The following is a 72,089-nucleotide window of genomic DNA, read 5'->3' as shown; positions in this document are numbered from 1 at the left end:
AGATAAAAGAATAGTCATGACAAGGCACATCATGAGAATTAGACAAATCAAGCTAACTGAATAGACAAAGTATAATATGTGCACCAAACGACCACTATAAAAAATATGCAATTTAGCGACCACCAAAATCAGTCGCTAAATTGCTAAAATCGGTCGTTATTTACCTAGCGACCGAATTAGCGACTGAATTTAATCAGTCGCTAAAACCTTGGTTGCTAAGCTATTTAGCGACGGAAAAATTTTCGGTCGCTAATTCGGTCGCAAAATGGTTGCAATGATTTTGGTCGCTGAAGTGTATGAGACCAAATTAGTGATCGAATAAATCGGTTGTTAAATCGGTCACTAAATATTTATTTTTTATTTTATTAAATTTTATAGACGTCGCAAATTTGATCGCTATGAATCACTCATATTTGGCTTCTTAAGGATTTTATTTCATAATAATTAACTTTTTAGCATGTTTTGTCCTTAATTACACATTTTTTGGAAACTTCCCAAAAGGTCACCCATCCCTATATTACTCCAAGTCAAGCACGCCTAACTGTGAAGTTTTGATGAGATAAGCTACCGAAAAGCAGATGCATGTTGTTAGTATAAGTAGTACAAATTAATTCATTTAAGTCATCCTCAACTATCTAATCTCGTACTTATATTATCTTTAGATCCTTATCATTTTGGTGTATCCAGACTGTTATAAATATATAATAATATATATAATAATTATATTACTAATAATAATTATTATATTATATTTAATTAATATTTATTTATATATATACTTACTTTTATAATTAGCAATCTACTTATTTCTATTTAAAATAAATTTTATGATACAATTTAAATTATTTATTATAAATTTAAAAGTTTAAGTAATAATTTATATATTTTAAAATGAGAAGGGTTATAATAACACTGGTATAACTTTTACTAAGTATTACACCGCTCAATAACTTTATATTAAATGTGAATTTTGTAAATCCAACCGTTAGATTGAAAGTTCATATCACTTTATATGTTTATATCAATTTTTGTTAAAATTGAACAACAAATTAAAATTTTGTATATATGATCTAAGAGTAAAAAACTTTCAATCTAACGGTTGAATTTATAAAATTCACATTTAATATAAAGTTATTGAGCGATGTAATACTTAGTAAAAGTTATACCGATATTATTATAACCCTTCTCTTTTAAAATATTATTTTTATAAATTAAATTTTAACATTTTAAATAAATTATTAATTAACTTAATATATTTATTCATCTTAAATCTAAGATATAAAATTCAAAAAATGTATTTATCCTTATTTTATTTTCTAATTATCAACCATTAATAAAACACTAATTTAAAATCTTATCTAGTTATATCATAATATTTTCATATCAAGTTTAAAATCAGATATTAGTTATAAAAAAATATTAAAATCATATAGTAAATTATTAATAAGATTCTAGTTAAATAATTTAAAATAATCAATTTTATCACACAACAATAAAGAAATATTAATAGTTAAGAAAATACATTTGTACTCTTCCTATTAGAAAAAGAGAGGATGTTATAATTCTTTTTTTCCTTAAGATATCACATCTCTTCTATCAATAAAATTTAAATATAAAAATTTATTTAAAAATAAAGTTATCATAAGTTAGAAATATATATTATAAATATGGATCAAAATAAATAAGAAATTTTAAAAAATTCATATACTCTAATTAAAAAAATGCCTAAAAATCCAATCGTAAAAAGAAACCTCTAAATATTTTTTCACATAAATAACTATTGGTATTAATTATGTAGGAGTGCATATAAATATTTTTTTATTATAAATTAATGCCTTGCTCTTACAAAAAAAAAAAAAAAGAAAATGAGATTGATACTCAACAACAATATTATCATCACTTTTAAGCAATTTATAAATTTTTTTAAGTTTTATTTAGCGACCGAATAGAATTTCGTCGCTAATTTTAACTAATATTTAGCGACCAAATAGAATTTCGTTGCTAATTTTAACTAATATTTAGCGACCGAATAGAATTTCATCGCTAATTGTAACTAATATTTAGCAATTGAATTCAATTCCGTCGCTAAAAAAATCAAAATTTCTGATTTAGCGACTGAATTCAATTCCGCCGCTAATTTTAACTAATATTTAGCGACCGAATTTAATTCCGTTGCTAAAAAATCAAAATTTTTGATTTAGCGACCAGGTTCAATTCCGTCGACTACTATTTTAGCGACCGAATTCAATTCGGTCGCTAAATTTAACTAATATTTAGCGATCGAATTCAATTTTGTCGCTAAAAAAAATCAAAATTTCTAATTTAGCAACCGAATTCAATTTCGTCGCTAATTTTAACTAATATTTAGCGACCGAATTGAATTCTGTCGCTAATTTTAGCTAATATTTAGCAACCAAATTTAATTCTGTCGCTAAAAAAATCAAAATTTCTAATTTAGCGACCGAAATAGCGATCAAATTTAATTCCGTCGCTAAAAAAATGAAAATTTCTTATTTAGCGACCGAAATAGCGACCGATATTCTCGCAACGACATATTTTGGTCGCTAAATCGGTCGCTATTTTGATTATTCATAATAAGTCGCTATTTTGCAATTTTCTTGTAGTGGACTATAAGTCTAATATCAGACGAAGGTTGTGACACCCTCTACCCCATTATTAATATACAACAAATGTAACAATAAAATATTTCTTTTCTTCTTTTTGGGTAAATAAAATCTTTCATAGTTGACAAATATTTCAAATATCACAAGGTAGAAGATTCACATTCGTAACTCATAAATCATAACTCCAGTGTAGAAATTATAAAAGAAAAGAAGTTAAGATTTTCAATACAATTTATGAAAAACAAGAAATCATATATATACAAATAATAATAAAGGAAATATAAATTAGCTCCAGTAAAGGTGGCAGTGCCTCCTGGTTAGGAATTAATTTATACTCCCAAATCATATAATAAAAAAAATATAACAAAGATGTACATTTTGGTCTTTTCTCAAGAACGTTCAAAATTACATAAGAAGAGAAAATTAAAGCTTTTAAAATAATAACATATTAGACTAAGCTATGCCCGACGTCACATCCTATCAGAGCATGCCCCACTGAAGCCTTAAGCCTCATCACCAACATCCCCATGATGCTGATCATCTGCAACACAATTTAAAACATATACAAAAATAACAAGGGAGTGAGAAACATCTCACTCAGTTTCAGGTGCAGAAATATCTGCTAGATAGCACACACACACACACAACATATATAAGTCACATGTAAATAACATACATAAATAATCAAATATCACATATATATTTATTTATCATGCTATGATGTCATGGACTCAACTCATAAATGCATGCATGTGGCGCCATACGGAAGATTCACAATTCATCGTTGGTGACCCTAAGGTACACCTGGTTACATCACTGGTGACCCTAAGGTACACCTTGTTAGTCGTGGGTATGCGGCCTCAGCAGCACACTTGGAGTAATATATGCATATGATGCATGTCATACATTCATAATCTCATGGACTCAACATTTAACTTATTACATAATTTCATTTAGTACATCATATCATTATTTGTCATAGTATCATAATCATAGTTTGTCTCAATAGTCCATTCTTAGGTCTCATGTCATTTGTCCATACTTCACATGGTCATGTCATCAATACTCCTCATAAGGTCCGCATAGGTATTCACAGAGAGCATTCTTGTTCATATTAAAACTCATTTATTATTAACATTAATTTCATACTCATTTATTACTTTCAACAAAGAACAAAGTATAATAAATAGAAAATCGGACAGAACAACGACACCTTCAACAAAAACAAAGTAGAGTAAATAGAAAATCAAACAGAACAACGGCACCTTCAACAAAGAACAAAGTAAAGTAAATAGAAAATCAAAGAGAACAACGGCAAGGGATTGGGGGCCAATCCGACAAACAACTATCCAACAATTATCCCCACACCCCTGAGCGAGGTTCTCACTCCCCCCTTACCTGGATAGGCGGAGTTGAAACTTGGGCAGGGTCTCCTCCTCTGGATCCCCTTTTTCTTCCCTCTCTTTCTTTCTTTCTTTCTTTCTCTCTCTCTCTCTCTCTCTCTCTCTCTCTCTCTCTCTCTCTCTCTCTTCTCTTTCTCTCTCTAGGATTTCACTTTCTTACTGAATATAAAATTTTCACCCCCCTGCCCCTATTTATAGGCCTCCTGGCGCAACCGGAACGGCCCGTACTGATTTCGGAACGGCCCGTTCCGGATCCTTCAAACGTGGGCAAATTTCTCAACTGGAACGGCCCGTTCCAAAACCGGAACGCCCGTTCCCAAAAAGCAGAACGGCCCGTTCTGAAACCAGAACGGCCCGTTCTCAATCTCAGCAGAACGCCCCGTACTGCTTCCAGAACGGCCCGTTCTCCATACCAGAACGGCCCGTTTCAGGCCCGTTCTGGGTCTTTAAAAACAAGCATATTCCTTCTTTTGGAACGGCCCGTTCTGCATTTGGAACGGCCCGTTCCGAAACCCAGAAATACCCTTGTCCCTTTATTAAAATTACGAAAATGCCATCAATAATTACGAAAATGCCATTATTAATAAAAAATATCCTTTTAAGGAAATTGGGGTGTTACAATTCTCCCCTCCTTTTAGAAATTTCGTCCCCGAAATTTACCTGAAAACAAAAATAGATAAGTTTCTCGCGTCTTGCTTTCTAACTCCCATGTAGCACTTTCTTCAAAATTTCCTTATTGATGTACAACTCTATCAATCCTCCAAGAAATGTCTAATGTTAATAAGTTCAAGGTGAGCAGACCTGGTAAGCCTATCCATTAATCCAAATAAGATCAAATTTCTTAAGAATATCATACATAACTACAACTAAATCCATAGATACAGAATCTTATTTTCAAATTAGAACGTCTAAAGGTTGTATTAAATCTGAAAGTTTTTGGTGTTCGACCTTAGCTTTCTAACATATTAAGCAAGCATACACAAATTCCTCCACTTCCTCCGTCATCTTAGGCCACCAAAACATCTTCTTAAGATATTGATACATCTTAGTAACTCCTAGATGAATACTAAGACTGCTCTTATGACCTTCTTCCAAGATTGCTCTCTTAAGTTCTAGCACATTTGGAATATACAACCCATCCTTAAATCTCAACACTCCATTCACTCCAAATTTAAACTTACTTTCTACACCTTGATTCAACTTCTCTACTTCTCTTTAGACCATCATGTTTCCGCTGCGCCACTCTGATACATTTCAGTAACTCTTAAATAAATGCTAAAAATATTCTTATGTCCTTTCTCTAAGATCATCTTCCATAATTTTGGGTTTACTAGGCACATAGATTATATCCTTGTATCCCGAAACACCATCAACTTCCACTTGTAAAAGGCTATTTATATTCCTACCAATCTTTTTCACTTGGTTCACTAAGAAAGAATCTAACTCCTGAGTCTTCTAATCTCATTATTAATCCTTTCAACATATTCAATTCAATGTTCCTAAGGGTGAGCTCACTCATCATGCTTAAGTTTCTAATCTACTCAATCAAACTCGACCCTTATATCATCAAAATGATAGATAATTGTTCATCCTACTCAGGACATTTGTCACCACATTAGTTTAACTTGTATAATCTTCTCCAATGATTAGGCACCTAATTATAAGTTCACTATGTACTCATACTCGGTCTTCAAGTCTTACCACTTTATTTATACTCCAAGAAAACTCTTATTCACTACCTTGTCCTATAATCTTATACCTGGCCACCAAAATGAATCGACTAATATACTTATTCAATATCCTTTGAATAATCCATTCGTTAATCGAGTCATACATAGTCCCTTACTACTAGGAGTAATTTCACAAATCAAACTTAAATTCCTAACTTGAGCCAAAAGATATATCTCTTTGACCATAAAGAAAGATAAATATAGATATTTCCTATTCAAAGCATCGACTGTTATAGGTTTACCCAGATAACAACTAAGATTAAAATCTTAATCCTTACAATTTCCAACTATCTCTTCTATCTCATATTCAATTCCGTCGGATCAAACAGATATTTAAGATCCTTATAATCACTAAATATCTCAATAATGTTTTTAAAATCTCAAGCGTAACTATTACAACTTCTAATTCAAGGTAATTTCTCTCATGAATTTTCCATTTCCTAGATGCTTAAAAACATAAGTTACTACCTTTGCATCAATAATCCACCCAAACCTATCTTCAAAGTCATCACTATATCCCACATAAGACTTACTAGAGTCAGGTAATATTATCACTAGTCAATCTTGCCATAAGAGTTAGAACTACTCTTATACTTACTATCTCACATAAAGACAATACCCCTCATAGTGAATGTAGTCAAAGGCAATGCTATCCTAGAAATTCTTTCAATAAATCTCCAATAGTAAGCCTCATAAAACTTTTATTCTCGCTAACTTGCTTAGATATCTCTCTGCTTAAACATAACTTCTACCTAAGACAGATTCATGTTCACCTTAACTGAAATTTACAGGGACTAAAAAAACTTAACATACAACCGTCTTGGATATATCTTCACCTTCAACTACAATATGATCATATCACATCCTAAGATCAATATCACTAACCATACAACATTCACCATTTGATCCCTAAGGTCTTCTATTCACATATCGACATACATGCACATCAAGTCATATTAGAATGCCTACTTTAAACCTTCATATATATCATCCATAAGCATGTACATGAACAACCTTTACCACATAGCATCATATAACCTTAAACAACCTCTCAATCTACACGAAAACACCTCAAAACATGTCAATTCTTATCCTTGCATTGCCTATTAACCCGAAAACATTATTATACAGACTAACTTCTATTTTTAACAACTATCAAAGAAAACAACACATAAAGAGTTCTACTCATCCACGTGATATCAACCTATCACTAAGTGAATAGGCTACAACTCTTAGGGAGACATGAGATTTTAAAAAAAATCATTTCCTTAGCTAAAAATTCAAAAATCACCATAGATATATTCAATGCTTACAACTATACCTCTGATTACCAAAGCAGCTATACAGGAGTTCTAGACCTCCGTTTTACCTGATTCCAATTCCATTAGAAAGATAACATCCAAGGCTACCACTTTTCTGAAGACTAACAAAAATTCTAATTTTGTCAGTATAGCACTTGTACTGTCACAACAAAACATCTCCTACACCAGACAACAATAGTGTATCAACATCTAAAACCACAAAAATACCTCAATCCTTCCAAACTTACTCCTTTCCACCTGAAATTCATATCAAAGTTTCCCACTATAAATCTAAACCAAATAACTCACCTATTCAGTACAAAAGGCTTAGAAAATAAAATTTTCATGCAACCATCAAACTCTAAAAATCATCAACACTTCAATCTCTCCTTAAGAATACCAAAACTTCAATTCTCAACATACCTCATCTTTGGATTCAATTGCTACAACTATAGCTTTCAAAAATTTCACCAATCATAAATTCTTAATACACTTTAAAATAAATCAATGTCTTACCCAAATCTAAGGCCTCAATAGTTCCCACAATATTAACAACATATTTTGTCTACCACTACTCGCACATATGCTTGCAACACAAGCGATATTACTCAACCACCACTTCTTACGTAAGTATCAAACACTTAAGCAATCATAAGAATGAAGAAGAAAGGTCATAATGGTATTAGCTGACACTATCATGACTATCATTCCTCTAATTAAAAAAAAAAATAAAAAAATAACTTAACAATATCAAACTTTACAATATCAACACAAGGAGAACATCATCATCATCATTATCAAAGCAAAACATCATCAAAGCAAAGCATCACCAAAATATACAACAAACAAAACAATGTCAGAGTACACAACAGAATCTCGATAAGTCACGGCCGATTAGATCGACCTGCTCTGATACCACTAAATGTGACACCCTCTACCCCATTATTAATATACAACAAATGTAACAATAAAATATTTCTTTTCTTCTTTTTGGGTAAATAAAATCTTTCATAGTTGACAAATATTTCAAATATCACAAGGTAGAAGATTCACATTCGTAACTCATAAATCATAACTCCAGTGTAGAAATTATAAAAGAAAAGAAGTTAAGATTTTCAATACAATTTATGAAAAACAAGAAATCATATATATACAAATAATAATAAAGGAAATATAAATTAGCTCCAGTAAAGGTGGCAGTGCCTCCTGGTTAGGAATTAATTTATACTCCCAAATCATATAATAAAAAAAATATAACAAAGATGTACATTTTGGTCTTTTCTCAAGAACGTTCAAAATTACATAAGAAGAGAAAATTAAAGCTTTTAAAATAATAACATATTAGACTAAGCTATGCCCGACGTCACATCCTATCAGAGCATGCCCCACTGAAGCCTTAAGCCTCATCACCAACATCCCCATGATGCTGATCATCTGCAACACAATTTAAAACATATACAAAAATAACAAGGGAGTGAGAAACATCTCACTCAGTTTCAGGTGCAGAAATATCTGCTAGATAGCACACACACACACACAACATATATAAGTCACATGTAAATAACATACATAAATAATCAAATATCACATATATATTCATTTATCATGCTATGATGTCATGGACTCAACTCATAAATGCATGCATGTGGCGCCATACGGAAGATTCACAATTCATCGTTGGTGACCCTAAGGTACACCTGGTTACATCACTGGTGACCCTAAGGTACACCTTGTTAGTCGTGGGTATGCGGCCTCAGCAGCACACCTGGAGTAATATATGCATATGATGCATGTCATACATTCATAATCTCATGGACTCAACATTTAACTTATTACATAATTTCATTTAGTACATCATATCATTATTTGTCATAGTATCATAATCATAGTTTGTCTCAATAGTCCATTCTTAGGTCTCATGTCATTTGTCCATACTTCACATGGTCATGTCATCAATACTCCTCATAAGGTCCGCATAGGTATTCACAGAGAGCATTCTTGTTCATATTAAAACTCATTTATTATTAACATTAATTTCATACTCATTTATTACTTTCAACAAAGAACAAAGTATAATAAATAGAAAATCGGACAGAACAACGACACCTTCAACAAAAACAAAGTAGAGTAAATAGAAAATCAAACAGAACAACGGCACCTTCAACAAAGAACAAAGTAAAGTAAATAGAAAATCAAAGAGAACAACGGCAAGGGATTGGGGGCCAATCCGACAAACAACTATCCAACAATTATCCCCACACCCCTGAGCGAGGTTCTCACTCCCCCCTTACCTGGATAGGCGGAGTTGAAACTTGGGCAGGGTCTCCTCCTCTGGATCCCCTTTTTCTTCCCTCTCTTTCTTTCTTTCTTTCTTTCTCTCTCTCTCTCTCTCTCTCTCTCTCTCTCTCTCTCTCTCTCTCTTCTCTTTCTCTCTCTAGGATTTCACTTTCTTACTGAATATAAAATTTTCACCCCCCTGCCCCTATTTATAGGCCTCCTGGCGCAACCGGAACGGCCCGTACTGATTTCGGAACGGCCCGTTCCGGATCCTTCAAACGTGGGCAAATTTCTCAACTGGAACGGCCCGTTCCAAAACCGGAACGCCCGTTCCCAAAAAGCAGAACGGCCCGTTCTGAAACCAGAACGGCCCGTTCTCAATCTCAGCAAAACGCCCCGTACTGCTTCCAGAACGGCCCGTTCTCCATACCAGAACGGCCCGTTCCAGGCCCGTTCTGGGTCTTTAAAAACAAGCATATTCCTTCTTTTGGAACGGCCCGTTCTGCATTTGGAACAGCCCGTTCCGAAACCCAGAAATACCCTTGTCCCTTTATTAAAATTACGAAAATGCCATCAATAATTACGAAAATGCCATTATTAATAAAAAATATCCTTTTAAGGAAATTGGGGTGTTACAAAGGTATGGCAAGGACAACCTCAAGTGCAACATAAGAAAACAGACGAAGCATAAGTCAAAGAATAGAAGAAAGTTAACTATGCATAAGACGAAGGATAGCACAGAGTGAAAGATAATTCAGAAAAAAGTAAAGTCTGTCCATTTATAATGTTGACCAAATTGAAAGGAAGTCAAAGCATTAAACTCAAATGCTCATACGAAAATCACAGATTGAGACGCATAAGGCTAACAGTCGCAGACAAAGATTGCCACGCAAAGAACTTAAAGAATCAAGTCTCAAAGGACAAATCAAGGCACCTTCTACGATCAATTGAATGCTCTCAACACGATAGCGTGATCAAAGGAAGAATAAGAAGAAGAAAAGCACGCAAAAGCAAAAGCATGCACGTGTTAGAAAAAAGTACATCACTTTTTTAGTTAAGGACTGTGACACCCTTACTACCCCAACACATATATAAATAATTCTTGTAAATAAACTAAAGAATAAAATATTCAACGTTGGTAAAAGGGTTCACATAAAACCTTCAAAAATAACCAAAATAATTAAAAATGAAATTTAGAAAGTAAAACTTAAGAGTTTACAAATTGCTTTCAAAAGAGAAGGTATAACTGTAAATACATATACAAATTTAGCCTAGAATTCTCTGCCCCAATGTCACAATATCAGAGCACACTCACAACTCAATGGTTGACATTCTAGATGTCACTCATAGCCAGATCTTCCTCACCTAAAACATCCACAAGTTATACGGTGAGAAAAGAAAGCATCTATATGTAAAGCACATACAAACACACCACAACATAATCTCTTCATAACTCATTACATAATGAAATATTTACAAGCATATATATATATATATATATATATATATATATATATATATATATCATAATTTATCAATCATTCATCGTCTTCACATTTCAATTCACAATTACATCAATCCATCACAATTCACACAAATCTTACAATTAACACTATGCCAAGGCCACGCCACAATTGACATAAGTGATACGGGTTAATTGCCTCACTCGTCCCACACCATGTCAGGGTCACGCCCTCCCTGTAGAATCACTTACCCAGGGGTCGTGCCATCCCTAGTCATTGATGTGAGGAACCACAATCACATCACAATCCACACAATCTCTTGCAATTAACCCTATGTTAGGGCTGCCATATTTGACATAAGTGATACGTGTTAATTGCCTTACTCATCTCACACCATGCCAGGGTCACGCCCTCCCTGTAGCATCACTTACCCAGGGGCCGTGCCATCCCTAGTCATTAGTGTGAGGAACCACAATCATAATCATATTCACATTCATCACATCTCATCTTATAGCTCAATTCCATATCACATACACAATTCCATATCACATACACAATAGATAAGTCCAACAAAATAAGGGTTTACACACCCCTCAAGCAATTCACATCTAGATCATCAATTCTTATCAATCAATACAATAATAACATTCATACATTAATATAATAATCAATGGAATTATCAATTTAATATAATTTTAACACAAACAGTAAAACCCTCAATTGTTCCAAAACCTAGCTCACAGGCACTTTTCTACAGTTTCGTTCTCCCTCTCAGATCATCATTCTTACAAATTAAATATATATTTCTAATCCTCAACATATATAGAATCTAATGGGATCATCAATTTCTCAAACAGAAATAATCCAATTTTTCCAAAACCTAACTTATAGGCATTTTTCTATAATTTCATTCTCTCTCCCAGAGCATCATTTTTACAAATAAAATATATATTCATAATCCTAAATTCATACAGAATCACATAAAATCAATAATTCTCCAAACATAAATAATTATAAAATTACTCATAATCTTAAGGGTTCTTCCTCTACCCAATTCCCTCATGTAACTCTACATATAAATAATTCCCTTTTCCCCCGTACCTTGATATGTAGAAGCTAAACCTACACAAGATCTGGTTGGTCTCCCTCGCTGGGTTCCCCTTGGTCTGAAGCAGAAAGTAGAGGGAAAGAAGAGAGAATAGAAGAAAAGAAATCAGAAAATGAGATGTGTGCTTATTGGGAGTGGCAGAGCGCTCTATTTATAGGCATCAGGCTTCGCCGGAACGGCCCGTTCCAAATCCGGAATGACCCGTTCTGGACCCTTAACTCACGACTAAAAATCACATCCGAAACGGCCCGTTCTCAAACCAGAACGGCCCGTTCTAGGGTACATTTAATACTCACAACGGTCATATTTTGGAACGGCCCATTCTCATCCCTGGAACGGCCCGTTTTCAATTTGGGAACGCCCCGTTCCAATTTGGGAACGCCCCGTTCCCATCTAAAATTTGTAGCTAATTTTTGTATTTTGGAAAGGCCCGTTCCAGTTTGGGAATGGCCCGTTCTGGGATACAAAATCACTCTTGTTTTAGTCATTTGGAACAGCCCGTTCCGATTTGGGAACAGCCCGTTCTGGGCTACTAAAACACCCTTGCGAATTACTAAATTACCCTTATTGAGCTTCTGGGCCCTCGTACATTCTATGAAAATTGGGCTGTTACAAGGACAACACTCTATAGCTACGCGATCAGAAAAGGATAAAAAGGTTCCTAGGTCTCTGCTAAACTCAGACACAACTACTAACAAGGAAAAGAAAACTTCACGCAATGTTTATAACAGGAAGAAACATTTAATGTGAATCTCATCACATATCACATGGTATGTTGTCGAAGCAACATACTTGGAGTAGTTTAGGAGTACATGCCGGCTCAACTGCGCACTCTCAACTAGGAGGATGTATTGCTAGGGTCTCGTCAGGATAGTGAAGCTGCGCAAGATACGTCTCATGCACACAAATGGGCAGAATTGGGCCTTTCAAACCGCGCTATCCCCTAGGACTCCTCCAAGATGTTTCACACTTGGAGGGCCTTCCCTAATGGTGTACTCCATATTGTACCCGTCACATAAATGCATATGATGCATGTCACATATTCACAAACTCATGGACTCAATATTTCACTTATCATATCACATCATGTCTGTTAGATATTTATTTTTTGGACTGCACGTGGGATCTTTATTTGTTTTATCTTTTACTGTTTCAGTTGTTGAATAAGTCTTTCTAGTCAAAGTAGTTGTTCCTAAACTTTAGGCCAAAGTATTTCAAATTTATCTTAGTTAGTTTTTTGTTACTGCAAGTATTATAAATGTATTGCAATTGGGAGTTGATAGATGTGGATTCCCACGATCTATTTTATTCCAATTTATATATTCTTCCTTTTCCAGTATTTTATTTTTCTCTCCTTTTGCTACTGCCTTTATTCCTTAAAAACAACAATTGTTATCAAGAACCTTTTTTTCTTACGGACTTGTGAAAATGGATGTTGAATCAAATTTCTCACAAGTTGCACCTTTAGTCTTTGATGGAGAAAACTACGATCTCTAGGCTGTCAAAATGGAGGCTTACCTAGAAGCTTTGGATTTATGGGAAATCGTGGAAGAGGATTACGAAATACCTCTGCTTCCTGAAAACCCTACCATGGCTCAAATAAAGAACCACAAAGAGAAAAAAAAACAAGAAGGCAAAGGCAAAGTCATGTCTATTTGTTGGTGTTTCTCAAACCATATTTACTAGGATCATGACCCACAAAATGCCAAAGTCAATTTGGGATTACTTGAAGGAAGAGTTTGCAGGGGATGAGCGGATTCGAGGCATGCAAGTTCTGAATTTGATCTGGGAATTTGAGCTGCAAAAAATGCAAGAGTCTGAGACGATTAAAAGTTACTCGGATAGACTACTAAGCATTGTTAACAAGGTTAGATTGCTTGGCACTAAATTTTCTGATTCCAGAATAGTTGAAAAAATTCTGGTTACAGTGCCCGAGAGATATGAAGCATCCGTAACCACATTGGAGAATACAAAGGATCTTTTCAAGATCACTTTGGTAGAAGTCATACATGCCCTACAAGCCTAAGAGCAACGAAGACTCATGAGGCAAGATCTTACGATTGAAGGTGCTTTACAAGCCAAGATCGAAGAACTTGGAGCGAGTAAAAAGAAAAATTTCAACAAGAACCAGGTGTCAAGCAATGAAAGTCCAGCAAACAACCAAATTAAAGCCAAGGAAGGAAAGATAAACTATCCATCTTGTCAACATTGTGGTAGAAAAGGTCATCCACCCTTCAAATGCTGGAAAAGACCAAAGGCAAAATGCAGCACGTGCAACTAGATGGGCATGAAGCTGTAACTTGTAAAAATAAAAATTACCATGATGAAGGAGCTCAGATTGCCAATCAAGAGGAGGATGACCGACTGTTTGTGGCTACTTGTTTCTTGAGCAGTGAGCCAAATGAAAGTTGGCTAATTGATAGTGGTTGTACCAACCACATGACCTTTGACAAGGCACTCTTCAAAGATTTGAGGCCAACTAATGTCACTAAAGTCAAAATAGACAATGGTGATTATATCACAGTCAGAGAAAAAGGAACAGTTACAATCACAAGCTGTATAAGCACAAAATTTATTCTTGATGTTCTTTTCATTCCTTAACTTGACCAAAACTTATTAAGTGTTGGTCAACTGATCTAAAGAGGATTTAAAGTTGTTTTTGAAGACAAATATTTCTTGATTAAAAATGCATCTGATCAAAATATGTTCAAGGTAAAAATGAAAAGGAAAAGCTTTGCTCTAAATCCAGTAGAGGAGCAAGCTACTTTCTCACTCAAGGAAAATGTCACAGAAAGCTGGCACAAGAGGCTCGGGCATTGTAGACACCCAATTTCGTCCGGGGGCATACAAACAAGGACATGGACCTCTGTTATGAAGGGAAGGAGCTCCCGAAGCATGCCAACAAGAAGACAGGACCTTAATGGGCCCAAAAGCACAAGTTGAGTTTTTTATTGGCCCGGAACGGACCGTTCCAAAATCGGAACGGGCCGTTCCAAGGTCCAGAACGGGCTGTTCTAGATTTGGAACGGGCCGTTCCAAGTCTTTTAAAGGGGCCAAAAAACCCAAATTGGAACGGGCCGTTCCAAAATCGGAACGGACCGTTCCAAACTCATCCGAAAAGGGTTAAAAGGTTAACTAGAACGGGGCTGGAACGGGCCGTTCCTAAATCTGGAACAGGCCGTTCCAAGGCCGTTTCAGACCAAATCATGTGGGCTTAATTTGGCCCCAGAACGGGCCGTTCTGAAATCAGAACGGGCCGTTTTGGTTCCCCGGAACGGGCCGTTCCGGTTTCAAAACGGGCCGTTCCAGGGTCCAAATTAACCCACAAAGGCCATATCCAGAACGGCCGTTCCGATTTTGGAACGGGCCATTCTGGACCCCCTTCCTGAAGTCTATAAATAGACAGCTGGGGCTCATTTCTCCGGACCCCAAAAATTTCGTTCAGCACTCTCTAGAGCTTGAAATTTCTCTCTTTTTCTCTCTCTCTCTCCTATTGTACTTCTTGAGTATTGTGAGGCATTTGTGTAGTGTGAAAGGTTGCCATAAAGCACCTACAATTTCAATATTGGAAGATCTAATAAAGCTTGTTACGAGGTATTATTCATCAATCCCTTGTTCTATTTTTCTCTTCCTTTATTTTAATTATTGCTAGCATAAACGCAATCATGTAGATATTTTAGAGTCAATTGTTAATTTAAATTTTAAATCATGTAAATAATCATCAATAAAATGGGATATAATATTTAATTTATTATTTCTTATCGCATTAACTTCATCATAGAGTACCGATTTAGGGCGTTGTAAGGGTGCTTAATACCTTCCTTACACGTAACCGACCCCCGAACCCAATTCTGGTTATCAAGGCCATTATTGGATCTTTTAAAAAATCTTTTCTTTTTCCAATGTTTTGAGTAAAACATTGGTGGCGACTCCATGAACTCATTTTTTTAAAACCATTAATTAAGGATTAGTCTGGTGTCCGGGCATTCCTTAATTGATGAGATCTTTAAAAGGATGTCTAAACCATAGGTCGCAAGATTGGAAATTTTCGGGTTGCGACAGGCATTATCATCACCAAGGGCTGTTGTAGTTGAATGAAAAAGGGCTAGAACTTGATGTTCTTGAGCTTGAGGATCGAATTTCAAATTGTAAAGCCTGTCAATTTGGCAAGAAAAACAGAAAACCTTTTTCAAAGACAACATGGAGAGCATCAAGGAAGTTTCAATTCATTCACACAGATGTTGCAAGGCCTCAAATAACTTCTTCATTGAAAGGTAATCTTTATTATATTCTCTTTATTGATGACTTTACCAAAATGTGTTGCATCTTTTTCTTTAAGAGCAAATCAGAAGTGGCTGGAATTTTTTGGAAGTTCAAAGCCAAGGTTGAGAACGAAACTGGTTTCAAATTCAGATTTTGAGAGGTCAAACAATGGCACTGAGTACACATCTGAAAAATTCAATCAATTTTGTGAGGATTCCGGCATTGAACATCAACTAATCGCTCCTTATACCCCACAACAGAATGGGGTTTGTGAGAGGAGAAATCGATATATCTTGGAGATGACGAGATGCATGTTGTACGAGAAGAATTTGCCAAAGGAATATTGGGAAGAGGCAGCAAGTACAACTGTTTTTCTTCATAATAGACTTCCCACCAAAGCATTGAACAATAAAACACCATTTGACGTTTGGTATGGTTACAAACCATCTTTAAAATTTCTTAAAATATTTGGTTGTTTGTGCTTTACTCATGTTCCACAAAGCAAGCGAGATAAGTTGGATAAAAGAGCTTTACCAGGTATCTTTATAGGCTACTGTACAGTCAGAAAGCCTATAAAATCATTCAGCCACAAACTAGAAAAATAGTTATTAATAGGGATGTTCACTTTGTGGATGATGAAGAATGGAATTGGGATGATAAAAAGAAGACAAATCTGGCCTCTACAGATGTGAAGTTCAAGTCTTCAGCCTCAAACACAAAAAATAATGAAGAAGAAAGTTGGCAAAATGAATTAATGGATGATATTTCAGTAAGAGGTACCAGATTGTTCTCCAATATTTATGAAAGATGCAATATTTCTGTTTGTGAACCTGTAGATTATGAAGAAGCAAAGAAAAGTCCAAATTGGATGGTTGCAATGAAGGAGGAGTTGTCAATGATTGAGAAAAATCAAACCTGGATTCTTATGGAAAAACCTCAAGGAAAAAAAGTAATTGGGTTCAAGTGGGTGTATAGAACTAAGCTAAATGTTTACGGTTCTATCAACAAACACAAGGCAAGACTCGTGATGAAAGGTTATGCATAGATTTTTGGTGTAGACTACTCAGATACATTTGCATCGGTTGCTTAATTAGACACCATCAGGTTGTTACTTGCAATAGCTACTCAAAAGAATTGGAAGGAATTATCAACTTGATGTTAAATAAGCTTTTTTAAATGGTTTCTTACATGAAGAAATCTATGTTTAACAACCCTAAGGATTTGTGAAGGAAAGAGAAGAAGATAAGGTTTATCTTCTCAAAAAGGCTTTTTATGGGCTAAAACAAGCCCCAAGATCCTGGTACAACAGAATTAATGATCATTTGCTGAACTTGGGATTTGTCAAAAGCTGAGCTGAATCAACATTGTATGTTAAGCATGATAGAGTTGGCATTCTTATCATCTCACTCTATGTGGATGACCTCTTTGTAACAGGAAGCAACACAAGGCTTGTAGAGAAGCTTAAGAAAGAAATGATGGAGGTGTTTAAGATGACAGAACTTGGTTTAATGACCTTCTTTCTTGGCATGGAGATCAAATAGGGAGAACATGAAGTCTTCATTTGTCAAAAAAATATGCCAAGGAGATTTTGAAGAAGTTCAAACTTGAAGAATGCAAAAAAAATGAGCACTCCAATGAATCAAAAGGAAAAGTTGTGTAAGGAAGATGGAACTGAGAAGATAGATCAAGCATATTTCAGAAGCATGGGTATTTGATGTACCTTACAGCAACTCGGCAGACATCTTAAATACTGTAATCATTTTATCCCGGTTTATGCATTGTCCAAGCGAAATGCATCTCAAGGTTGCAAAAAGGGTGATTAGATATGTCAAAGGCACCTGCAATTTTAGCATATGTTCAAGTGGACTAAAGAATTTAAGCTATTAGGTTTCTCATATAGTGATTGGGGTGGCTCAATCGATGATATAAGGAGTACCTCAGGTACTGTTTTAGCTTTGGATCAGGTGTTTTCTCATGGAGCTCAAAGAAACAAGAAACTGTTGTGCAATCTATAGCAGAGGTTGAGTTTGTTATTGCTACAACTGTTGTTAACCAAGCCTTGTGGTTGAGGAAAATTTTAATTGATCTTAACATGGGGCAGAAGGAAAGCACGAAAGTTTTTGTTGACAACCAAGCTGCAATAGCTATTTCTCATAATCCTGTCTTTCATGGGAAAACCAAACATTTCAACATTAAGTTTTTCTTTTTAAGGGAGGTACAGAGAGATGGAGCTGTTATCCTTATTTATTGCAAGACTGAACACCAAGTTGTAGATTTGTTCACCAAGCCATTTCCAATCAGCAATTTCGAGTTCTTAAGATAGAAGATTGGAGTTTGCAGTCCCAAAATCAAGGAGGAGTGTTAGATATTTGTTTTTGGACTACACGTGGCATCTTTATTTGTTTTATCTTTTACTGTTTTAGTTGTTGAATAAGTCTTTCTAGTCAAAGTAGTTGTTCCTAAACTTTAGGCCAAAGTATTTTAGTTTTATCTTAGTTAGTTTTTTTGTTACTGCAAGTATTATAAATGTATTTCAATTGGCAGTCGATAGATGTGGATTCCCACGATCTATTTCATTCCAATTTATATATTATTCCTTTTCCAGTATTTTATTTTTCTCTCCTTGCTACTGCCTTTATTCCTTAAAAACAACGATGTCTCATGTCACTTGTTCACATTTCACATTTCACATTTCTCATAGTCATACTCATAAGATCATCATTTGGAGATTCTTGTCCTCATCATGCTCATAAAAATACACCACTTGCATCAACACCATAATAAGACAATTCTCACACCATTAGCACCTTCAAATATAGCTTAAAACTTATCTGTTTTTGAAATTATCGGTTTCTCATAGGTTTCCCATAGGAATCCACAGAGCACCCTAATTCATATCAAAATTTATCTGTTTTTGAAATTAAAAACATATTCACACTCAGCAAACATCAAGGAACACAACAAAAAACTCAAATATCAAAATAAAAAACATTCATATTTTGCCTATTTCTCATAGGTTTCCAGTAGGAACCCATAGAGCACTCTAATCCATATCAAAATATATCCAAACTCAAAATTAAACATACGTTCATGCTCAGTAATCATCAAAGGACACAATAGAAAACTCATAAGCCAAAACAAAAAAATTCAAAATTTGTCTGTTTCTTATAGGGTTTCCCGCAGGAACCCATAGAGCATTCTAATCCATATAAAAACATATCCAAACTCAAAATTTAACATACATTAATGTTCAATAATCATCAGAGAACATAATAGAAAACTTAGAAGCCAAAATAGAAAACATTCAAAATTTGTCTGTTTCTCATAAGGTTTCCGCAAGAACCCATAGACCACTCTAATCCATATCAAAACTTATCTATTCTTGAAATTAATACATATTCACACTTAGAATCACACAAGGAACGCAATAGAGCAATCAGAAAGTAAAACAGAAAACTTTTAAAAAGTGTCTGTTCCCATGCGCATACATTAGGCAAGGGATTAGGGGTCAATCTGACCACCCATCAATTATTTGCACACCCCCGAGTGAGGTTTCTCACTCCCCCTTTACCTGGATGAGCAGAAGATGAAGCACGTACGGTTCCCTGGTGATCTCCTCCTCCTCCTCGTTCTCTTGAGTTTTCAGAGCGCGTAGTAGAGAAATAAATATAAAATGAGAACGTGAAATGTAACTCTTGACAATTCCCTCTTAAAATAATAATAATAATAATAATAATAATAATAATAATAATAATAATAATAATAATAACAAAATTACCACTACATCCTCCCTTCTCCTGTACTAAAAAAAATAATTAAAAATTATCAAATACACTTCCTCCTTTTTAATTAAAATAACATATACTTAACTTTATTAAAATAAATTTCATAAAAACTTGTCGCATATCAAATAATCAAATATTAATTAAAAATCATGATTTATATTAAAATAAAGCTAAAATAAAATAGATAAATAATATAAAATATACTTTTCCATTTTAGTAAAAACAACATATGTTTTATATATATATAAAAAAATAAAGCTCATATCAAATAGTTAAATAATATTAAAAATTATTCTAATAAACACATAAAATCATTAAAATAAATACCCTCATGTAGGATGGATAGATACTCGATGGGAATAGGTGTGGGGCAGGTATGTACCTATAAACTTTAGTGGGTGCAGGTGTAGGTACGGGTACTATGGTACCTAATCCACCTCACCCTGCAGTTATATATATATTAATATAATTACTTAATAATAATTTATTTATGTATATATTAATATAATAATATTGATAGTATTTTAGAGCTAAAATACAAGTTAAAGCCGTTGGAGAACTTTATTCCCCCTTAAACAAAAGACTGTAGTTTCACCCCTTATTGTAATGGAAGCTATCGGTCTATGAATATATTCAATGGTGGCTCATAGAGCTTAGTCACGCTCTAAGTACTTGCACCATAACTCCATCATTAACTCACGATAGTGAGACATGCCTCCTAACCCTCTAACTATCCTCCCCTCAAACTAAGAACCATGTTCTAACCCCCTTATTACAGTGGAAGCTACTAGTTCATGAGTATATTTAATGGTGGCCCATAAAAGCTCAATCATGTTAAGTACTTGCACCACCACTCCATCATTAACTCATGATAGTGAGATATGTCTCCTAACCCTCCATGTTACTAGGAAGACTCTCTTCCAAATATGGACCAATAATTGGTATTATGTTTTTAAAAACCAATTACTATTGCTAATAACTAGTAACATGTTGTGCATCGGGTATTCACATATATACATATTTCCACATTGGTAAGATATTGTCTACTTTGAATTTAAGTATTCATAGTTTTACTTTTAGTCATCATCTAAATGGTTTCTTAATAGTGGAAACATATGTATTTATAAACATATGTCTATCCTTTTATTTTAACAATACAAAACTTCGATTATATTTCAACATAATATATAGCTTGATAATAGGTTTGTTAACAATAAGTTTGATCTTACTCAAACCCTCAAACGCCTTGAAAAATTTGCAGCTAAGCCAGTTACAATTCAAGACCTGCAGATTGAAATCAGTTCTCTTAAATCTGAGGTTCGTGACCTCAAAAAGAAGCAACAGTTACATGAGACTTTCATATCTCAAATAACTGAAGCTTTTTCCGATAACATGGTTCGGCATGACCATGACAATCCCAGTGATGATCATGAATCTGACCATGTCTCCACTGATGATGATGATACCCTCTTCAACGCTCTGATCAATCATTGTAGCATTCAAAATTTCTATATTGATGTTACTATCTCAGTCGAAGATTTTGTCTTAAAAACAATCGATCTGTTTGACACTGGAGCTGATTCTAACTGTATTCTGGAAGGACTCATTCCAACCAAATACTTCCACAAAACCTCCGAGAAGCTTAGGACTGCTAGTGGTTCACGACTAGAAATCCAGTATAAGCTCCCATCTGCAATCATTCAAAATGATAATCTCCAGGTTGAAACTCCATTTCTCCTGGTAAAAAATCTTAAGAATGATGTAATCCTTGGAACACCATTCATCAAATCCATTTTCCCTATTAAGATATCTGATGAAGGTATATCTACCCAATATCTAGGAAAAACAATCATGTTCAAATTTCTGAATAAACCCCTCTTTCGTAACATCAATCAGGTTGATAGAAAGCTTAATCAAATCAATTTCCTTAAGGAGGAAATCTCTTTCAAACATATCGAAAGTCAGCTTTCTCAATCCCATATCAAACAAAAGATTATGAGTCTTCATGATCGATTTCAATGTCATGTTTGTTCCGATCTTCCTAATGCTTTTTGGGATAGAAAGAAATATATGGTCAGCCTTCCTTATGAAAAGGATTTTACTGATAGGCAAATCCCAACCAAAGCTAGGCCAATCCAGATGAGTCATGAACTTGTCATCCACTGTCAAAAGGAGATCAACGATCTTATTTCCAAAGGTTTAATCCGGAAGAGCAAGAGTCCCTGGTCTTGTGCAGCCTTTTATGTCAATAAGGCTTCTGAAATCGAGCGTGGTGCTCCTAGGTTGGTCATCAACTATAAACCACTTAATCAAGCCCTTCAATGGATTAGATATCCAATTCCCAACAAGAAAAATCTTCTTTCCCGATTACATTCGGCAAAGATCTTTTCTAAATTCGACATGAAATCTGGATTTTGGCAAATCCAAATCAATCCTAGTGATCGCTACAAGACAGCCTTCACTGTCCCATTTGGGCAATACGAATGGAACGTGATGCCCTTTGGTCTTAAGAATGCTCCTTCGGAGTTCCAAAATATCATGAATGATATTTTCAATCCATACTCAAATTTCTGCATTGTCTATATTGATGATGTTCTTATCTTCTCCACATCCATTGATCAACACTTCAAACATCTTGAAATATTTTTCAAGGTAATTAAACGAAATGGCCTTGCTGTTTCTAAAACCAAAATCTGTCTTTTTCAGACAAAGATCAAGTTTCTTGGTCATGAAATCTTTCAGGGAACTATCCGGCCAATATGTAGAGTCATAGAGTTTGCTGATAAGTTTCCTAATCAGATTCTTGAGAAGACACAACTTCAAAGATTTCTTGGTTGTTTAAACTATGTTTCTGATTTCTTTCCTCAACTCAGTAACATAATTAAACCTCTTCATGAAAGGCTCAAGAAATCTCCCCCTCCATGGACTACTGTCCATACCAATGTGGTCAGACAGATCAAACAGCAGGTTAAAGTTTTACCCTGTCTATACCTACCCAACCCCAATCTCCCAAAGATTGTTGAAACTGATGCCTCTGATATTGGTTATGGAGGTGTTCTCAAACAAGCCATGCATGATTCTGAAAATTGCATTGCTTTCACATCAAAACATTGGAACAAGGCCCAACAAAATTATTCTACTGTTAAAAAAGAAGTTTTGGCCATTGTACTATGTATTTCAAAATTTCAATCTGATTTGTTGAATCAAAAATTTTTAGTCCGTGTTGATTGTAAATCAGCCAAAGATATTTTGCAAAAAGATGTTAAAAATTTAGCATCAAAACAAATCTTTGCCCGCTGGCAAGCAATTTTAAGTGTTTTTGATTTTGACATTGAATATATCAAAGGCACCTCAAACACTTTACCTGACTATCTTACCCGTGAATTTCTACAGGGAAAGACAGAATGCAATGACGCCTAAATTAAGGCTGGCCGCGATCATCCTCTTCTAGGGGAAGGGGAAAGGGAATCGTTCTGGGCAAACCAAATCACCGAAAACCTTCATCCTCTGGGACTAAGGATGATGATTCGGTTATCAAACCTTTGTTCAAACCTTTTAGTCTTACTAGTCAGACTAAAAACAAATTTAGAGCCATCCATCTTAACTGGACTAAGTCTTTAGAAGAATCTAAAGAAGCCAAAAATAGCTCTATTATTATCCCTGATACCCCTAGTTCGTCTCAGGTCGGATCTGTCAAGACAGGACCCGTCACTAGGAGTACCTCATTAGGTTCTTCTGAAAAAATTTGTTTCCAGGATTTGGAAGGGAGGTTGGTTAACCCATAATCCTGAAGGGCTAGAAGGGTTGGAAGTGCCATGGCATAGTCCGATGGCTTGGTTTGATGGGTAGATGACCCTGCTTTGGTTTGCTGAATAGATGACCCAGCGATTGGTTTGTTTTGCTGAGATGACCCAGCTTGGGTTAATGACCCTTTGTCTGAGGTTTCTGAGGAAACCTTGATTGATTTGTCATCCTCAATTGAGGATGCTGATTTTGCTGGGCGATTTGGTTTGCCCAGAACGATTCCCTTTCCCCTTCCCCTAGAAGAGGATGATCGCGGCCTTAATTTTTATATATATATATATATATATATATATATATATATATATATATATATATATAAGGAGGGTTATAATAACACTGGTGTAACTTTTACTAAGTATTACACCGCTTAATAACTTTATATTAAATATTAATTTTGTAAATCCAACTGTTAAATCGAAAGTTCATATCACTTTATATGTTTATATCAAATTTTGTTAAAATTGAACAACTTGAAGGTAATTAAAGTATTTATATTTTAATATATTTTAAAATGTATATATTATGTCAATTTTGTTTTATAAGAATGAAGTATCAAATCATCTTGAATTAATATAAAATTTTGTATATATAATTTAAGAGTAAAAAATTTTCAATCTAACAATTAGACTTACAAAATTCACATTTAAAATAAAATTATTAAATAATGTAATACTTAATAAAAAATTATATCAATATTATTATAACATTCCTTTCCCTATATATATATAATATTTCAAACTATTAATATAATTAATAATGACTATTTTACAAATTATTCCATTCATCAAATTATACCCATCATAATTTATAATTGATGAATGGAATAATTTTACTACACCACCAACTTAAATACCCACTAAACTCTACGACAAAATAATACTTTCATAATTAAAAAAAGAAAAAAGAAAAAAAAAAGTCTTTGAACCGATGTAACCTTTATCATCCCGTGGCGGCAAAATTTGTCCGAGTATTATAATGGAAAAAGGGAAAAAGTGTTGTCAGTTTTTGTGACTTGACTGACTTGAGTTTCGTCTTTATTATCTACACAAGGACGAACACATAACAAACGGGACTGCTAAACCCGCTTCTCACCCCTGTCCCTCACGTCACCGCACCCCATTGGTGCGCCACTCTCAAACCCAAGCAATTTCATAACTCTTCCGGGGTCAATCTCGACAATGCACCAAATCGCACAACCCTACTGCACGCTAAACCCTTTCTCCATTTTATTCTCATTTTTATTACAAATCACAATTAGAACGCACGTAATTTACAATTTTAGACTTGAACGAGAAAAAGAACCCTCCATAGAATACTTTTTCACTTTAATATCTGATGTTGTAAGTACTATTTCTCGCTCCTCAATTTTATAAAACTTACTCTAAAATTTCATTCACTTTTATTTTTACTATATTTCTCCATTAGTATTAAGGATGAAAATAAATATGTTGGTCCAGTATAAGGAATTAAAGTGCAAAATTTTTCTTGGATACAAAATGGATTTTGAATTTTTAAAGTAATATTATTCATATTAAGAACAAATTTTAGCAGAGCGCAAAAACTATTTAAAATTACTTCAGTTAAAAATAATTTTACTCACAATCAATTTCTCTAAAATTAAACATTCAGGTAAAATCACTTCAACAAATGTTTTAACATGATTCAGATTCGGTAAAATATAATGTGAATCCAAATTCACTTTTAGTTAAATTACGAATTAATGTTCCTGTGGTTAAGTTTTACAGATAAGAAAGAAAATGATATCATTGTGTAATAAAAAAATGAAATATATAATTTTGTTGATACGTGAAGGATGATGAGAGAAAATGGGAAACAGAGGAGAGGTTTTTTCTTTCCTCGCGTATCAGGGGCGTGGACTTTTTGCTGAAATTGAGAATTGAGATCCACGAAACCCAAAAATCAAACCAACCAACCAGAATCATCGTACAACACACACAGAACAAAAAGGTCGGAGACTTTTTGCTTATAGTTTAGGTTCCAGAAAAGGAAGACAGAGAGAAAGAGGAAAAAAAAAATAAACAAAAAAGAGGTTATATTGTCTGGGTTCATTCAAAGTGAATGGTTGGCGGTGGAAATGGAGAGGGAGAGCAAGCACCACCGTGGCCAGCGGCGCGTCCCAGAAGCGTTCTCCGGCCACGCGCCTCCGTGGAGAGTGTTTTCAACGGTGGGCCTACCCTGGGGTATAGCCCCGGTCCCATGACTCTGCTTTCGAGCTTCTTTGGCGACGGCGATGAGTGTAAGTCGTTCTCGGAGCTCCTTGCCGGCGCCATGGTGGACCCCACTACACCTATGCCCACGTTCACCCCCGCTACCTTCGATTCACCATCTCAAGTAACACTTTTCTTTTGCTATATTTGTTCCAACAGCACGTTCAATGCTTAGTAATTGGACTTGTTCCTAAATTTGTACAAGTTTTTGCAATTACATATTCTGTGTGATTTATATTTTTATTATTAAAATTAATTTTTAAATCAATAAATATGATTAAAATACGTTAATTAGAGTATTAGGTTATTACCAAACGGGACACAGCCTTGAATTGTGGCTTTATGAAACCTGTGTTAGAGAATGAGTTTTCATTATAACTATGGACATAGTTTTGAATTCTAGTAAGAGAACAGAAATATTATTAGGTATTCCTGAATTATATAGTGTTTAATTAGTTTTTATATGATAATATATAACAAAGTATTATTAATTTTTTTTATAAATTAAAATAATGTTATGTAATAATTAGTTGAAAGCATATACACATTTGATAATTTTGAAATATCTAGTAATTTCTAAAAGAGAATGTGTTTTATGGCTTTATGAAACTTGTGTCTATCTACCATGCTTGAGTTCTTAAACTTGATTCATTAGAGCCATGGGATTCCTTTTGGGAGAATCTTTATTAAGGTAGAGATTACCACAGTAGGGATATAAATATGAACTTCCTTGTGTTAATTAATGAAAGGGAATTTATTAAATGTTCATTTCGCGTGACACCTATCTCGAGCATGAGAAATTATCACGTGGTCTTAAATAGTATAAGAAATTATTATATAGTTCTAAACTCATATATGTTTATTTTTTCAAGTCAATTTTCGCATTAATCATAATTTAGCACCTGCTCAAGTTTTCCAGATAAGTTTACAAATAAATAAAACTTGACTATGTATTGATAAAAAAATTGACTAGAATCATGATAATAATTTCTCCGCAAGGATAGTTGAATGATTTCCTCTTACCTAGTTTTTAGGCTGAAATATGGTCTACGACTACGACTCTACGAGAGATTACTAATATGAATGGACAAGATAATAGATGTACATACACTTATTATAATGAAATTAGGATGAATGAAAAACATAATAATAAGCAAGGGTAAGTGATGCAGCAAAATACAACCAAGGTTTTTTGCCATGATAATGTTATCACTTAAAAAGTGTTTTCTTTCCTTATTCTCCTGAGCATTTGACTTATAAGTCATGTAATTTAGGGGCACCTTGAAATGGCACACCAGCAGATGCTAGCACATGTCACATCATCGCAGGCTGTGCCAGCCTACACCAATGTGCAAATCCAATCTGAACATCCATTCTCTATCTCAGCAATGTCTGCTTCCTCATTCACACAAGTTCCTTCAGCTTCTTCCACTATTGCACAACAGCTGATACCACTCTCAATGCCAGATTCTAGGGTGACAGAATCCATTGACTTTTCTCACTCTGAACAAAAACTGCAGTCTTCTTCTGTGAATGCTGATAAGCCTAATGATGATGGCTACAACTGGAGGAAATATGGGCAAAAAAATGTAAAAGGTAGTGACTTCTCTAGGAGTTATTACAAATGCACACATCCAAATTGTCCTGTCAAGAAAAAGCTTGAGCGCTCTCTTGAGGGTCATGTAACTGCAATTATTTATAAAGGAGAGCACAATCACCAACGTCCTCATCCCAGTAGGATCACAAAAGAGACCCTCACTTCAAATGAAAATTCAGATGGATTGAAAGAAGAGATGAGTTCTCATTCAGTGCCTAAGATGGATCTAGAATCTTGTCAGGCAACAGCTGAACATGGGTCAGGAACAAGTGACAGTGAGGAAGTAGGTGATCATGAAACAGAAGTAGATGGAAAAAATGTTGAACCTGATCCCAAGAGGAGGTAAGGGTTTAGTTCATATAAACCTCTTCATGATATGGAATAACTATTTTGCTTTTTGTGATGGTGGAACGTTTTATGATTCTGCAGAAACACTGACGCCAGGCTCCAGGATCCAGCCTCTATACATAGATCTGTCGCAGAGCCTAGAATCATTGTGCAAACAATTAGTGAAGTGGATCTGTTAGATGATGGATATAGATGGCGCAAATATGGGCAGAAAGTTGTCAAAGGAAATCCATATCCAAGGTGATATTGCTTTTCTCCCACACGTCGATTGCTATATTTAGTTATGGATGAACATTATCATTGCCTGTTAAAGTGACAAGTGAGAATAACATGTAAAATTTGAACAACTTATAACAGGGATGGCCTACATTTAATGTTTAAAGGCATTTGAGTTGGATAGGATGTGAAGTTCTTTTATATTGTTTGCTCTAATTTTTTTTATAACAGGATTTAAAGTCTGTTTGAATAAGGTTTTTTAGAAAAGCTTTTAAGAGAAAAAAGTATAAAGAAAAATTGAAATAACTTATTTCATAAGTTAAATAACTTAAATATGAGTTAAAAACAATATTTTAGAGAAGTTGATAAAGTTAATTTTAGTTTATGAAAAAATTTATTTCATTTTTTCTTCCTAGAATGCTTACAGAAAAATTATTTATTTATCTAAATAGACCCTATTACTGTTTGTTTGTGAATCGTTAATGGTCCCATCTTTTAATCCGCTAGTATTTCCTAACATTGTCAACAAAATTCAAGAAGCTTGGTTAGTATAATGCTTAAGCTTAAATATTGTACTCTATATATTCTGCTCAGCTTTGTTACCATTCTTGAAAAAGAAGGTGATGCATGCCTTTATGATATGTAGGAGCTATTACAAATGCACAACCCCTGGTTGCAATGTTAGGAAGCATGTTGAGAGGGCTTCAACGGATCCTAAAGCTGTCATAACAACATATGAAGGAAAGCATAATCATGATGTGCCAGCAGCCAAGACTAACAGCCACACACTTGCCAACAATAGTGCATCACAGCTAAAAGCACAAAATGCCATACCCGACGAGAAACATGGTTTCAGCAGCAGGGATGTTGGGGGCAATGAGCAGCGACCTGTGGCAAGTCTAAGATTGAAGGAAGAGCAGATAACATAGTTTTCTTATGAATCGATTGGACAAATTTCTCTATGATAATCACTTATAGGCAGAGGCAGAGTCGGTCCTGAGGGTAGTTTAGAAGTTCAGCTACCTCGGACCTTAATTGGGAAGACCCAATTTTTTTAGTCTCTCATATTTCAAGAAAAAAAAAATAGAAAATACTTATTGTTTTAATATTTGTATGTATCTTAACACCCTGAATTCTTTTTTTTATATTTTTAAACGTTTTAAAAAAATACGATTTCACAATCATGCTTTAATTTCCATTCAATTTATTTTTTAATTTATGTAAAAGAACTGTCTTTCAGTTTTTGATCATTGTTGTATTAAACAATGCTGAAAAAATATAAAAATATTTTGAAATAAAAAAACCTACACTTAATAACATATTATATTCACTCTCTTGGTTTGATATATAAAAAATAATGAAAATCGCACTTAATGAAATTTGGAATTGATATTTGAAGAAACTGTTTTAATATTATTTTTTAAAAACTACAGTATATACTGTGGTTATACTTATTCCCTCTAAAACTATATTATACACTTAATAAAATAAGATTTATGATTCTCTTAATAAAATGACATATCTATCCTTTATAAAATATATTTTTATTTTATACTTATATCTACAAAGTCATAATTTATTATTTTGCTTAGAGTCTATAGAATGTTAGGATCGACCATGCTGATAAGAGAAATAAAATACAATAAATTTTTCCTAAAATTAGCTTATAGATTATATATTTTTACTGAAAAAATGAGGAATTTTACAAAAAATTAAATTAGTTTATATATAATTTAGTTTGTAAAAGTTTTATGTAATCAACGTTTTTAAAATATGTTTTTTTTAAATTTATATATAAGTTAATTTTAGTTCGCAAAGCAATTTATTTATTTTTTTCTTTTTTTCTTCTCCTTAGTATTTGTGAAGTGATTTATCTAGATATGCACCTAGTTCACAATTTAATATATCTGTTTGACAACAAACATGCTTATAAAGATCCAACCAACCAAGAAAAAGATCTATTGTGTGATATTTGGAGATCCCATGACAAGGTTTAAGATGAAGAGGATGAAGCAAGCTTTACAAGGACTAATTATAAAGACGAAAGCAAGTTTAAATTCAAAGGCTATAGCAAAATGGATTACATTCCTACAAGTTGATGAAGACTTAGGCCCAAATTGAAAACAAACATGACAAACCCAAACTCATTTCTAGAAGAAGCATAAATGAGTTGAAGCTGAAACAGTTTTGGATATTCAATAATTACATAAGTTCATTTTCTTATTTTTATTGTAATTTTTGTATTTTATTTTAATTAAATAAGTTTATATGACTTTACATATTGCATAGGTCAATTTTGAGTGTCATTTGACTTCCTAGTGGAAAATAAATGTTAATAGGAATTGATGGGATTTTAATGTCTAGTGGAGCTTAACGGAATGTTATTACATGTAAGTGATAGGTTGTTTATTTTAGCCTATAAATAGGAGCATCTTGTAAGCATCTAAATCTGATTGAATATTAATCATATTTTGAGTTTCTCACTATGAGAGTTTTTTTTCTTTGTTCTTGGATAAGAACTTGATAATGTTGGTTCTACCGGCAGGTCACGATTAGGGTCACATTTCTTTATTTTGATGACTTTGGTTCTACCAGCGAGTCGTGGTTAGGATCAAGTTCCTTTATTTTCTTTACCTGTTTTCAAGACATTCTTACATTTTAAAAATCCTATCACATGCTCAAATTTATTACAAGATTAGCTAAGAAATTTGATATAAAATAACAAAATGAAAATAAATAAATAAATAAATAAGACAAACAGAATGTTTCAACACAAGGAGCCATTAACTAAGGCATAATCCTAAAATAGGATGTCAAAGCCAAAATTGTGTATTAGCAATATAAGAAAGACACAATTTCCAAAATTGTGCGTTAAGCGTATAATTTTATAATCTTACTCATTTTGAATTTTCTTATAAAAACTTCTAATTGAAGAAAAAAAAAACTCATTCTTATGACAGGAATAATAATTGTTATAATTTTGATAAGTCATTAACCACTACAAAAATTTATGTAATTAGTGGCGGTTTTTTTCTGGCGGTTTCAAAAAATCGCCACAAAATATTATATTTCTGGCAGTTATTTTAACCGCCACAAAAGAATGATATTTTTAGCGGTTTAAAACTGCCACAACCTTTAAATACCTGTTCTACCTTTTCATGTCACACGTGGCAACCACTTAGGAGAGTGGACGCGGTTTTAATAAAAAAAAAGTGAAAAAAATTCCCGCCCCAATTTTTTAACTTCGTTCGTTCACTCTTACTCCCAGACCCTCACTCACTCTCCCACTCACTTAGTCCTAGTCCCTCACTCACTCTCTTTCTTGCTTTCCTTCAATCACATTCTCGGTAAGGCTTTACTTAAGTTTTCGCGCTTTCCTTCAACTTTGAATTTCGCCCTAGGTTTTTATTCCTAATTTGATTCCGCAAACTGAAACCTCTACGTTACTAATGCTAGTGTCATATTTTGCACCTTGTTTGCTCTGCTTTGCGATGTGAAACAATCGAGGAATATGCAATTGAATCAGTTTAATAGTTTTTGCTGTTGTGAGAAGGGCACGTTTCTATTCGATTTTGAGTGTCTCGTAAGAACCATAATAATTTTGATATGTGCATTTCTATGTCTTCGATTCTTCAGTTATATTTACAGTTAGGGTGTGTTTGTAAAAGAGTTACATTCAATGTTTTGTGAATTGGATCAAGTGAAAGTTTGTTGAATACCATCCTGATGATAAACCAAACGCACACTTCTGTTTTATTTTTGAACTTCGCTGAGCTTGTTATTCCTGCTTGCATTAGTTCTGTTTTTCGATAGTTGGTGTTATAATGTGGATGATATTTTGTCACTTGTTTGAACTTCACTGTTGGTGATGCCATTTCTCGTGTAATGTCACGTCTTTTTGTGTTTTGTGAATTTGGTTTGTTAACTTGTTTATTTGTGGAAGGATGGTATAGCTCACTCAGTCTTGTATGCATTTTGCTTTCCCTGTTTGAATTTTTGGCTCTATTCTTTTTATGTTTCCGCGATACCTCAAATTCGAAGGGGTGGCATTTTTGGTTCAGTTCAGGCTTGTAAAATACAATAGGAACTTTTCTGATCATATAAGGCACTGATATTTATTGAAAAGGATAACCTCTCTGAACAACATATACTCTTTTGTACAAATTAATTTTGGTATCATATAAATGATCAAGACTTGCACTAATTCTAATGTGATTTGAGGTTTTCGATGGTTGCTTGGTACTCCTAGTAGTTGTGGAATGAGTGAGAATAATTTAAAAGTATGTTCAATGATGTATTTAAATTGAATGTGCTTAATAGAGTTTTTAACAATTTTGTATTCTAATAGTATAATCGTTAAAAAATTAAATGAGCTTTGCATATTATTTCTATTTCTTTTAATCATATGAAGCGGTTTCTTACATTCGGAGCATCTCTAATATGGAGAGTATCTTAACCAAGTTCTTATAAGATTGGGTTTTTATGTAAGAAAATTAAATGAGAAATGTAAAAAAATATCTTTTACATATACTGATGGATTGCTTTTCAGTTTTTACACTTGCTTGTGGGTGCAGTTCTTGCAAATCATTTTTCTCCCAGCAACTGGCCATTTTTAAGGAAGCAAAACTTGCAAGGTAATCTGTTTGTTTGACATAAATGTAAAAAGAAAAATGTTTGACTTATAATATAATATGCCTTTTAATTTAGTAGTATTTCAATTTTTAAACTGGTGTGATATTTAGCAATTGGTTAAGTTATATATTAAGGATATCTATAACTACTTTCTAGGCATGTTATATGTATAGACATATGGAATTTGTATTATTTAATACACGCAGCTTTCTATTCGTTTATCTGATTATCTCCTTATATGTCAAAATATTTGTGGCACTAAAACTTACAAAGCAAGTATGCATTCATATGATTCTTTTATGATATTGAAGATGTTTATGCTTATGAGACAAAGAATCTACTGATATTGTCACAGCAGGCTCTCAAGTAAGTTTACCTTCAAGGGTTCTTTTAAAGATTGCCTAGATTCATGGACTACAGAAATTGGACTAATTGGCTTAAATAAGTAAATTAATTTACTTATCTAGTTTTTTCTTCTTCTTGAACCTTGTCAGATGGATGTAGTAATGGATAAATCATGGATTGATATGCCAAGGAATACAATAGAATATCTAGATGGATTAAATAAATTCTTAGATTTTTCTTTTGAAAATCGATCTGTCAATGGTGCAATAAGGTGTCCATGTCCTAAATGTCATTTTAGTAAATGGAAAACTAGAGATGTTGTGTTTGACCACTTGATTTGTAAGCAATTTCCAAAAAATTACAAAGTTTGGATATGGCATGGTGAAGCATATGAAACAATGGCATCAAGGGACACTGAAGTAATAGATGAGCCATTCCTAACAAAATCAACTTCATATTCAATAGTTTGATTTGGGCTTCTGTCTGTTTGTGTTTGTGATTGTATAGGTACAAAATTGTAGTCAAAGGGAACTGGACAAAGCATATTTATTAATAATGCTCAATAGTACTGCTATTGAAGCCTTAAAATTCTGTTGCAGAGTCTTGAGCCTGCCATTGTGACTATTGCAGCCAAGACCGTGAACAGGGGCTAAAAAAATTATCCCTGCCACCTATTTTTTGTAGTGTGGTATGTTTTTTTGGGTTTTTTATTTTCCAATTTGTTTATCATAATAAAGGGTTTGAATACCCTTGTTCAAATACTCTTTCATGCAAACATCCACAACCTTTGTTTTATATTTTGCACTAAATTAAATTATATTAATACTTAATTGAAGTTTAATATTTTATGCATATTTTATTAATAAGGATAACATTAAACAATTTGTATTTTATAGGATGAAGGGAGTGGACATGACATGCCAACACCACAAGGAGGATCTTCATTAGATAGTAATGTTCATGGAGTTTGACATTATTATTGTTTTTTTTAGACATGAGATGAACTCATGAATTTGAACCTATGTTTTTATATTTGAAGCAATATTAATTTTGGGACAATTTACATATTTTACTTTTGAGCATTGATCATGAATTTGATTTTGAGTATGTTGGATATGTTTTAAAATTGATGGATGTTAATGTCTTAATAATAAAAAAATATGTCATGCTAGACCCATGACTAGATGTTGGCTTGATTTTTTTTTATAATGTTAAAAATTGTTAATTTAATGTATCTTTAAGTAATTATATTTGAACAAGAAACATACAAAACACATAAATATTATTATAATTATAGGTATAATTTATTAAAATAAGTGATCCTAGAATTTGACAAGTAAAATTTTTATTTATAAGTTACTTGAATTAAATAACAATATAATATAGTCATTATTAATTTTTAATGATTAATATGGTTAGTGATAATTTTAAATAATAATTTGATAAATGTCTAAAATATACAGAATATTATTTGTCAATTTATAATAAAAATGCGCTTTTAAAATAATTCCAAATATATTTTAAAAAAAAAATTACCGAAAAATAAAGTGTATTTTTGACGATTTAAAATTATTAGAAAATGCGAGAAATGATGAACAAGTCAAACAGAGCTGCAATTTTGTGGCGGTTTTAGACCGCCAGAAAATGTCAAACAAGTCAAACCAAAATGCATTTTGTGGGGGTTTCAAACCGCCAGAAAGAGATTGAATTTTCTGGCGCACAAAACCAGCGTTTACAAAATATCCGCCACAAACGGTTTTTGGCGACCGTAGATCCGGCGGTTATTAATGACGCCGGTAATGCAATTTCTGGCCGTTTTTAACCGCCAGAAACTACCAAAATAACCGCCAGAAATCACACATTTTTTTGTAGTGAACTATAACAATTTCATATATCCTTTTCTCTAGGCTAGTTATCTCGTTGAACATACCACAACTAATATGTTCTAAAGAAATTTTTACACGCAAGTTCAAATCCCTGGACTTCACAAACTTCAACTCTTTCGTCAACAAGAAAGACGTATGATTGATTTTATACTCAAAATGTCAATTGCAACATTAGCCTTTTAAGGATGGTATATCAATTAGAAATCATAGTCTTTCAAGAATTTCATCTATCTTTTTTGTTTCATATGCAACTCTTTCTCTCATCAAATAAACACTTCAAACTCTTATGATATGACAGTGGCGACGACAATAGTGATGACCATTGTGGAGCGATAGCGACGAAATGGTATTGACTATGAAGTGGTGGTGACGTGATGACTTTATAGTGGATGTGGAGGTGACGACGATTGCAATAACAATGATAGATCGAGAAAACTACAATGGTAGCAGATATGAAATAGTTAAAGGTTTTGATAAAAATATATATATATATAAGATTTAACTTTGGCACAAATTAAATGTCATATAAAAGACTACTTTCGTATGATTAATATAACTTTGTAAAGTTTCAAAATTAAGCATTTCTTTTACAAATAAAAATATAATTATTTTCTATCCTATTTATATATCCATTCAATTGTTAAATTTGTGTATCCTACTTCTATGCTATTTATTTTGTTAAAAAAATTATGTCGAACCAATTTAAGTTGAGTAATTTATGTAATAAAATTTTTGATCCACAAATAGTTATAACGATGAGGCAAATAATTTGTTGATAAATAAGTACACTTTGATTCGAGCATATAAGAAAAGCGTTACAGCCTTTAATCGTTGTTGAAGAATCTTGTTACGAGAAGTCAAAGGAAAGACCCATATTATCATAGAATGACTAAAATAACAACACAACAAGAAATGTTAAGGAGTAACAAACCTATATTCAAGGATGTATATGTATTAGTTAAGTGTATGAGAATACAACTTGCAACTCTCTTTTTTAAGAAACAAAATAGTTAACCGGTGTCAAATTAAAATGACAGTAACATTGCAAGACGAAATGATGGTTTATGTGACTATATATAATGTTCAATTCCAATTGATATTCATTGTGCCCATCATCACACACAATTGTCCTTTAAACCTTTCTTGGGTTACAATAGCATCATGAAGATGGTCATCATCTTTTGCATCACCTTTACATGTGGTTTTCTTGGAAATATTATTTCAAATGCCAATCCTCTCTCGTATGAAGCTATATTCAATTTTGGTGATTCTATAAGTGACACCGGAAATGCTGCTACTTACTACCCATCTACGGATGACAACAGCCCTTATGGCTCAACATACTTCAAACATCCATCTGGACGTGCGTCGAATGGACGATTGATCATAGATTTTATAGGTATATGCCATTGGTTGTTTAGATAGCTTAATCAAATTTCCTTAATAGGAAGGGAACATAAACAATGTACTAGAGACTAAAAAAAATACTAACCTATGGTTGTTTCAATTGTAGCTGAGGCATATGGCTTGCCAATGTTGCCAGCATATCTCAATCTCACCAAAGGCCAAGACGTTCGACAAGGGATAAATTTTGCATTTGCTGGTGCAACTGCACTTGATATGGACCATTTCATACAAAAAAGACTCATTCCACCATCGACAAATATTTCGTTGAGTGTTCAACTTGATTGGTTTAAGAAGCTAAAACCTTCCCTTTGCAAAAATAAACAAGGTTTACCAAAATTCCTTTAGTAATGTTTCTTCTATATACATGATTATTTTCCCAATATGGCTTACAAATTTTATTCCATTCTATGATAGAGTGTGATAACTACTTCAAAAATTCATTGTTTCTCGTGGGAGAAATCGGTGGAAATGATATCAACGCGCTTATCTTATCAAACAAAAATATTGTAGAACTTCGTGAAATAGTTCCACTAATTGTTGAAGCAATAATCAATGTCACCACTGTAAGTCATATCAGATTTAAGCATTGAAATGTGACTTCATCTTTTGATTAGAAATATGATTTGGTAGCTCTAGATTGATTAGAAATTCATTTTTGTTTCTATTTATTTGCCAGGAATTAATAGAAGAAGGAGCAGTAGAGATAGTGGTGCCAGGGAACTTCCCAATTGGGTGTAATTTTGCTGTCTTAACAGTGGTGAACAGTGGTAACAAAGATGACTATGATCAATTTGGGTGCTTAGCAACTTATAATGTTTTCATTAAATACTATAATTGGAGGCTCAATCAAGCCCTAGAGACACTACGACAAAAAAACAACCATGTTAAGATAATATATTTTGATTATTACGGTGATGCCAAACGTTTATTTGAAGCACCACAACAATATGGTACCTTGTGATTTTAATTTCTTATATTGGATGACAATTTTATTCTGACTTGTTTATTTCTTATGCTTTATTTATGTACATTAATGATGCAGGATTTTCTTTTGGTAAGAACGACACTTTTAAAGCATGTTGTGGTAAAGGCGAACCTTACAACGTTGATGTACATATATTTTGCGGAAGCCTTGCTTCAATGGTTTGCTCTGACCCTTCAAAACATATAAATTGGGATGGAGCACACTTCACTGAAGCATCTTATAGGCTAATAGCAAAGGGAATTGTTGAGGGTCCTTTTGCAATTCCTTCTCTTAAATCTCCTTCTTTCAAGATAACTTAAAACTGACACAAGAATTAAAGAAAACTTTACTTATTTTGATTAATTCAAAATTAGGATTTATGTTTCTTTTACAAGTTTTTGTACACATAAACCCCAATCAAGCCATATAACTTGAATGGGGATCTGGTGTTGTCATTATTATACTAGTTGTACTCCAAATTACTTATGAAAAGGTTGTTCCTAATTATTGTTTTTTTTCTTAACATTCATCTCCCTCCACGAAATCAATTCTATTTCTATAAAAAAAAAGTTTAAAAATTTGCACCATGATACCATATATTATTATCTTTAACCATGGTGATTAATATTAATTTTTAAATATTTTTAATTACAAATTAACAACTTTATTGAGTTTTGAGAATATACAAAAAAAATATTACGCTATAAATTTAAACTAATTTTATTTTATTTAATGATATCATCTTAAAATATCAACTAATTTAATTGCAATTGTATTTCTAATAAATCATTTTGTTCATGATATCAAGTTCAATTGAAGGGTAATTTACAAAAACACGTTATTTTATAATTGGGATGAGTTAAGCCAAATGGTGTTGACAATTTTTTTAATTAACATGTTTTGCAACAAATTATTTAAGCGGGGCAGTCAACACTCAACCTTGCATTTTTCATGCCATGTAGGTCATTTTTGTTTTTATTTTTGCAAATTTTGAATTTTTAATGTCAAATAGCATCCTTGTAGAAAACACAAGTCTCATTTGATAAATTAAAAATCCAAATGGCATTTGCCTTTTCCACAAGTACACCATGTAGGCACCAATGCGTTGAAATTGCAAATGACATACACGTTTTCTTTTAAAATTAATTTTAAATATTTTTATCCTCATGAATGTCAATGATCATCATGTAACAAAAATGCAATCCTCATATAGGTTTTCAACTGGTAATCTTTTTTTTTTTTTATTTCTAACAATTTTACACCAATGACATGTCTCTAACTACCGCCTGTATTTTCTATTATGATTATCAATGTTGAAAATTTCTCATGGAAATTTCTTTTGAAAAAAATTAAAGTTAATCCACCTATAAATATCGCAAGAACTCGTTTGTGCATTCTAGATCTCATGCGGCTTAAGCTTATGCTTTATTTCTTTTATTATGTTACCCATGAAGTTTTTACTTGTCATATTATATTATGATGTACAAATTACAATACTCAATAGAATTATGATATACAATTTTTCTACTTGTCCTATTACAAAAAAGTTGTTCCTAATTAATATTTTTTTCTTAACTCTCACTCCCTCCATAAAATTGATTATATTTATGTAAAAAGTACAAAAATTTGCATCATGATATCATATATTATTATCTTTAACCATGGTGATTAATATTAATTTTTAAATATTTTTAATTAAAAATTAACTAACTTATCGAGTTTCAAGAATATGAAAAAAAGAACTATGTTGCAAATCTGAACTAATTTTATTTTATTTAATGATATCATCTCAAAATATCAACTCATTCAATTCCAATTGTATTTTTAATGCATGGTTTTGTTCTTGACATCAAGTTCCATTGGAGGGTTGTTTACAAAAACACGTAATTTTTATAAATGGGATGAGTTAAACTAAATGATGTCGACAATTTTCTTAGTTAGCATATTTTACAACAAATTACCAAAATGGGGCAGTCAATGCTGAACCTTGCATTTTCATGCCACGTACATAATTTTTTTTTTTGTTGCTAATTTTGAATTATTAATGTTAAATGGCATCCTTGTAGAAGACACAAGTCTTGTTTGGTAAACTAAACCCAAATGGCAGTTGCCTTTTCCACAATTACGCCATGTAGGCACTCATCTGTTGAAATTGCAAATGATATAAGCATTTTTCTTTAAATATAATTTTTAATAAATTTTGCCCTCGTGGAACGTCAATGATAATCACATAACAAAAATGCAAGCTCCATTTGCATTTTCAACTTGTATTTCTTTTTTTTTTTTAATTTTAACAATTTGACACCAATGACATGTCTCCAACTTTCGCCATCTTTGACACCATTTACCTCATATGTCGTAATACACTAAGTAAAATGAATAGGGAACTTTATCATAAATGTGACACCCTCTACCCCAACATACATATACAATAATTATAAAAATAAAATTCTTTATCATTAAAACCAAATCTCCAACCACATAAGGGTAAAGAGATGGCAATGGAGAATGAACACCTTTTATAAAAGCCATCATTGAATAAAATATAGGCACCCAATCCCTAAGCTAGATGATTTGATGAATGAATTGCATGGGGACAATAACTTTTCAAAATTTTCTTGTGTTGGTGATGCCTTTTTGGCTCCCTCAATACCCCTAACACTTTCATTCAACAAATTGTATACTTAAGGATTGCATAGCTAAGTTTTAGTAGTTTACTTCCCTAATTGTGGTCTCACATCTTTTGAAGGACCAATAGAATGGAATAGCTTCAAGATTTGAGGTCAAATCCTTCTAAAGAAGGAAGGGATGATGGAGGACCATCCTTGGAGCTTCATGTGGGACCCATCAATAAAGTCCATGGCTAGGAGGTTGGAAGAAGATAGGGGAGCTAACACCCCTAGAGACATGCTTCTTGTGGTTAAAGGATATTGATCAATCTCCTAAGCCTTGTTAGCATAGAATTTATCTTTTATGCCTATTTTGCCTTGTCTTTATTTTCCCATTTTACCCTTGTATTTTGGGTATCTTAGACATAGGAATTATCTTACTTATATATCCCATTTTATCCTTGTATTTTGGGGTGCCTTAGTCATAGGATTTATTTTTACTTGTATTTTCCATTTTACCCTTGTATTATGGGGTGCTTTAGATTATAGGATTTTAATTTGTAGCTAAGGTATCTTATTAGGGTAAGAAATAGGCCTAGACGTATTTTTGGTGAACATTGATCTATTTTTGGACTTGGAAAGGCTTAGGCCCAAGAGGAGGGCACCTAGGTTGCATGATCTTATCATGCACCTAGCTGTAGCATAACCAAGCCAAAGATTCCATCTTTGGCCACCAACTAGGCGTCACAAATTAGGGTTGCATGTGACATGAATTTGTGTTACATTTCCATCTCATTTAGCATGGAAATGTGCACACATTTTTGACCTAGCCGCCACCCTAATTGTGTGCTTCCTACCTCACACCCTAATCTATAAATACCCTAGGTATTGCTTCATGTAAGCACTTTGGAAATCAAATATTGAGAGAGCCTTTTTGTGCCTTAATATTTTCCTTAGTCTCCTTGGCTATTTTTGGCCACCACCCTCCCATATCCACCTTGAGAGAAACAACCCTAGAAATAGCCTTCATCACCATGAAGTGAGCCAACCCTAGAGTATCCTTCTCAAGCAATTCCTCAAACACCTTCTACCCAACCTCCAAATCCTTCCATTCCATCATCATCCTCCCTAAAACCTTGTGCCACCTTGAAGAACTTGATCCTTAGAGTAAAAGCGTCCTTCCTTGTTCATCATCTCACATCCATGCAAGCAAGGATGCCATCAAAGTGTTAAGACAAACTAATTTCTTTTTGCAAAAGACTGCAAACATTTATAAACAAAAAACTTTGTTTTTATGAAGATGATTTTGAAAGCGTCAGACAATATTAGAGAAAAAGTCATGATTTTCACAAGAAAGAGTTTGTTCATAAAAGGTTTTTCATCAGAGCTTTTGCAGACATGGTGAAAGCATATAAAAACTTTTAATTCAAAAAAATATTGATTGCAAAATTTGATTAAGTTATGCTCAAGACAAAAGATTTTTAAAACAACATATATTAAAAGGAAGAAAATCTGTGATTCTTTTTTTCTGATCAAAATAAGGGTACTTATGTAATTTTATCTTATCATGATTATTCTGAATTTTTTTTAATAAATTCTGAACATAATAAAAACTCTTTCTCTTTGCTTTATACAAAAGAAAAACCCTTCCTCTTCCTTTCTGCTTTACACATTTACCATCAAATTGCTTGCACTTTGTCTTTCACTCAGAGAAGCAATTATGAATATCTATTTCCTATGTATTGGTTGCAACTTTTCAATGCCAATTGATCTCAACTATCCTCTAATTTTTAAAGCATTTTTCTTTTCAAAACTTCATTCTGATTATCCAGTTTCATCATACTCCCTATTTCTAAAAATACTCTCTCCATATATACATTGTCTACTTTCTGATTTGGGTACTTTTGTACTTCTAATATGAGGATTCACACTTTCTCTATCAATCATAGGAAAACCATTTTTAGGTAAGCTTGTATGAAGTTTTAATTTTAAAGGTTGGTTGTTTCAATGTTGATGTATAGTGAACATATTATTAAAAGTTTTATCCTTTTTACTTTCATCTTCTTTTTAAAGGACATGGCTCAGAGGTTTACATTACGAAAGGACATTGCAGCGAGGAGAATTGACTAGAAGATAAGAGTTCGTATAATAATATTGTGGAGGATGCTAGAGTTTAAGAATTCATTGCAAATAAATTCCTTGGAGATGATTTTGGTGGATAAAGAGGTTTTTTTTCATAAATTATAAAAGTTATAAATTTCATTGTTAGATAGTGTAGTTTTTGTTTTTGCTTCTGTTTGAAATTTTCATCTTCACCAAAAAAAATATGATTAGTAAAGATATTGTTTTCAGAATCAATTACAAAGAGTCAATGATCTTAGTAAAGGCATTGATAAATTTTTCTGCACGTATGTTATTTTTTAGAAGCTAATGTATTTTTTCCATTTATTCTTTTAATTATTTTTACCTGTTATAATTCAAATAATAACCTTATTTTAAATCAAATGAAATTAGTCTACTTCAAATCTTTCAATTTTTTCTTTTTAACCAAATCCTACAACTCAATATCTTTTCTTCAAAAAAAAATTCCTTGGAGATAATTTTGGTGGATGAAGAGGTTTTTTTTTTTCTTCCATTAATTATAATAGTTATAAACTTCATTGTTGGATAGTGTATTTTTTCTCTCTATTCTTTTAATTATTTTTACTTATTATAATTCAAATAATAACCTTATTTTAAATCAAATGAAATTAGTCTGATTCAATTCTTTCAATTTTTATTTTTAACCATATCCTACAACTCAATATTTTTTTTTAAAAAAAATTCCTTGGAGATGATTTTCTTGGATGAAGAGGTTTTTTCTTCTTCCATAAATTATAACAGTTATAAATTTTATTGTTGGATAGTGTAGTTTTTGTTTTTGCTTCTGTTTGAAATTTTCATCTTCACAAAAAAAAAATGATTAGTAAAGATATTGTTTTCAGAGTCAATTACAATGAGTTAATAATCTTAGTAAAGACATTGATAATTTTTTCTGCACGCATGTTATTTTTTAGAAGCTAATGTAATTTTTTCCGTTTATTCTTTTAATTATTTACACCTATTATAATTCATATAATAACCTTATTTTAAAACAAATGAAATTATTCTGATTCAAATCTTTCAATTTTTCTCTTTAACCAAATCCTACAACTCAATGCCTTTAAAAAAAATTCCTTGGAGATGATTTTGGTGGATGAAGAGGTTTTTTTTCCATAAATTATAACAGTTATAAATTTCATTGTTGGATAATGTAGTTTTTGTTTGTGCTTCTGTTTGAAATTTTCATCTTCACAAAAAAAATATGATTAGCAAAGATATTATTTTCAGAATCAATTACAATGAGTCAATGATCTTAGTAAAGACATTGATAAATTTTTCTGCACATATGATATTTTTTTAGAAGATAATGTATTTTTTCCCTTTATTCTTTTAATTATTTTTACCAATTATAATTCAAATAATAACCTTATTTTAAAACAAATGAAATTAGTCTGATTCAAATCTTTCAATTTTTTTTAACCAAATCCTACAACTCAATATCTTTTTTTAAAAAAACTTACCGTCACTTTTGTGTGTACAAATCATTTTGTTTAAGGCTAATTACTATAGTAGTTATGTTGTATTCTTGCATTTTTAATTGATGAATTTCTATGTAGTGTTGCTAGATTTTTCCAATTTGACCTTTCTATTTTGCTGCCAACTCATTACATGTCCTTCACTTCAATTTTTTCTTATTCGATTCAATTAAGATGTGAAATAATGTTTTTAATCAATTTGTTCCTGTTGTGTTTTTGACTTTCTACCTATTCTACATTTTTAGTCTTAAACTTTTCGTAGCTTCGTAACTTTATCATATTTCCTTGCATTTGAGATAATAGTTGTATTGATTTATGCATTTCCTTTAGAATAAATGAGAATATAAGTGATGTTTCATAAGTTATTATGTTGTATTTATTTAGGGAGTATTTTGTTTGTTTATTGTGTTATTATTAAATGTTACATTTATTTTAAATTTCTGTTTTATGTTTTCAGTTTCATTTCAAAGGCCAAATAATCTCTGTTATTTGGTTTTCAATTATATGTGATGCATCAACTTCTTATTCAATTTTAATTTAATGTCTAATTTCAAAATATTTAATAATCAGGATGGAAGGATTCATGCATATGTTAAAAAAAAATTCTTGAAAAATTTCAAAGATTGTTGAAGGAAAGGCGTACTTATGTAATAGAGAATTTGTTAGTTGCTGAAAATCGAATGATGTTTAAAACAACCACCCGCGAATTTAAGCTTGAGTTTATACAAAACATCAAAATTGCTGAAGTTTAGGTTGAAAATATTTCTTTACATTCGTTCACATTTGTACCATTCCCTGATATACTTGCAGGATCAAATGAGTTTGTGTTAATGGGTAAGTTGTTATTCAACATGTTGTTTTGATGAACTATTTATGCTTAAATGTTATAGTCTTATTAAATAGTTTAATTTATATTTAAATTTCAATTTAGGTGTAATTGGTCATGTCATACAGCAATATGACCTTAAGGAATCCGATAAAGGTGGGAAAACAAGTAAACTTATGGAGGTGGTGCTTGAAGATTTGGAGTAAGTTTTTTATATTATATTTTCTTTAGTGAATTTTCCCTTAATTACAATGCATTTAATTGATTGTATGTATCTTATAAATGATGCTACTCATTGTAGTCATTTGTTTCATTTTATAAGTACAACATAGCATTATCTTTAAAATATTTGTATTCATTGTAGGAGTAACAAACTTATGTGTACTTCGTGGGATGAATTTGTTGCTACAATGGATGAATTCTTTTCAAAAAAACACAAGTAACTATGTTGTAATTGTTATATTACAACTATGCAAGCGGAATGTTTTCAATGGTATGCATTCTAAAACTAATCTTTTTTTATGTTTTCAATTTTTATATAAAACATAGATAACCAACTTATTTGCTTTAATTTTTTTAAGGGAAAAAGGGTATCTCTAATTCTTACAACGGTATCAAACTTCTCATTAATCCGAACATTAAGCATGATTTGAAGTATAGAGAAAGGTCACATTTTCTTTAACTTGAAAAACTATTTAATGCATGGTCAATTTTTTTAATGTTGCATAAGAAGTACTCTGGTATTTAAGTGTTTTGATTTTTTTTCATAGGTTGAACAAATGTGATTCTACTATGAGTCATGGTGTTAGTCATACTTCTATGGGTGATGATTTCTTGCAAACGCAGCGAATGACAATTTCTGATATTGTTGATTGTGTTCAAGTTTTGTTATTTTTAAATATTATTTTTTTGCAAATTTTAATAAGTACATTTAATCATTAAATTTATTCTTTCTGATATATATTAAACCCTTATTATTATGTAATTAGCCATGCTACTGCACTGTTCTGGAAAGATTATAGAAATTGATGAGCACAAAGATTGACATTATCACTACTACAAGATGCATATTCTACATCGGTTCTCTAAAGTCATCTACATCGGTTCTAAAACCCTTATTTGCTGAAGGGGACCAACACAACCCAGCAGCTCAAATTGTTGTCTCCTCTGATGCCATAATTCTTCTAATATAGACCCAGCAAAACGCAAAAACATATATACAAAGTAGTGTAGTTGAAAAGACAAACATGAAGAAGAACCGGTAGTTACGCTGCATAACAATCATGCAAGCAATTAGGATATACATACATATTCAAGAATGACACGTAGCAAATGATAACTGAAAAGTAATCAGAACAAAAGAAATAATGAAAATGAAGAATTCATCAAGAATGAACAAAAATTCAAGCTGCAAACTGAAAAGAAAACTAAGCCCCCTATATTAAGGAATCAACTTTATAGCTAGATTATATGATGCATTACCAACTATAATAACTTAAAAGCAAAATAACACTTAAAACTAAAAAAAGCTGGACTGAATTTATTTATGTAAATCAAGAACTGCATTATTAGTAAAGTTGGCATTTGGTCCACTATTATTGCTTAATTAAAGCGTTAAATTTACTTAATTTTTAACATATACTGTAAGTTTATAACATAGTTATAAATATTTCAGCACCTATTAATTAAACTTTTTCTACAACATAATTATCATTAAAACAATATAGTTCAAGTTATGCAAGGACAAGCTCAATTCAACCACTCAAAGGACTCAAGTTTGGTTTAACAAAAAAATACTTCCGGTTCACAAATGGCTCCAAAATACACTTTTAATGAACAAGGTCTGAATCATTTAGATGATACATATATGATACACTGTGATATTAAACAAGTGAATTCAAATTAAAGGTTGGACCAATGTAAGACTAAAGCAAACCTTTCTTTGATTTGAAAAAGGTTCTAATATTAATACAATGTAAAGTGCATAAAAAACCTCATATCCAATTGCTCAAAGAGTAATACCTTTGCTTCATTGGCATCCTTGCATTGTAAACTGAAATCCATTGTGTAGCAGGAACCCCCAAACGAACCTTCTTTTTGGGCTGTGAATCATCCTCTTCCTCAATATTCAATCTACCCCTCTTCTGACTAACCTGGTAAATTTTGTTTGAGGGAACAAGGTACCAACATGAACACAAAGACCAAAAACATAATAATAAAAATAGTCAAGGTTGCCATATGCCCTACTATCAGTTTTAAAGCAGTTCTGATATATGCCCCATTATTTATTATATATATATATATGTGCAACAAATTTAAAGCTTAATAATAAGATTTAGCATGAGGGTGGGTGCCACAATACATGAAAACATCCAAAATAGTATATCAGTATATTTAGAGTATCTTAGATGATCTTAGTATTAGTTCCCATGTTCTATTATATTACCATGATTGATTTTCATATTAAATAATATTTCAAGAGTCATTTTCCTCAATTTTATTAAGATTATGGCCTAGCATTAGTGAAAATTTATATTTTGTATCACATTTTAACACATCATATCAAATCAAATCTAATAGTACAAGATTAAGTTTCCTAAAATAGAGCATGCAGCTAAGGGAGTAAGAGGAAATCCTATTTGTAAATGGGAAAAAATTCCTGACTGTTTCTGTACAATTTCTATATATATCATTCAGAAAAAGTTATAATCCAAAATCACATGATAATATTACCTTTTGAGCACCTTCAGTATTAATAGGCCTCAATGCAGGATTGGGCCTAAGCATACCATCAAATAAAGATATAAGCTTGGAATAGTTAGGTTCTTCATCAAATTTCATGTTCACTACAATCTCAAGGAACTGTCTAAAAGGAGCAGGGCAGAAACAGCATAGCATCTCAGGAGATGTTCCCATCTTCTTTTTGCAAACAAGGAAGGATTTATTATCACCCTAAAAAGAAGGTAAAATCAAATTAACATTCAGAACACAAGAACGAACCGAAACAACTCTTATAATTATCAATTAATCCCATCAAAAACATTCTCATCTCAAAATCAAGCAAGACAGACTATATGTCTACAATTCAACCTAAAACACAATCAAAAACAAGTTCAAAATGCAGAAACATTAAAGTAGCTAAAACCAACTTAAACAATAGCATTGGCAGCACTAGCAATCCTGGGCCACAGATCAACACACTCCTTCCCAATTGGACCAGTAATAGCAGAACCTACAATTACAAGACAAACACAACACACGAAACAAGTAACATTACAATCCAATTTCACACTAAGAAAACCAACCAAACAAAACCCTAAACAAGCAAACTCAATCAATAATTGAAACCAGGCATTGACAAGAGATATCACGTACCTTTCATTTCACCTTTGGGATTCACAATCACACTAGCATTATCTACACAAACGAAAACCACAATCTCAGAAACAGTTCCAAAACACAAATAATTTTACAGAGGAAGGGAAAGAAAGAGTGATATACCTTCGAAGTACATGTAGACTACGTCCTTTCGGCGCCAAGGCTTGCGCTGATGGATGATAACGGCAGACAAAACCTTCTTACGGAGATCAGGTTTTCCCTTCTTGACGGTGGCCATAACCATGTCTACGACGCACGCCGACGGAAACCGGTTCAACCTTCCCTTGATCCCCTTCACCGATATGATGTAGAGGTTCTTCGCGTCGGTATTGTCAGTGCAGTTCACCGTCATCGCCACTGGAAAAATTTCCTACTCGTATATTAACCTAATAAGGTTGTCCTTGGTTAAGCTGAGCGCCTGAAACGCTATGTAGGCCTTTTCAATGGCGAAGGCTCGGAGTGGAGGACGTGGAGGTGGTGGTTGAGGAGGAGGAGGCCTTCCGCGAGGAGAACGGTTTTGGGTGTGGTAGGAGGCTGACATCGTTGAAAGGGTATTGTGCCTTTGAGGGTGATATTAGGGTTTCATTTCTACATCGGTCCTAAGAAAAACTGATGTAGAACAATTCTCAAATTTCATTTTTACATCGGTCAATCATAGACCCGATGTAGAATTTCTCATATTTACATCGTTTGTCTTCTCAACCGATGTAAATATGTTTGTATTTTCTATTTATTTACAAGTTTGTCACCGCGTTTATAATTTACATCGGTTCTACCAGAACCGATGTAAATATGGCGATGTTAAACAGTGTTTTTGTAGTAGTGTATAATTCATGCAACAAATGTGCGAAAAAAGTTATCAGTCTTGGAAGCAAGTATTTTTGTGAACATTGTGAGAAGATTGTTGTTAGAGTCACTAGGTATAATTTGAAACTTATGTATTTTTCTATCAACGTAGACAATTTCCAATAAATGTCTCCTTTGCCATGACAATAAATAAAAGCCAAGGAAAATCATTGAAGCATGTTGCCATCTATCTTCCACAATCTATTTTCTCACATTGCCAATTATATGTCGCAATATCTCGAGTCACATCTCGCAATGATTTGAAAATTCTTATTTGTGACGATGAGGTAAATGGTTCAACATCGACTACTAATATAGTTTATAAAGAAGTCTTTCAGACTCTGACATAGGTAACTTGCATTTTTTTTATAATATTATAAAAGGAAAACATATATACTTTAATTCTAATTTTACCAATTTTTCAGGTATTTCACCAAGTTTATTTTTCACAATGGATGTGTTCAGAAGTCATTACATAATTACTATATAAGGTAAAAATTTATTTATTTTTTCTTTCTATTTGAATTACTACATCTTTATAACACTTTAATATTACACCTCTTATAAGTTAATTATAAGGTTTTTTTTCAGGTTAATGCATTAGCTCGTATTTTAGATGTTGATGTTTTTGAAGCCGAGACACAATGCAATTTAGTTTTCCTAATACTTCATATTATCATGTTTTCCATCATTTATCGTTGTCATTTTATTTGTATATTTAGATTTTTTTTTTCATGTTACATTAAGTTTAATTAATTTTCACAAATTTTATATATTAATTATTAAAATAAAATTTATTGACTATAATAATTTATTTTCTGTGCAACGCACGGGCACAAGTCTAGTATATATATATATATATATATATATATATATATATATATATATATATTAGAACAAAAATATATATCAAAGCAAAGCATATAATATGTATCAAAGCAAAAATGTATATTAGAGCATAACATTATAAATATGAGAAAATTAGTAAACAAAATAAGATATACTCCCCTGAGAATATGCATAAATAAAACATCATAAAGACTTGTTTATCCGAAAAAAATATGTTCAAAGCATAAAGAGTATGAAATATCTAAAGAAAAATATAATTTCTAAAAAAATAAATTTTTCAAACACTTAGAAATTTCTACCATTCCTTTTGACACTAGCAAAAGTTAGGCCAAAACTAATTGTCTTCATCCGAGTTGATCTCCATGTTGAGTTTGGTAAGCAACTTCTGAAACTTGTGTTCATAACGTACATGCCTATGAAGGGATGTGTAAAGAGCTCGGACAAGGAAGCCAATGATGATAGTCAAAGTATGCTCGCGATCACATTGTGATGCTTTAGGCACTAGTGTGGTTGGTTCCAGTTCAATTGAATGAAGTGCATTAAACAAAGTCTGAAGGTGAGAATAAACAAAAATAATATTCACAGGTAAAAAAATATGAAACATAAAATTAAAAGGAGTAAGATAATAGCAAACACGATATGGTTGGTAGTGAGCATTGATAGTAGTTAGACTAGTGAAGGTAGGAGCTAAAGTTTGATGGTAGCATCATCCCATGGAGTGAATAGAATACTCCATATCTATGTTGGAAGCACTTCACTAATGGCAATGAGCATATCTCATGTTTTTTGTATCCTTGATATATTAATCCTTCCTCTCCTTCTTTCCACAAATAAAGTGCAGGGCAACCTTGGGTCTGGAATCAGCAATGGAGAAGTTAGTCCAAGGTCAAATCATGTATATCCTTTTATGTACCCTTATAACTTAACTCGAAGGAAGCCTGGAGATGACATTCATCTTCAAGTTCATAGCACAGTTGATTGATGAGACAAAAGGTCTAAGTATCCAAACGAGGTGCAGCATAAATGTCCACTGGTCTTAATTTTGTTGCAAGGGCAATTTTGGGATGGGTGGCAATGGGTTGTTTTTCTGTATAACACTTTTGGTGGTTCTCCTTCAAATTGAAGTAAAGAGATCTCCTGGTAGAATCATCCATAAAAGGTTCCTAATACTCCTCATCAGATGTGTGTTGCTCCTCCAAACATTCCATATTTGCAACTTCCTTAGAGTTGACACATATACTATTAACATTATCACTAAGAGGCATAACAAATACAAAATATTTTTGAAAAGAAAAGATCTCAAGTTCATAGTCTAGTGAAGAAGAAATGGACTTCACCTAGTTCTACTTCTTATGCTACTACTTTGGTGGTGCCGAAAGTAGACAGCCATTGTCTATTTAGGGCTTCTCTTACTTTAGTTGTTGTAATAAAGCACCCAACCTTTGGTTTATATTGTTTATTAGATACATCTTATTGTGTCTTATTTTCTATTTTTGATCTTAAGGGAAGTTCAAACTTCTTTGAACTAAACTTGACTACTTCCCTTCAAGACCAAATTAGACTATATGACTCTTTTAAAATATTTACACCCTCTTCCATGTTGTATCTAACAAATAATATGATCAAGGGTTGTCTAGGTAGTTTCCTTATTATATTCACTTTGTTTTCTTGTAGGCTCTTAGGTTACTACATAGGGTACTTCAGCAAGATACCTTAGTATGTAAGAGTACTTCATTAGTTTCTTATAGTTTTAGTACTTTCACATTTTTAGGATTTAGTTTTACACTTAGACTACACTGTAGTGAGGATCCTATTCTTATTTTTAGAGAACCCATCCTTCCTAATCTAAGGACCCTTGTTAGGACTTTAGAAGGAATTCCTCATAGGGTGCACTTTTCACATGTATTATATGAATATATCATTCCTAATGTTTTGTTTCTTGTTTTGGTAGGTGATGCTATCCTTGTGGAAGGACCACTGGATTTGAGGAAAAATCCTTTTGAAGGGGGAGGGTATGATGGAAATTTAATCCCCAAGGATCCCTTTGGAAAAGTTAAGACCAAGAAGGGTGACGGATGATCCAAGGAGGCTCACACTTGAAGGCCATTGGACCTTTAACTAGGTCCATGGTTAGGAGAGGCTAGAGGAGGCTTATATAGAGGAGTTGCTTAATTGCTCTTCATAAGCATTGAGTATGATTCCTTTTATTAGTCTTTTGGTCTCCATTGTATATACATTGTATGATACTTGTACATAGTAGTTGCTTGTATAGGTGTATTTTGCCTTTGTATTTGTGAGACACTTTATTTCTTTTATTTTAGGTTATCCTTTAGGAATTTAGGGTATGTTAGACTTTTGCTCCATTTGACCTTGTATTAAGGGTCATTCATTTTTGTATTTTTTAGTAGTAGAAGTGGGGTGACAAATAGCAAGGTGTGTAGGTACAACTAGTAATTGGGCCAGAATTGGGCCTAGGCCAAATTTTAAATATTGAGCTTGTTTTGCTCCATATTTTCCAAGGAATTGATTTAGCTAGGTCTCACCATTATATGGTGAACCTAACTAAACCAACTCCAAATTTTTGGATTGGATTAAATATGGGGAAAAAAAAACAAGTGGGCCGCCTAGCTAGGTTCTTTGGCCGAATTTCTTGCTTGCACACTTGGGAAGCTTGTGCTACAAGCTTTTAACTTAGCTTGCTTCCCAAGCATCTATGTTAGAAGCTTGCTCCACAAGCCTCCTAAGCTAACTAGACCGGTCAAGCTAAGCTAACCATGGTTCTCTTGAACCATAGTTAGCCTAGCTTGCACCATAAGTTTCCCCCACCCTATATAAACCTTTTTCTTACCTTTGTAATCACTTTTGATGAAATATAAAGTGAATTTCGAAATTGTTCAGCCAATTTCTCTCTTCTAAAAGTATTAACCTCTTTGATATTCATCCAATTCTCTTATCCTCTCAAAGAAGAGTGTGGTGAGGATTGAAGGGGCTTATCTCCTCCAAGGTTTGGTGCCTCTTGAAGAGTGTTCTACACTAAAGCATTGTTGGAATCCAAAGCTTCTCTTCCATTGGAGGCTTTGGAAAGCTTAAGGAGAATCAAGGAGCCAAAGGTCTAGGGAGGAACTTGAAGAGGAATCAACATCAATCTGGTTCCACTAAAAGTTGTCCATCATTTGGTATCAAGAGCTAGGTTTCCTTGGTCCATCCAACCCTATCTAAGTAGTGTTTCATGAGATACCTTTTATCTTGTAATTGTTAGACTGTAATGGTTTTTCTAGGAATAAAAGAAAGTCTTAGGATGTTCTTTCATAAAGACTTTGAGGATTTTGGTAGCTTGTGTCTTAGGTTCCATTTTGTGGAGAAAAGATAAACATTAGAAGGGGGTTGAATAATGTGTATTAAAACTCACACTTTTTCGTAACGAAGTAGTAATGCTAGTCAGATGGAGTACGAAGAGTAGTTAGATGGAACATTGAGTATTTTTATATTGGTTCATCTCAACCATTGAGACTATGTCCAGTTCTCAACCCAACCAGATTGAGTTTTACTATCTTTAAACAAAGATACAAGGATTCTTTTAATAGGCCACTTTTGGTTCAACCCTAAGTATCCTTTGACTTACCTCTTCAAGCAACTACCCAAGTATTCTTTTAACAAAAAACCTTTTTAGACTTAACAACCAAGTATTCTTTTCAACCAATCCTCCCCAGGCTTAAATAAGTATTGTTTTACAAACAAGCATTTTCAGGCTCAACCTTATAATAATAGTCATAAAGGTTACAAAGATGTTGTGTTTGTCTCACTTAGATGTTATACAACTAGTATAGAGAAGTAAGCTTTTACAAGAAAGAATATGTATGATTATAAAGAGTGTTTCTTTATATGTCTTTCTGTACAAGTCTTTTCTGTATATTGTGAATCATTTCTTTATTAAGCTTTGAATCTTTTAATATAGTAGCTTGGAGAAGATAATTATTGCAACACTTTGAGTCCAGCTCACAAGTTTGTTTCATCTGTCTTTATCTTCTTTCCTTGTGACGGTAGGTAACTATTTAACTCATTTAATGCAAGCATTAAATGTATTTCACCAAATGGTATCTCTTATCTGATCAATGAGCTTACTTTTCAAATTTCCATACCAAATGGAGCTTGTAGAAGCAATGTTAGCACACTATAGCAGAAATAATGACTTTATCTACTTTTCTTTGTGATTTTAGGGATCTTCATCCTTGGTCCTAACAAAAAGCATGATCTTGTTCTCTTTAATAGATTTGTGAGTTCCAAGATGATCTTTTAGTTTGTTCTATTAAGGAATGAAACATTCAAAACAAACTTTGTCATTAGTCTCAATAAGCTTTGGTGAACCTAGTTCCCAAGGATTTTAGCCCATTAAGATTTGTTTGGAATCTTCCAAACATTTCATCAATAGTTCGTTGTCTTTCACAGAGAACAACTTATAGTTCCTCTAAAGAGCAGTAGCTTGTTTGAACATAACATCTTTAGTATCCTCATGAGTTACCTTAATAATTTCCCACATTTCCTTAGCAATCTTGCATCTACAAAATTTATTATACTATGTGACACCCCTACCCCATATTGCATAACACATAAATAATATGAAACTAAAACACCTCATGCAAAATAAATGAACTTAAAATCCATACAAGTAGAGAGAATCACATAGTTAACACAACTAGATTTAATGGAAATAAAGAAATTACAAAGAAATTAAAACCAAATCTCTCAAATTTAATAACATGAAGAAAACTCCTAAACTAGTCCTAATTACACACCGATGTCACATGTCTTATTAAAGCAACCCAACATGAAGCCTAAGCCTCATCACCACCATCTTTAACACCATGTTGATGATTACCTGTAGAAAACATAAAAACAACAACAAACAAAAGAATAGAGTTAGAAATATCTCACTTTGGCTCACAATGCAAGAATGTCATCAAATAGTCAAACACAAATAAGGCATACATATATACACAATATGGAAAAATTGGTAACTATAACACATTTCACTCTTTCATGACATGATAATTAAATAACACATAACATTAAGATGCATATGCAATGGACATTAACTATATATTATCATACATGTAGCACCAATAAAAACATCACACTTGTACATTGCCGCTTGTAATACATGTAGAGTAGCCTAGGAGTACATGCTGAATCACACCTTCTAAGCATTCTCACTATTAGAACATACTACCAATGATGGACTCCTTCCACCAAGGGGATGAACAAACATCAATGGTGAAGAGGAGCTCCTTACCAAGGCCAAGATAGTGACCTTAGGGGGTGGATGTTCTTCAAGGGTGAGGCAAAAAGGAAGGTGGGCGTAGATGGTGATGGCTTGGGTGAATATGATAAATGAAGGGAGGATGGTGTTTTGGGTGTTCTAGTTGGCTCTCTTCACTAAGTGGAGGTGAAGGCCATTCAAGGTATCCCTAAACTCACTCTAAGGAGGAGATAAGAGAGGTAGGCTGAATTAACCTAGTGACTAAGGAGAGGATTTGAGGCAAAAATGCTCACTCAAATTCATATAATCCAAAGTATTTACATGATGCATAGCCTAGGGTATTTATAGGAGTGGGAGGCATCTAGGGTTGTATTTGGAGAGTGCATGGACGAAATTCACAATCCAAATGCACACCAAATGAAATGAAAATGAACCCTAGATGCAACTTGGTGGCCAAGGATGGAATCTTTGGGATTAGTTAGGCTACATCTAGGTGCATGATAAGACCATGCAACCTTTGCCCTCCACTTGGGCCTAAGCCTTTCTAACACCAAAAATAGGTCCAAGAGCCACAAAAAATATGTCTAGGTTTTGTTCCCACCCTAATCAAATACCTTAGCCCAAAAATAAAAACCTATGATCTAAAGCACCCCATAATACAAGGGTAAAATGAGAAATATAAAAGAAAATTAACTTTATGACTAAAATACCCCAAAATACAAGGGTAAAATTGAAAATACAAGTAAAATAGATCCTATGTCTAAGATACCCCCAAAATACAAGGGTAAAATAGGAAATTAAAGACAAGGGCAAAATAGGCATAAAAATAAATGCTATAAAAACGTAGGAGCTAAGGCCCAAAAGTAGGCTTACTCCTCCTATGGTTTTTCAACACTAACCCATTCCTCTTGCCTCCTTCAATATATCATCTCTTGGTCTTCTTGGCCTTAGTGTTATTCCATCAACCAAGTTCTGGTCAAGAAAGCTAAGTCGTGCAAGATACATCCCATGCTCACGAGGGCAAGACTGGAACTTTCAAACCGAGTTATCCCCAAAGACTAATACCTAAACTTTTATACGAGAGGGCTTTCCCTAACAATGTATTCCATATCGTACCCTTAAAAACACTTTTATACATATGATGCATGTAAAAATAATCTATGCATAGAAATTTATATGATCCTATTAATTCACATATCACATGTCTTATCATATCACATCATCACATCATTTATTGTCAACTAATTTCATATCATATAATCATCAACTGTTCTCAATATAGTAATTAACAATTCAATTATATCAATTAAATATTAGCAATCAATGACATAAGGGATCACATCACTGCAACTCATACATAGCTCATAGTAATATCAATAGCATACTCACATACCACAACTAGTTATCAAGATTAATTAGTACAATGATTATACTTGTTTGTAGTTTAACAACAACAATTGCAAAACATCATCTAACACACCGCAAGATAAAATCATTATGAGATCATCTAATCATATGTTAACACCTCCATCATGGTTATTAAGAGATCAATGTCACTAAACATCTAAATCAATAACTTAACTAGCCTAGTAATCTTATCAATATCACACATTAAGTCATTAGACATCACTCTCATCAAAATACCTCAAATCATTAACAATCAACTTAAATCATAAATTATTCACAATTGATTTCTCATATAATTTATCTTTCCTTAACATTGATATAGGTACCTTAAACCATTCATAAGATCAAACACTTAAAAGGTAAACTAATTCATCATCATCATACACAAACTACAAAGCTATTGTATTTTAGCATAAATCTAATAGTCTAGCTTTTTCTCGCTAATTTAATCATAACTCAGGTTATAGACCTCCTTTTTAGGTGATTCTAATAGAATTTGAAAGATAACATCTAAGACTACAACTCTTATAAAAACACCAAACGCTAATCCAATCATTTTGGACACTTGCACAAGCTTGCAAGTGGATGCACGCTTATGTCAGATGCGATTCATCACGAGACTTTTCAACATCAGACACATAGGCATGCAATAGAGTGCATGGACATGATGATCCCAAAACCTCAAAACTCCAAACAAATCATTAAAAATTGCAATTAAAACTTAATACACTCAATTATACCATCAATTACTTTAATCTAACATCAATTTCACATTCTAATTATATAATCATATTAACTACTCGCACAATAACCATTTAGGGTTCCCACAAAGACATCAAAATATACTATTTGAAGCCTATTTTCAAAAATTACCAACACATACATACAATTTACCTCAAGTGGAACATATATGGAGAAACAGAGAAGATAAAGACAGATTTGGGAAAACCCCTCATACATAGACTTATAATAGAGATAGGATTGAGGGCTAATCTCACTACCTAGCATACAATCTCACACCTAGAGCAAGACTACTCAATCCCCTTTTATCCTGGTAGGTAGAAGAAGATGGATGCATAGTTGATGGAAAGCTTCAAGGAATGGTCGAATGCTTTGGCTTCTTCTTCAAGTTCCTCCCTAGATCTTTGGCTTCTTTACACTTCTCAAGCTTCTTCAAGGTCTCTAATGGAGGTAGAGACCTTTGGTTTCACCTTATAAGGTGAAAAACTCTCTTCAAGTGATGCTACTCCTAGCAAGAAGATGAACAACTTTAATTCTCACCACATTCTTTAGGAAGGGGATAAGATAATTGGAACCAAATCAAAGAGAACTTAGAACTTTAGGGAGAGATAATTCAAAGGAAGAACTCAACAGTCTCTCATAAATGCATCCAAAAGTGAAGTTTACAAGTGAAGCAACCTATATATAGTGGTGGAGTAGCTTGTAGTGCAAGTTAGACAAGGTAAAGACAAGGTAGAAACACTTAGATCAAGATTAGGCAATCCTAGAGTGCCAAGTGTCAACTTGTCTCCTAGGGAGATAAGGAGAAGACACACCTAGATCTAGAAGAGCCAATCAAGAGGTGCCAAGTGTCACCTTGTCTCCTTGCCTAACAATAACCAAGTGTGTTGGAGAAGCTACTCAAAAACTCGGCCAAAGGTGAGAATGACGGCCTAGCCTTGTTTTCGTTCACTTAATCCAATCTAAACTATTGGAATTGGTTTAGTTAGGTTCACCAAATAAAAGTGAAACCTAGCTAAATCAATTCTTTGGATTAAATGGAGCAAAACAAGCCTAATATCTAAAATTTGGCCAAGCCCCACTAAGGGCCCAATTGTTAGCTTCACCTACACACTTGCTATTTGTTATCCCACTGCTAATACTAAAAATATGAAAAAACCATGGCCCTTAATACAAGATCAAATGGAGTAAAAGTTTCTAGGTAACATACCCTAAAATCCTAAAGGTATGACCTACAAAGAAAGATAAAGGTGCCTATGTGTGAGGGATTTCTCCTAATGCTTCTATTTTTCTCCTTGTTCTTCTTACTCATAATTAATTGCATGAATTGTTTAAATAGATGACCAATTTCATGTTTTAAGTTTGTAATTGTGTGATTTGAGATCCCTATGGGTTTCTTGTGAAACCCTTAGGGAATGCATTAGTGATTGTATGAAGAGATTGATTGCATATACAATTATATGTGTGTATTAGGTTGTTTAGAATGTTTATTACATAATTTGGGAGTTTTTTTTCAAATTGAAATATGAATATCAAATTTGAGGTACGTGTTTGAGGATTCGTGATTGTGTAGATGTGTGATTTATGATATGTCACTAATCGCTATTAGGGACTTGTCAAGCGATGTCAAGGCTAAAAGAAAAAGTTGATCTCGAGGTATCTCATGCTAGGCATGGGATAACCCTCAACAAGAGTAGAAGTTACAAGGGCTCCTTGTGATGCTTCCGTCGAGCGTAAGCTAATTCTTGCCGAGCATGGACATCTAGAGAGCTCTTAGTGGTGTTATCATTAGACATAGACTCGGTCACGTCAGGCGTTGTTTAGATAAAAACTAGTGTGGTCCTCTAGAGGACTCATGTATCACCCATTTTTTCATAAAATATAATATAAGTATTTTATTAATAATTTTGATATTTTTATTTTATTAATATGTGTCGAAACCCACCGAAAAATTTTACTGTTTCCAAAAAATGCATTTGGCTTGACAGATGGTTTTGAACCTCCATTTGAAAATCTCATCAACTATGGAATATCCGAAGATCGGACTAATCCTCCGTCAGATGGTTTTAAAAAATTGGTTTGAAGGAGTCACCACCGATATTTTGCACAACATCAAAAAAAGAAAATAATTTTCAAAAATTCAACTTTGGCCTTCACAGCCAAAGTTGAGTTCAAGGGTTCAGTTACGTGTCGAGAAGGTGTTAGACACCCCACAACGCCCAAACTCGATACCCTATTATAATTTTAGAATTATAATAGTGTAATGAAATTTTACCCCCTATTTATTAAGCATACATAGCAATTTATGTCATTATTCCTAATCTACTACATACATATTACTTTATTATCTACATGATACCTATTCTATTGCATACAAGAAAAATGATAAATAAAATAATAAATAAAAGGGAAGAAATTGGAACCTCTAAAACAAGTTTTATTTTTATATATCTTCTCATAAAGTTATACAAGAGCGTTTTTTGGCAGACTCTGCACTCTACAAGACCTTACTAATGCTCAAAACTTTTAACTAAGGAAACTCTGAAATCTCGACCAAAGGGTCCAGAGATCTCTTAATCAGGCACTAATGAGTTTTTTCACTCAAAGTGACACTGAAGAGAGTTAGAGAGGGGCAAAGAATGAGGTGTGTCAGAATGAGGGGGTGGCACGCATTTATAGGTGCCTAGGGAAGGGGAACAGTCATTCCACGCCTATAGATTGCATGAAACATGCCAAGTGGAATGGTCGTTCCAAGCCTAGTATGTTGTGAGGGGGGAACGATCGTTCTGCCTTTGGGAACGATCGTTCCAAGCCTAGGGTTAGGGTCTTCACCCTTTTTGATGCAAAAGAACCTCTCGGATGTCCAATGCTCCATCTTGGCGTGCTCCTATGTCTTCCTTGGCTTTATGGAGTTGCTTTTCTTAACTCAAAAGCTTCCTAACCCTTGCAGATAAAGCCCAAACAAAACCTGGTGTCTACAATAGGAGTTGTTAAACATTTATTTAAATTATGTAACATATTTTATGATATTTATTAAAGGATAAGATAATATTAATAAGGGAAGGGATCTTCGGGATAATCATGGTTAATATGTTTTAACTAGAGGGTTAAGGAGAGGTTATGCTTTAAAAAGAGTTGATCAATTTTTACATTATCATTTTTCACTTACACATTTATGCTTCAGAGTTCGGAGGACCTGAAGGAGAAGGAGATCATCTCAAGGTCATGCACCCATCTACTCAACAAAGTAAAGGGGAATGAGAAACTTCGCTATGAGTGTGAGTTTATATGTTGGATAATGGGATTGGACCCCAATCTTGTGTATGTTGTGTGCCTATATATGAGGGGTATCCCCTAATGTTTCTATTTGATTCCTTAATCTTCTTGTTCATATTTAATTGCATGAATTTTTTGAATGGATGATTAATTTCATGTTTTGGGATGAAAATTGTATGATTTGAGGTCTTTGTGGGTTCCCATGGGAAATCTTAAGGGAACTTGTTATGATGGTGAAATGATAGTAGTTGCATATGTGAATTGGATAATATTGGGCGTTAATTACTTGTTATAGAACTCTTTTACAGATTGAATGGTATGTTTTGATGAATTGATGTGTGAGTCGCAATTCTGTGTTTTCCGATGCATGTTGTTTCAGATACGTCACCAGTTTCCACTTGGGGCATGTTGAGTGTAATCAAGGTCGAGATCAAAGTTTTCCATTAAGGTATTTCATGTTAAGTGTGGGATGACCCTCACTAGGCACGGAAGCTCTAGGGGTTCCCTATGATGCTTCTGTTGGGTATGAGTTGACTCTTGTTAGGCGTGGACACTCGAAAGAGCTCTTGATGGTATTCTCAATGGGTATGGACTCGATCACAATAGGCATGATTCAAACAAAGACTAGTGTGGTTCTCTAGAGGACCTGCGAAGGGCATGGGGTGTGTGTCATTGGGTGTTGTCCTACCTACAATTCTCATATTGTTATTTTTTTAATCAAATGATTGTAACTCTTGTAATGTGATATTGAGTTAGATGTGAGTTGATCTTTGTGATGAATATGTGAAAGTGTATAATGAGTATGGAATGTGAGAAATATGTGAAATGTGAGATTATGGAATCATGTGAATGTAATTCATAGTTTGTTTTCCATGCATCACATGTATAAAAATGTTTTTGTAAGGGTACGATATGGAATATACCACCAAGGAAGATCTCTTGTGTAAAAGCTTGAGAATTGACTTTGGGGATAACTCGGTTTGAAAGTCTCAATCCTACCCTCATGAGCATAGGATGTATCTTGCACAACTTAGCTATCTCAACCAAATCCTATTAATATGTCCTTCTAGTGAAAGTGCACAAAAGGTGTCATCTGGCATATACCCCTAGATTACTCTAGTATGTTGCTTGCAACAATGCACGAGTGTGATATTTGTACTGGCGCCACATGCATCATAACATGTAGTCTATGTCCATTGCATACAAATTATAATCATATTTGTTGGTTGTTATGTTATGAATGAATTAGGTATGATGATAATGTGTAACCGAACATCCTATGTCTTACTGTATGTGTTGTTTCTTTTTTGCTAGCCGATTTACATTCCTGCACCATGAGCCATAGTGAGATGTTTTTCACTCCCTTTTCTTTTGTGTTGTTTTCTTATGGTTGTTGTAGGTGATCGATCATCAACATGGTGTTGAGGATGTTGATGATGAGACCTAGTCCTTGATGTTGGGTTTTTCTCTAATAGGACATGTGGCACCGGGGATAAGTTAGGATTTAATTCATGTTATTTAAATTAAGTAGTTGACTTTATTTCCTTTGTAATTTGTTATTTCCACTAAGTCTAGTTTACATTAAAATGTAATTCTTTCTACATGTATGGATTTTAAGTTTATTTATTATATTGGGGTTATTCATTTTATATTATATTATGTGTTATGACATGTGGGGTAAAGGGTGTAACAACTTGTTCTGGGCACGAGGTGTGTACTGCTAGGCACCATCCTACCTTCAAATCTCCTATATTATACACTTAATAAAATAAGATTTATGATTCTCTTAATAAAATGACATATCTATCCTTTATAAAATATATTTTTATTTTATACTTATATCTACAAAGTCATAATTTATTATTTTTCTTAGAGTCTATAGAATGTTAGGATCGACCATGCTGATAAGAGAAATAAAATACAATAAATTTTTCCTAAAATTAGCTTATAGATTATATATTTTTACTGAAAAAATGAGGAATTTTACAAAAAATTAAATTAGTTTATATATAATTTAGTTTGTAAAAGTTTTATGTAATCAACGTTTTTAAAATATGTTTTTTTTAAAATTTATATCTAAGTTAATTTTAGTTCGCAAAGCAATTTATTTATTTTTTTTCTTTTTTTCTTCTCCTTAGTATTTGTGAAGTGATTTATCTAGATATGCACCTAGTTCACAATTTAATATATCTGTTTGACAACAAACATGCTTATAAAGATCAAACCAACCAAGAAAAAGATCTATTGTGTGATATTTGGAGATCCCATGACAAGGTTTAAGATGAAGAGGATGAAGCAAGCTTTACAAGGACTAATTATAAAGACCAAAGCAAGTTTAAATTCAAAGGCTGTAGCAAAATGGATTACATTCCTACAAGTTGATGAAGACTTAGGCCCAAATTGAAAACAAACATGACAAACCCAAACTCATTTCTAGAAGAAGCATAAATGAGTTGAAGCTGAAACAGTTTTGGATTCAATAATTACATAAGTTCATTTTCTTATTTTTATTGTAATTTTTGTATTTTATTTTAATTAAATAAGTTTATATGACTTTACATATTGCATAGGTCAATTTTGAGTGTCATTTGGCTTCCTAGTGGAAAATAAATGTTAATAGGAATTGATGGGATTTTAATGTCTAGTGGAGCTTAATGGAATGTTACTACATGTAAGTGATAGGTTGTTTATTTTAGCCTATAAATAGGAGCATCTTGTAAGCATCTAAATCTGATTGAATATTAATCATATTTTGAGTTTCTCACTATGAGAGTTTTTTTCTTTGTTCTTGGATAAGAACTTGATAATGTTGGTTCTACCGGCATGTCACGATTAGGGTCACATTTCTTTATTTTGATGACTTTGGTTCTACCAGCGAGTCGTGGTTAGGATCAAGTTCCTTTATTTTCTTTACCTGTTTTCAAGACATTCTTACATTTTAAAAATCCTATCACATGCTCAAATTCATTACAGTTCAAGATTAGCTAAGAAATTTGATATAAAATAACAAAATGAAAATAAATAAATAAATAAATAAGACAAACAGAATGTTTCAACACAAGGAGCCATTAATTAAGGCATAATCCTAAAATAGGATGTCAAAGCCAAAATTGTGTATTAGCAATATAAGAAAGACACAATTTCCACAATTGTGTGTTAAGCGTATAATTTTATAATCTTTCTCATTTTGAATTTTCTTATAAAAACTTCTAATTGAAGAAAAAAAAACTCATTCTTATGACAGGAATAATAATTGTTATAATTTTGATAAGTCATTAACTATAACAATTTCATATATCCTTTTCTCTAGGCTAGTTATCTCGTTGAACATACCACAACTAATATGTTCTAAAGAAATTTTTACACGCAAGTTCAAATCCCTGGACTTCACAAACTTCAACTCTTTCGTCAACAAGAAAGACGTATGATTTTATACTCAAAATGTCAATTGCAACATTAGCCTTTTAAGGATGGTATATCAATTAGAAATCATAGTCTTTCAAGAATTTCATCCATCTTTTTTGTTTCATATGCAACTCTTTCTCTCATCAAATAAACACTTCAAACTCTTATGATATGACAGTGACGACGACAATAGTGATGACCATTGTGGAGCGATAGCGACAAAATGGTATTGATTATGAAGGTGGTGGTGACGTGATGACTTTATAGTGGATGTGGAGGTGACGACGATTGCAATAACAATGATAGGTCGAGAAAACTACAATGGTAGCAGATATGAAATAGTTAAAGGTTTTGATAAAAATATATATATATAAGATTTAACTTTGGCACAAATTAAATGTCATATAAAAGACTACTTTTGTATGATTAATATAACTTTGTAAAGTTTCAAAATTAAGCATTTCTTTTACAAATAAAAATATAATTATTTTCTATCCTATGTATATATCCATTCAATTGTTAAATTTGTGTATCCTACTTCTATGGATGCTATTTATTTTGTTAAAAAAATTATGTCGAACCAATTTAAGTTGAGTAATTTATGTAATAAAATTTTTGATCCACAAATAGTTATAACGATGAGGCAAATAATTTGTTGATAAATAAGTACACTTTGATTCGAGCATATAAGAAAAGCGTTACAGCCTTTAATCGTTGTTGAAGAATCTTGTTACGAGAAGTCAAAGGAAAGACCCATATTATCATAGAATAACTAAAGTAACAACACAACAAGAAATGTTAAGGAGTAACAAACCTATATTCAAGGATGTATATGTATTAGTTAAGTGTATGAGAATACAACTTGCAACTCTCTTTTTTAAGAAACAAAATAGTTAACCGGTGTCAAATTAAAATGACAGTAACATTGCAAGACGAAATGATGGTTTATGTGACTATATATAATGCTCAATTCCAATTGATATTCATTATGCCCATCATCACACACAATTGTCCTTTAAACCTTTCTTGGGTTACAGTAGCATCATGAAGATGGTCATCATCTTTTGCATCACCTTTACATGTGGTTTTCTTGGAAATATTATTTCAAATGCCAATCCTCTCTCGTATGAAGCTATATTCAATTTTGGTGATTCTATAAGTGACACCGGAAATGCTGCTACTTACTACCCATCTACGGATGACAGCAGCCCTTATGGCTCAACATACTTCAAACATCCATCTGGACGTGCGTCGAATGGACGATTGATCATAGATTTTATAGGTATATGCCATTGGTTGTTTAGATAGCTTAATCAAATTTCCTTAATAGGAAGGGAACATAAACAATGTACTAGAGACTAAAAAAAATACTAACCTATGGTTGTTTCAATTGTAGCTGAGGCATATGGCTTGCCAATGTTGCCAGCATATCTCAATCTCACCAAAGGCCAAGACGTTCGACAAGGGATAAATTTTGCATTTGCTGGTGCAACTGCACTTGATATGGACCATTTCATACAAAAAAGACTCATTCCACCATCGACAAATATTTCGTTGAGTGTTCAACTTGATTGGTTTAAGAAGCTAAAACCTTCCCTTTGCAAAAATAAACAAGGTTTTACCAAAATTCCTTTAGTAATGTTTCTTCTATATACATGATTATTTTCCCAATATGGCTTACAAATTTTATTCCATTCTATGATAGAGTGTGATAACTACTTCAAAAATTCATTGTTTCTCGTGGGAGAAATCGGTGGAAATGATATCAACGCGCTTATCTTATCAAACAAAAATATTGTAGAACTTCGTGAAATAGTTCCACTAATTGTTGAAGCAATAATCAATGTCACCACTGTAAGTCATATCAGATTTAAGCATTGAAATGTGGACTTCATCTTTTGATTAGAAATATGATTTGGTAGCTCTAGATTGATTAGAAATTCATTTTTGTTTCTATTTATTTGCCAGGAATTAATAGAAGAAGGAGCAGTAGAGATAGTGGTGCCAGGGAACTTCCCAATTGGGTGTAATTCTGCTGTCTTAACAGTGGTGAACAGTGGTAACAAAGATGACTATGATAAATTTGGGTGCTTAGCAACTTATAATGTTTTCATTAAATACTATAATTGGAGGCTCAATCAAGCCCTAGAGACACTACGACAAAAAAACAACCATGTTAAGATAATATATTTTGATTATTACGGGGATGCCAAACGTTTATTTGAAGCACCACAACAATATGGTACCTTGTGATTTTAATTTCTTATATTGGATGAACAATTTTATTCTGACTTGTTTATTTCTTATGCTTTATTTATGTACATTAATGATGCAGGATTTTCTTTTGGTAAGAACGACACTTTTAAAGCATGTTGTGGTAAAGGCGAACCTTACAACGTTGATGTACATATATTTTGTGGAAGCCTTGCTTCAACGGTTTGCTCTGACCCTTCAAAACATATAAATTGGGATGGAGCACACTTCACTGAAGCAGCTTATAGGCTAATAGCAAAGGGAATTGTTGAGGGTCCTTTTGCAATTCCTTCTCTTAAATCTCCTTCTTTCAAGATAACTTAAAAATGACACAAGAATTAAGGAAAACTTTACTTATTTTGATTAATTCAAAATTAAGATTTATGTTTCTTTTACAAGTTTTTGTACACATAAACCCCAATCAAGCCATATAACTTGAATGGGGATCTGGTGTTGTCATTATTATACTAGTTGTACTCCAAATTACTTATGAAAAGGTTGTTCCTAATTATTGTTTTTTTTTCTTAACATTCATCTCCCTCCATGAAATCAAAATTCTATTTCTATAAAAAAAAAGTTTAAAAATTTGCACCATGATACCATATATTATTATCTTTAACCATGGTGATTAATATTAATTTTTAAATATTTTTAATTACAAATTAACTACTTTATTGAGTTTTGAGAATATACAAAAAAAAATATTACGCTATAAATTTAAACTAATTTTATTTTATTTAATGATATCATCTTAAAATATCAACTAATTTAATTGCAATTGTATTTCTAATAAATCATTTTGTTCATGATATCAAGTTCAATTGAAGGGTAATTTACAAAAATACGTTATTTTATAATTGGGATGAGTTAAGCCAAATGGTGTTGACAATTTTTTTAATTAACATGTTTTGCAACAAATTATTTAAGCGGGGCAGTCAACACTCAACCTTGCATTTTTCATGCCATGTAGGTCATTTTTGTTTTTATTTTTGCAAATTTTGAATTTTTAATGTCAAATGGCATCCTTGTAGAAAACACAAGTCTCATTTGATAAACTAAAAATCCAAATGGCATTTGCCTTTTCCACAAGTACACCATGTAGGCACGAATACGTTGAAATTGCAAATGACATACACGTTTTCTTTTAAAATTAATTTTAAATATTTTTATCCTCATGAATGTCAATGATCATCATGTAACAAAAATGCAATCCTCATATAGGTTTCCAACTGGTAATCTTTTTTTTTTTATTTCTAACAATTTTACACCAATGACATGTCTCTAACTACCGCTTGTATTTTCTATTATGATGTATCAATGTTGAAAATTTCTCATGGAAATTTCTTTTGAAAAAAATTAAAGTTAATCCACCTATAAATATCGCAAGAACTCGTTTGTGCATTCTAGATCTCATGCGGCTTAAGCTTATGTTTTATTTCTTTTATTATGTTACCCATGAATTTTTTACTTGTCATATTATATTATGATGTACAAATTACAATACTCAATAGAATTATGATATACAAATTTTCTACTTGTCCTATTACAAAAAAGTTGTTCCTAATTAATATTTTTTTTCTTAACTCTCACTCCCTCCATAAAATTGATTATATTTATGTAAAAAGTACAAAAATCTGCATCATGATATCATATATTATTATCTTTAACCATGGGGATTAATATTAATTTTTAAATATTTTTAATTACAAATTAACTAACCTATCGAGTTTCAAGAATATGAAAAAAAGAACTATGTTGCAAATTTGAACTAATTTTATTTTATTTAATGATATCATCTCAAAATATCAACTCATTCAATTCCAATTGTATTTTTAATGCATGGTTTTGTTCTTGACATCAAGTTCCATTGGAGGGTTGTTTACAAAAACACGTAATTTTTATAAATGGGATGAGTTAAACTAAATGATGTCGACAATTTTCTTAGTTAGCATATTTTACAACAAATTACCAAAATGGGGCAGTCAATGCTGAACCTTGCATTTTCATGCCACGTACATAAATTTTTTGTTGTTGCTAATTTTGAATTATTAATGTTAAATGGCATCCTTGTAGAATACACAAGTCTTGTTTGGTAAACTAAACCCAAATGGCAGTTGCCTTTTCCACAATTACGCCATGTAGGCACTCATCTGTTGAAATTACAAATGATATAAGCATTTTTCTTTAAATATAACTTTTAATAAATTTTGCCCTCGTGGAACGTCAATGATAATCACATAACAAAAATGCAAGCTCCATTTGCATTTGCAACTTGTATTTCTTTTTTTTTTTTAATTTTAACAATTTGACACCAATGACGTGTCTCCAACTTTCGCCATCTTTGACACCATTTACCTCATATGTCGTAATACACTAAGTAAAATGAATAGGGAACTTTATCATAAATGTGACACCCTCTACCCCAACATACATATACAATAATTATAAAAATAAAATTCTTTATCATTAAAACCAAATCTCCAACCACATAAGGGTAAAGAAATGGCAATGGAGAATGAACACCTTTTATAAAAGCCATCATTCAATAAAATATAGGCACCCAATCCCTAAGCTAGATGATTTGATGAATGAATTGCATGGGGACAATAACTTTTTAAAATTTTCTTGTGTTGGTGATGCCTTTTTGGCTCCCTCAATACCCCTAACACTTTCATTCAACAAATTGTATACTTAAGGATTGCATAGCTAAGTTTTAGTAGTTTACTTCCCTAATTGTGGTCTCACATCTTTTGAAGGACCAATAGAATGGAATAGCTTCAAGATTTGAGGTCAAATCCTTCTCAAGAAGGAAGGGATGATGGAGGACCATCCTTGGAGCTTCATGTGGGACCCATCAATAAAGTCCATGGCTAGGAGGTTGGAAGAAGATAGGGGATGTGACACCCTTACTACCCCAACACATACATCATAATAATGTAATTAAATTAAGAAAAATAAACTTTAAAATTTGGTAAAAGGGTTCACATAAACTTCAAAAATCGTTCTTTAATAACCTTGAATATTAAAGATTTAGAAAATGAAACACAAAAGTTTACAAATTATTTTCAAAATGATATTTACAATTCCAAATCCATATAAAAATTCTTTCCTAAAAGTCCTCTGCCCCGATGTCACAATATCAGAGCATAACCCTTTCCCTTTAGAACTCAACACTATGAGTGCCTTCATCTTCACCTAAAAGAAAACCACATAAAAACAGGACGGTGAGAGATAGAATACATCATATATGAACATAGAGCTACCCAATTCCCACCCCACACCGTGCACCAAAATATCATCATTAAATATAAACAACAAATACATCTCATATAATTACCAAACATCATTTTTTTTTTCAATCATACAAGCTTTCATACACATGCTCACTATATGCTCATACACATCTCCTCTCCTAAGAGTCTCAACTTGGCACTCCGCACAATGGGCGTACCTCGTCAATTCCCTTAGTTGTTGCCAATGCGGGCATACCGTTCTCACAACCTCCTAGGGCCGGTATGTTGCACGGTTAAACACCCAGCGGCTCGTGCAAAGGCAATCCACCCACCGTTAAACCCTCTGTGGCCAGTGAGCTGCGCAGTTAAACACCCAACGGCTCACGCATGGAATGCCTCCCGTCATGGTCCCTCCTGTCTCAACCCCTCTCTGGGCCCAGGGTCCAATGCAATATAGCCACGTCTGGCTTCTCAAGCACCACATGCAACTCATAAGTCTCATGCAACTCATGCATCCCACGTAACTCATAATTAATGCATCTCCATTATATAACATCATCACATGTCAATAAAAATCCATGCAATATCATCCTCACATGCTAGGTACCTATCATTAAGTTATCAACATCATAGATCACAAATTTCACATAATTCTTCACACACATCACAATATCTATGACATTCAGTTAATAATTTAACCATAACTCGAGATATACATATCCTTTCTAAGTGATCCCAACTCCATTAGAATCCTAACATCAATATCTACAACTTTCATGAAGAACACAAATCCTAATACAGTCGTTTAGGTTACCATTCAGGGCTCACAAAAATTGATGTTGAGGTTCGCACACAGATTGGAAGGCTCAAATTGAAACTCACATAACGTGATCAAATATTAATATTTTTACACGATTCTTGTGTCTAAATGGTAGCCACGGATGTCTAGTTTCTAACAAAACAAACGGCACTCGATTTGGATAACTACACAGAAAGATATCGCAAAATTACAAACGTATGTCGGGGTCCCGACGCCCGACGCCCAAAACTGGCGCTGAGCGCCCAAATCTCTGCCCAGACTCCCCTCTGTGCAATTAAACCTGCGTTTTACGAGTTCCAACAAGGTTTTTACCAATTTTCACTACTTCTACACCCCGTTGGTTCAGTTTAACTCCATTTATATTCTTCATACGTTCCAAATCAATCGATACACATCTCAAGCCTCAAAAATTGGTTTCCATTGGTTTTACAAAAAAAAATCTAAACTCTTCTTAACACATAAAATTCAAGTCATCAAATTTAAGGATAAAGAATTAACAAGAAAGCCCCAATGGAATTCAAAGACAATTCAAGAAATAAGTTCTTTCAAATGAATTAAGAATTTAGAACATCGATTGCACAGATAATCGTTCAGAATTTTAAATAGAGTTCCTAGAGGGACTTAGGGATTGCCCTCACTACCCGAACACCCCTATATTCACATATGAAGAAACCCATCCCCCCGTACCTTAAGGATGATGAACGAAGGCCAACAGAAGAACGACAGAGCAATCTGAACACTTTACGCCTTCCTTCAAGAATTTTCTCCTCTTTTTTTCCCTAACCCTTCAGAACGCAAATGAGGCAGATAGGGTTAACACCACCTGACTCCTTTCTTAAAATTAATCCATTGGACTGGGTCAACCCAACCCATTTTCCTTCTCTTCTAACCCACTTCTAATTTTCCTCAAAATAATTAAATAAAATAAATACATGTATATTATAAAATATTTTTTCTCTATAATAATAATATATTTCTGACCCTAAATATAATAATATAATTTCAATAACAAAATATCATATAAAATCAACATTCTCTTAAAACATATAAATATTTATTTAAAAATGCTAATAAAAATACTTATTTAATACGTACAAAATAATTGTCCAAAATAATAATTATTTAAAACGTACAAAATAATATTCCTCTATAATTATTAAAATAATTATGACCAAATACCATCTAATAATAATAATAATAATAATAATAATAATAATAATAATAATAATAACCTTTTTGAAAATTGGGGTGTTACAATACTTCCCCCCTTTTAAGAAATTCGTCCTCGAATTTATGAAATGAAGAGGTTCGACTATGACTCCTTCATTAAACTCAAGATTCTTCCTAAACTTCCTAGGCAAACCCACAACAAAGTCTAGACACATTATCTCACTTCCAAACAGGGACATCTAAAGGTTACAAAAGTCCTAAAAGGCTTATGATGTTCTGTCTTAGACTTATATTATACTAAACATGAGTACACAAACTTCCTCTCCTCCTCTCTTCACCTTAGGCCACCACGCTTCCGCTGCGCCACTCTGATACATGTTAATAGCTCCTAAGTGGATGCTAAAAGTACTCTTTTGTCCTTCCTCTAAGATCATCTCTTAATTCGGGATTACTAGGCACCCAAATTTTGTTCTTGCACCTCAAAACAACATCGCTTCCTACTCAGAAAAGGTTACCTATATTCCTATCAATCTTCTTCACTTGGTTCACTAAGAAAGGATCTGACTCTTGGGCTTTTTCTAATCTCATCCATTAATTCACTAGTCACTTTCGACATACTCAATTCAATGCTTCTAAGGGTAAGCTCACACATCAAGCTTAAGTCTGTAAACTCTTCAATCAAATCCAACCTTAAATCATCAAAGATGATAGATGAAAGATCACCCTACTCAAGGTATCTGCCATAATATTAGCTTTTCTTCTATGACCCTCTCTAAAGATCAACCACCTAAGCATAAGTGCACTAGGTACACATACTAGATCTCAAAGTCTTACCACTTCATCTATACCCGAGATAAACACTTATCCATTATCTTGTCCTATAGCCTCATATCTTATCACCAAAATGAATCAACAAATTATGTTCCTCCAATTTTCCTTTAACAATCGACTAGTTATTCGAGTCATACCTAGTTTCACACTACTAAGGATAACCTCATAAGTCAAGCTTAAATCCCTAATT

General features: G+C 32.9%; 6 protein-coding genes across 6 annotated transcripts; 4 read left to right on the top strand and 2 right to left on the bottom strand.

The window, feature by feature from the left end:
• Positions 1-13,596: 13,596 nt before the first annotated feature.
• LOC145956387 (uncharacterized) lies at positions 13,597-14,507 on the top strand. Its single transcript, XM_083071979.1, has 2 exons — positions 13,597-13,902; positions 14,124-14,507. The coding sequence occupies exons 1-2, from the start codon at positions 13,597-13,599 to the stop codon at positions 14,505-14,507; spliced, it is 690 nt and encodes a 229-aa protein (XP_082928105.1).
• An 11,039-nt stretch (positions 14,508-25,546) lies between these two features.
• Positions 25,547-29,397, top strand: LOC109790855 (putative WRKY transcription factor 3). The gene is made up of 4 exons (XM_020350102.3): positions 25,547-26,110; positions 27,261-27,925; positions 28,013-28,171; positions 28,794-29,397. Exons 1-4 carry the CDS (start codon positions 25,838-25,840, stop codon positions 29,074-29,076), a joined length of 1,380 nt encoding a protein of 459 aa, XP_020205691.1. The 5' UTR covers positions 25,547-25,837; the 3' UTR covers positions 29,077-29,397.
• A 6,774-nt stretch (positions 29,398-36,171) lies between these two features.
• LOC145956386 (GDSL esterase/lipase At5g45910-like) lies at positions 36,172-45,478 on the top strand. Its single transcript, XM_083071978.1, has 9 exons — positions 36,172-36,409; positions 36,524-36,742; positions 36,832-36,980; positions 37,094-37,367; positions 37,460-37,651; positions 44,418-44,441; positions 44,539-44,635; positions 45,204-45,315; positions 45,449-45,478. Exons 1-9 carry the CDS (start codon positions 36,172-36,174, stop codon positions 45,476-45,478), a joined length of 1,335 nt encoding a protein of 444 aa, XP_082928104.1.
• Positions 45,479-46,347: 869 nt separating this feature from the next.
• Positions 46,348-47,395, bottom strand: LOC145955831 (casein kinase 1-like protein HD16). Its single transcript, XM_083071047.1, has 2 exons — positions 47,167-47,395; positions 46,348-46,586 (listed from the first exon to the last, which is right to left on the bottom strand). The coding sequence occupies exons 1-2, from the start codon at positions 47,347-47,349 to the stop codon at positions 46,428-46,430; spliced, it is 342 nt and encodes a 113-aa protein (XP_082927173.1). The 5' UTR covers positions 47,350-47,395; the 3' UTR covers positions 46,348-46,427.
• A 35-nt stretch (positions 47,396-47,430) lies between these two features.
• Positions 47,431-48,774, bottom strand: LOC145955832 (large ribosomal subunit protein uL14x/uL14z/uL14y-like). Its single transcript, XM_083071048.1, has 3 exons — positions 47,935-48,774; positions 47,809-47,850; positions 47,431-47,665 (listed from the first exon to the last, which is right to left on the bottom strand). The coding sequence occupies exons 1-3, from the start codon at positions 48,161-48,163 to the stop codon at positions 47,583-47,585; spliced, it is 354 nt and encodes a 117-aa protein (XP_082927174.1). The 5' UTR covers positions 48,164-48,774; the 3' UTR covers positions 47,431-47,582.
• Positions 48,775-64,642: 15,868 nt separating this feature from the next.
• On the top strand, positions 64,643-66,169 carry LOC145956384 (GDSL esterase/lipase At5g45910-like). The gene is made up of 5 exons (XM_083071977.1): positions 64,643-64,874; positions 64,989-65,207; positions 65,298-65,446; positions 65,561-65,834; positions 65,928-66,169. The coding sequence occupies exons 1-5, from the start codon at positions 64,643-64,645 to the stop codon at positions 66,167-66,169; spliced, it is 1,116 nt and encodes a 371-aa protein (XP_082928103.1).
• Positions 66,170-72,089: the final 5,920 nt, after the last annotated feature.

The sequence above is a fragment of the Cajanus cajan genome, chromosome 3 (genome assembly GCF_000230855.2).
Source record: "Cajanus cajan strain Asha chromosome 3, NIPB_CcT2T_4, whole genome shotgun sequence".
In the NCBI taxonomy this organism is placed as follows: domain Eukaryota; kingdom Viridiplantae; phylum Streptophyta; class Magnoliopsida; order Fabales; family Fabaceae; genus Cajanus; species Cajanus cajan.
The sequence above is the reverse complement of the archived record's forward strand: the minus strand, read 5'-3'. Positions and strand labels throughout refer to the sequence as shown.

Excerpts from the sequence above, each read along its gene's own strand:
- LOC145956387 (XM_083071979.1), top strand. The coding sequence starts at position 13,597 with ATGACCCACAAAATGCCAAAGTCAATTTGGGATTACTTGAAGGAAGAG. Across the intron at positions 13,903-14,123 it reads ATCTTTTCAAGATCACTTTG|AAAAGGTCATCCACCCTTCA; the intron begins GTAGAAGTCATA and ends ACATTGTGGTAG.
- LOC109790855 (XM_020350102.3), top strand. The coding sequence starts at position 25,838 with ATGGTTGGCGGTGGAAATGGAGAGGGAGAGCAAGCACCACCGTGGCCA. Across the intron at positions 26,111-27,260 it reads CCTTCGATTCACCATCTCAA|GGGCACCTTGAAATGGCACA; the intron begins GTAACACTTTTC and ends CATGTAATTTAG. Across the intron at positions 28,172-28,793 it reads AAAGGAAATCCATATCCAAG|GAGCTATTACAAATGCACAA; the intron begins GTGATATTGCTT and ends TATGATATGTAG.
- LOC145956386 (XM_083071978.1), top strand. The coding sequence starts at position 36,172 with ATGAAGATGGTCATCATCTTTTGCATCACCTTTACATGTGGTTTTCTT. Across the intron at positions 36,743-36,831 it reads CCTTTGCAAAAATAAACAAG|AGTGTGATAACTACTTCAAA; the intron begins GTTTACCAAAAT and ends ATTCTATGATAG. Across the intron at positions 44,442-44,538 it reads AAATGAGTTTGTGTTAATGG|GTGTAATTGGTCATGTCATA; the intron begins GTAAGTTGTTAT and ends ATTTCAATTTAG.
- LOC145955831 (XM_083071047.1), bottom strand. The coding sequence starts at position 47,349 with ATGGGAACATCTCCTGAGATGCTATGCTGTTTCTGCCCTGCTCCTTTT. Across the intron at positions 46,587-47,166 it reads ATACTGAAGGTGCTCAAAAG|GTTAGTCAGAAGAGGGGTAG; the intron begins GTAATATTATCA and ends AAAATTTACCAG.
- LOC145955832 (XM_083071048.1), bottom strand. The coding sequence starts at position 48,163 with ATGACGGTGAACTGCACTGACAATACCGACGCGAAGAACCTCTACATC. Across the intron at positions 47,851-47,934 it reads AGTCTACATGTACTTCGAAG|ATAATGCTAGTGTGATTGTG; the intron begins GTATATCACTCT and ends TCGTTTGTGTAG. Across the intron at positions 47,666-47,808 it reads TCCCAAAGGTGAAATGAAAG|GTTCTGCTATTACTGGTCCA; the intron begins GTACGTGATATC and ends TTGTAATTGTAG.
- LOC145956384 (XM_083071977.1), top strand. The coding sequence starts at position 64,643 with ATGGTCATCATCTTTTGCATCACCTTTACATGTGGTTTTCTTGGAAAT. Across the intron at positions 65,208-65,297 it reads CCTTTGCAAAAATAAACAAG|AGTGTGATAACTACTTCAAA; the intron begins GTTTTACCAAAA and ends ATTCTATGATAG. Across the intron at positions 65,835-65,927 it reads TGAAGCACCACAACAATATG|GATTTTCTTTTGGTAAGAAC; the intron begins GTACCTTGTGAT and ends TTAATGATGCAG.